This window comes from Oncorhynchus mykiss, chromosome 11 (assembly GCF_057628025.1).
Source record: "Oncorhynchus mykiss isolate SJ-2025 chromosome 11, ASM5762802v1, whole genome shotgun sequence".
Lineage (NCBI taxonomy): Eukaryota > Metazoa > Chordata > Actinopteri > Salmoniformes > Salmonidae > Oncorhynchus > Oncorhynchus mykiss.
Window position 1 is genome coordinate 22917175 of NC_143032.1, and position 57778 is coordinate 22974952.

The window sequence follows — 57778 nt, forward strand, 5'->3', positions numbered from 1 at the left end:
GGAGGAACTGTAACAACACAAGTATAGCTGGTGTCTGACATGTGCAATGGTTTCCCACAAAATCAAATGAATGTGTCTCATAATGCCCCCTCCATACCAGAAGCACAGCCATTTCTTTTTTGTTTGTTCTATTTGTATATGTTTGTGCTATGTACGGATGTAGTGTCTGTGTGTCATGATGCTCACAGAGATAAGGGACATTCGGTATTTTCCACTGGTGGGTTCAAGGGGCAAGACAGACAAACAGACAGACAGACAGCCTGGTCCCATGTAGTGGGATATGGGAATAAGGCAGCATCCTACGTGAAGCTTACTGCATGTCTGCTATTTTCAAGAGGGTTGAAGTGGAACAGACAGGCTGGCCTGTTGATTAGAACTCTCTTCCCACGGAGAGGTTTTGTGGGTAAATAAACAGGAAATAGGCTACCCCCACTGCTCCCACCCACACACACACCGCCACCCCACACACAAACACAATACACTTTTGTTTCTTTTTTTAAACTAGAAAAGTATATTTTCTAAAGAAAATGTGTTCTCTAGCTAGCTTGTCTTTAATCATTTATGGTTGTGAAATAAGCTGTTGTAGTAGTGGTATTGACTGCAGTCAATGGTAGTGGTAGTAGTGGTGACACTTAATTGTTGGTTTGGTGTTTATAGTTTAAATGGTTGAAGAGCAGTGGTGAATATTATAACATGTATTATTCTAGCCTGTAGAGCTTTTATGAAAATGTGAAATGGTTATAGTTTTAAAAAGTATAAAAAAAGTATCACAAAGCTTTTGACAAGGAATCTAAGTTGGGTCAGTCTGTACATTTCAACATTGGTTTGGTCTTTGTAGCTTAAATAGTTCAAGAGCAGTGGTGAATGCAAAATTGATCAATTATAGCCTATGGAGAGTTTATACTAGTGGTAGTGACTTTGCTAGCTAATGGCAACATTGCCATCTATAGGAAGTTTGACAACATCACAATGATACAGATGTATCTCGTGATTGGTATAAGTTATTTCTGTTCTGATTTTAGATTTGAATAGCAGCGAGTAGACCAACATTTCACACGAGTTTGTCTAACTTGTTGACAGTGGTCAAAATTTCAGTTGAGAGTAAAAGAGCATCAGCTTTGTCGTTTGTTTGGTACAAGTTATTTCTGTTTCCGATTTAAGTTTGAATAGCTGAGAAGTAGACTAAGACTGTATGCACTCAGTTTGTGTCTAATTTGTGGAAAGTGGTCAAAATAGCTGATTTGTGCCAATGTCATAGCTTTAAAACGAGAGTTAAGATTTCTCATTGAAGCGGAAGACATTTAAGGAGTATAAATATTATCAAAAGCTGTATCTAAGCAATAAACTTTGAATGGTGTTTCTAGCGTTAGCGGTTTTAACTATCATCTTGGTTCAAGCCTACGGCCATTGAAATGCATTGGGATTTGTGCAAATATTGTTGTAGTGGGAAAAGTATGAGTAGTATCAAAAACATTTTTTAAATCAACCTGAAGACAGTCAGCCTGCGTGTTTTAAAGTTGTTTTGGTGTTGGTAGCTTTTACAATTTCTGCGCTTCAGGTGCCAGCGGAAGGCAAATAAGAACAAGTATGTTAGAACTCTTGTTCTTGCTTCCAGAAAGCACACCTAATAATATGTGTTATTAGAGAATGAGAAGAGAATGACGTTAATTTCCATTCATAATCACTCTCATTTGTGAAAGGAATATCATTGTCACACACAGATTGGTTGTCTTGGACAAGAGTCATTGTCATGACTTCTGCCGAAGTCGATGCCTCTCATTGTTCAGGCGATGCTCGGCCGATGCATTTGACAACAAGCTCCACTTTTAGGAGCAAACTGAGGCGGATAGACAACAACTCCAACAAACTGGCGGCAGGTATGTTAGAGGTTAGAGAGGCGGGCTAGGCGATTCAAATCCTATGTCTGATGAAGAAATCTAGTCAGGAGTGGGCCAGCAATCAGACAGTTTCACGTAATTTAACAAGACAAAACAGAACATATCTGCTCCATTGCACCCCATTGTAAAGTCAGTGCAAGAGTGCCAATATTTGACCACACTGTACAGAGCTCGCCAACTTGTAGACCTAAAACCTGTAAATGAGTTACCTCTGGTTAGTTCGGCCATTCCTCTGGGGGAAATGAATTGGAAACAAACAGTGTTTTGGGATAAGCGCAGAAAATTATGTCTGAGGTTAACACCTTTAGGAGATCTTAAGATATCTGTTCTATGAGATAACATCAGTCAGTTAACATGACCTGGATTCCATAGGGATTTGCCTGTACATTTTATAATAAATGTTTTTTCTAACAGGCTTACAGTGCCTTCAGAAAGTATTCACAGCTCTTGACGTTTTACACAGTTGGTTGTGTTTCAAGGTGGGATTAAAAGTGATTTAATTGACAGTTTTTTCAATGATCTACACCAAGTATTCTGTCATGTCAATGTGGTAGAAAAAAATGTATATCTGTACAAAATGTATGAAAAATAAAACTAAAATATCTTGATTAAGGTGACGTTTGGTAAGACGCCCCCACTAACGTCAATGTCTAATTGCTTACACAAAAAAGCGAAGTTTGGATAAAAAAATTGTAGGTGGATGATGGTCATGCTTAGGGTAAGTTGCCCCCGGGGTAAGTTGTCCCCCGGTGGGGCGTCACTACAGACCCGGTTTTGATTCCAGGCTGTGTTGCAGTCGGCCGCAACCGGAGATCCATGAGGCGGTGCACAATTGGTCCAGTATTGTTCAGGTTAGGGGAAGGTTTGGCTTGCCGGGATGTCCTTGTCCCATCGCGCTCTAGCAACTCCTTGTGGCGGGCCGGGCGCAGACACGCTGACTTCGGTTGCCAGTTGTACGCTGTTTCCGGGTTAAGCGAGCAGTGTGTCAAGAAGCTGTGCGGCTTGGCAGAGTCATGTTTTGGGTCGTGTTGGCTCTCGACCTACACCTCTCCCAAGTCTCTACGTGAGTTGCAGAGATGGGACAAGACTGTAACTACGAATTGGGGAGAAATAGGGGTAAAAAGTACCGAAAAATAAATACAAAAATGACTAGTTTCAGGAAACTAGGGGTATGTCGCGGGCCACTACTTCACAGGAGAGCCATTTGAACGTACACTTTTTTTAAATCAAAATGCGATTTTTGGAAAATTTGAACTTTCATGTGACTTAATAACAAACTTGTATGCCATCGTTAAATATGAATAAAATGGTTAAATTACGAGCCCAGTTGGATTAGCCACAGAAAAAGACCTTCCCACTAGCCATGATTGGATGAGATAATGAGTGGTCTGGACATGCTGAGAGATGAGTTCAGATCAGTCTGCGATATAGCACGCTCCTGGCCATTTGAGCTGGTCCATATGTGTAGGTAATCCTGCCAAACGCGGATTTAAAAAATATACATATTGCGTAGCAGAACTGCATATGTTTGAAACCATGCAAGTATCCATTTCAGTAGGGTGTGTAAAATGGTCAGTGAGCTGTTCCCTCATTTGTGTCTGACAGTAGCTAGCAAACTAGCCAACATTAGCCAGTTAGCTTGGGTGCTTGACTGTTGTTAGGTCAGCTAGTTAACGTTACGTGTATGATCGGTCTTTAAAATATATATATAGCATAGTAGAACGGCCCGCAACCAAAACATGCGGACTCTCCTTCACTGCAGCCGAGGTGAGTAAAACATTTAAACGTGTTAACCTTCGCAAGGCTGCAGGCCCAGACGGCATCCCCAGCCGCGCCCTCAGAGCATGCGCAGACCAGCTGGCTGGTGTGTTTACGGACATATTCAATCAATCCCTATCCCAGTCTGCTGTTCCCACATGCTTCAAGAGGGCCACCATTGTTCCTGTTCCCAAGAAAGCTAAGGTAACTGAGCTAAACGACTACCGCCCCGTAGCACTCACTTCCGTCATCATGAAGTGCTTTGAGAGACTAGTCAAGGACCATATCACCTCCACCCTACCTGACACCCTAGACCCACTCCAATTTGCTTACCGCCCAAATAGGTCCACAGACGATGCAATCTAAACCACACTGCACACTGCCCTAACCCATCTGGACAAGAGGAATACCTATGTGAGAATGCTGTTCATCGACTACAGCTCAGCATTTAACACCATAGTACCCTCCAAACTCGTCATCAAGCTTGAGACCCTGGGTCTCAACCCCGCCCTGTGCAACTGGGTACTGGACTTCCTAACGGGCCGCCCCCAGGTGGTGAGGGTAGGTAACAACATCTCCACCCCGCTGATCCTCAACACTGGGGCCCCACAAGGGTGCATTCTGAGCCCTCTCTTGTACTCCCTGTTCACCCACGACTGCGTGACCACGCACGCCTCCAACTCAATCATCAAGTTTGCGGACGACACAACAGTGGTAGGCTTGATTACCAACAACGACGAGACTGCCTACAGGGAGGAGGTGAGGGCCCTCGGAGTGTGGTGTCAGGAAAATAACCTCACACTCAACGTCAACAAAACTAAGGAGATGATTGTGGACTTCAGGAAACAGCAGAGGGAACACCCCCCTATCCACATCGATGGGACAGTAGTGGAAAGGGTAGTAAGTTTTAAGTTCCTCGGCGTACACATCACAGACAAACTGAATTGGTCCACCCACTCAGACAGCATCGTGAAGAAGGCGCAGCAGCGCCTCTTCAACCTCAGGAGGCTGAAGAAATTCGGCTTGTCACCAAAAGCACTCACAAATTTCTACAGATGCACAATCGAGAGCATCCTGTCGGGCTGTTTCACCGCCTGGTACGGCAACTGCTCCGCCCACAACCGTAAGGCTCTCCAGAGGGTAGTGAGGTCTGCACAACGCATCACCGGGGGCAAACTACCTGCTCTCCAGGACACCTACACCACTCGATGTCACAGGAAGGCCATAAAGATCATCAAGGACAACAACCACCCGAGCCACTGCCTGTTCACCCCGCTATCATCCAGAAGGCGAGGTCAGTACAGGTGCATCAAAGCTGGGACCGAGAGACTGAAAAACAGCTTCTATCTCAAGGCCATCAGACCGTTGAACAGCCACCACTAACATTGAGTGGCTGCTGCCAACACACTGACTCAACTCCAGCCACTTTAATAATGGGAATTGATGGGAATTGATGTAAAATATATCACTAGCCACTTTCAACAATGCTACTTAATATAATGTTTACATACCCTACATTATTTATCTCATATGTATACGTATATACTGTACTCTATATCATCTACTGCATCTTTATGTAATACATGTATCACTAGCCACTTTAAACTATGCCACTTTGTATACATTCTCATCTCATATGTATATACTGTACTCGATACCATCTACTACATCTTGCCTATGCCGCTCTCTACCATCACTCATTCATATATCTTTATGTACATATTCTTTATCCCTTTACACTTGTGTGTATAAGGTAGTAGTTTTGGAATTGTTAGTTAGATTACTCGTTGGTTATTACTGCATTGTCGGAACTAGAAGCACAACCATTTCGCTACACTCGCATTAACATCTGCTAACCATGTGTATGTGACAAATACAATTTGATTTGATTTGATTTTAAGTGTTGCTCTCCACTTTCTGGAGGATCGAATTTTGAAATCAGTGGAATTAGAGTATGATAGCTAAGGAGATGGAGAAAACATCTGTCTCTGGATGAAATCTTCAAATTATGGGCAACCATGGCATCCGAGACAGGGAGAAGCGTCCATCCATGATGTAAACGATAAGATAGTCAAGCTAGCTACATTTTAAAATATAGCACATTTCAAATTTGGACAAAAAGTCATTTTCATATCAAGTGTACTGTTAGCTAGCTAACGTTGGCTGGCTGGCTGGCTGGCAGGCTGGCAGGCTGGCTGGCTAGCTAACGTTACGTGTATGATCTGTGTAGTAATATTATTCGTATCTCAGGGCCATTTGCTTTGCTAGTTATAGCCTAATGTTTGCCAGCTAACATTGAACCTGGTTGGTTAGCTACCTGCAGGTTCATGCATGAGTTGGGATTATGGTTCATTGTTTAGTTAGCTAGCTAGCTAGCTACATGTATTAACAAAAGACTCCACTCTGAAAGTAACCATAGAATGTTCATGATGTCAATGTGACAACTGTTGATAGACGTAGCTGGTAAATTCGCTCTGGCTGTCTACTTTGATTTCAGAGCACTCTCATCTGAGTGTGCCAAAGCGCAGCATAACTGATGAATTTATGAAGACTCAACACCCGATGAATATGGCCGGTGTCAGTAAACATTGGTAAAAAAGCGTAATTAAATTGTTGCCAGCAGCACAGCACATAAGTCACCAACGCTCTGGATGACATAAACCCAGCTCTGCTAGGGTGAGTAAAATAGTCAGTGAACTGTTCTCTGACTTGTGTCTGGAAGAAGCTAGCAAGCTAGTCACTGTTAGCCAGTTAGCTTGTGTGCTTGACTGCTGTTGTCAGGACAGAACGCTCGGATCAACCCTACTCCTCGGCCAGAGCGTCCAGTGTGCACTCTGAATGCTCTGAGAGCGAAACGCTCTGAGGACAATCTGACAACACTCTGAGTTTACGGGTAGGGTTATAGTTTAAGAGGGTGTGAATGATGCTTAATGGGTAGACTAAGAAGAGCTCTCCAGTGGGTGTACCAAAACATTCTAAGGCCATTTTCTCAAAAGTGATGTTACAAGTTTATCAACTTTCAAAGCAGAATAACTCTAGCATTGTTCCTCAACTGTAGTGTATGATATACAATTTTTTAGCTCTGTGTCTCTACTTTTATCCAATGTAAAAACACAATTTCAAATGTTGCTACATAAGACCGAATCGAGCCAGTCGGTGATATTTACATAAGTATTGAGACCCTTTACTCAGTACTTTGTTTAAGCACCTTTGGCAGCGATTACAGCCTTGAGTCTTTTTGGGCATGACGCTACAAACTTGGCACACCTGTATTTGGGGAGTTTCTCCCATTCTTCTCTGCAGATCCTTTTGAGCTCTGTCAGGTTGGATGGGGAGCGTCGCTGCACAGCTATTTTCAGGTCTCTCCAGAGATGTTAAATCGGGTTCAAGTTCAGGCTCTGGCTAGGCCTCTCAAGGATATTCATAATAGCCACTCCTTCATTGTCTTGGCTGTGTGCTTACGGTTGTTGTCCGATTGGAAGGTGCACCTTTACCCCAGTCTGAGGTCCTGAGCTCTCTGGAGTAGGTTTTCAACTTGGGTAACATTTGGAAGAAACAATGATCAAAGAGATTTTAACCTTTATTCACCCTCTCAAAAAGACAGAAATGCGTTGAATTCCCAATGTATTATCACTGCACTTTCAACCATGCAAAAGCACAACAGTTCAAATGGGAATACAATGTCAGATATTTTGTATTTCATGTGCTGCAGGTAGTTTAGTGGTTAAGAGCGTTGGGGCAATAACCGAAAAGTTACTGGTTCAAATCCCTGAGCCGACTAGGTAAAAAAATCTGTCAATGTGCTCTTGAGCAAGGCACTTACCCCTAATTGCTGCTGTAAGTCTCCTAAATGACTGAAATGCTACGCTTCATCTCATAGCATGATTTGGATTGCAGTTCAGTTTATGTTAAAGTACATAGTGCAAGTAATCAATGCTGTTCAAGATTCTGCACAGATTATTACAGCAACTATGAAGATCTCCACAGAGCCGTGACCTTTGCATGCTATCTTGAACATGCACACTTTTTATGATTATATAAGGACATTAAGCTAACCTCAAAATGTGGCCATGGATGTGTTGCTCATTTTAAGGTTGAATAAATACTGTTACATTCACCTTTGGCTATTTACTGTATTACAAAAATATAATTGAACAGTGTTTGGTTGACAACATACAAAATGTCAACATTTAAAGGATGCTTGAATAGCTTCATCTGAGCAACTGGCTTAATCATATTCTTTAACTTGTATTTTTGGTTTAGTTGGAGACGTGAATCCAACATATCATTTGTTAACTTGTCAACAAGTTAATAGGCTATTTACTGTATTGCAAAAGTGATGTTGAATTGTGTTTGGTTGTCTAAGAATATGGACTAAATCAAATCAAACTTTATTTCAAGCGCATTTAAAGTTTGATTTGATTTAATTAAGTCATATTCTTTAACATAGATATTTGGTTGAGATGGAGAAGTGAATCCAATGTATAAATTATTAATTTGAAGACAAATTGGAATTAAAGGCAGGCTAAATCAGTGGCAGAGATGGAACTATCCAAGCAGGCGATACGTACATCTCCTACAAATGTTGATCTTTGGCTGTGTTGAAAACCAAGCACAATTCAATATCCAGTTTGGCTACAAATGAATAATTGATATGTTGCATTCACGTCTCCAACTCAAACAAAAGAGAACAGAGAACACATGCGTGTTCGTGACGATCTAAGATTTTCGAATGGGGGTCATAATATTAGTGATGGACATTCCGTCTCTTTTCGGTGAGCCGACTCGTTTGGCTCAGCTCATCAAAAAGAACCGTCTCTTTTGGTTCCCAAATGGCTCTTTAAATGTATTTTAAAAAATTCAAGTCAAACAGTTTGCGATAGCTTGACTATGATTGGTGTTAAAACAATTCTAATTAAATTAAATCATACTCTACCTTAACCACAATGTATTTAAAAATGCATTGGTTTGTTATGAAAAATAATGCTATTAAACATTTGCATTTATAGTATAACTTTTTAATGTATATAAACAAGGTGCATATAAATCTAACCATTCAAAACGAATACAATCTGAACAACATAATTATAGAATATTGCACCATATCGAAGTAAAATAAATAACAATGTGCAAAACTGCAGCATCCCACTTAAAACATTAAACTGGTCCCTCTTTTCTCTCTTCTTTATTACCATGTTATAACCAGCAGCACACAGCAATGCTGACCATATTTTGCTTTTATGAGAGATTTGCATTCTTCTATCAGTAATTATTTGTCCCATTTCGAGAAGACCCTCTCAGAGGGAACAGATGTGGCCACTATGCAGAGTCTCCCTGTCATGACTTTAGTAAGCTGTGGGTAGACAGAGGCCTTGTTCTTCCACCAGCTCAGAGGATTTGCAGATCTTTGGAGGAAAGGCTCCTCCAAATAGGATCGGACCTCCATTATGGCATCTGCTGAGGGATTCCTTCGTGCTTCATCCCCAGTTGCTCTCTCGTCAAACAGCATCCAAACAGCAGACGTTTGTGGCACTACTGCGGTGCTTCTGCTCCATCTGATCCCTCTTTTTCCTGTTGCCCTGGTGCCTGAACCAGCTGACTGCTGGGGCTGTCCCTCCCTACTGCTGAGGTTATTCTTTGAAGAGCCTCATCAATCGCTTTGGCATCACTGAAGGCTAACTTCTTAAACCTGGGGTTAAGTGCAGCGGTTTCTGATAGCACATGATTATATTCCATTCTGTGGAACTCATCTACTGCTCATTTACATATATAATACTGGATTAAATAATGATACAGTAATAACTGTTTACTGTACCTCTCTCCACCTGCTCAAAGGGTTCCAGGACTCTGCACACCTCCTCCACCACCTCCCATTCCTCTTGGGTCAGAGCATCAACAGGTGCATTGACAATGGCCAGGGTAGAGATGATGGCATCATTTGGCTCAAGAAACCGCTTCAACATATAAAATGTTGAATTCCTCCTTGTAGTGCAGTCTTGTTTAGGCCTCAGCTCAGGCATCCCCATCTGGCTTTGTGTAGACTTTAGTTTTTCAGCACCTACTGTGCTCCTGTGGAAATGTTCCACAGCTGCTTTCACGTTGTCCACAGTGGGCTTCATCACTTTTAGAGCGTCTCTTACAATCAGGTTGATTGTGTGGGCTAGACATGGATGATGGGTCCATTTAAAAATGTTCATGACTTTGGTTATGTTAGCTGCATTGTCGCTAACACAACATACCACTTTTCCATCTACTTGCCATTCTCTGGCCACTCTCAACAGTTCCTCTGCCAAGTTCTCTGAGGTGAGAACTCAAAGCAGTCCAGGAGACAGCTAGACATCGAAAAATCTTCAATGAAGTGACATGTAACCGACATTTAAGAAGTGGTTATCCTTGATGTCCAGCAGTCAGTGGTAAGGCAAACTGCAGTAGCTTTTTGGACTCTTTCCCGCACTGAAGCCTGTGTGCTTCCGTACAGTTGTGGAATAAGTGATTTTGAAAGGGTTTTCCTGCTTGGAATTGTGTACATTGGATTTAGACTATTGCTATAATTTCTAAAACCTCTGTCCTCCACGATCGAAAATGGCTGGAAATCGGTGGCAATCATTTTTGCCAGTGCAATATCAATTTGGCCTTGTTTTTCTACAGACATATACTTTGGCATAAACTGGTCCATAGAAGACTGCGTTGCTGTGGGTCGCGGAGTAGGCCTACTTGACTGAGTGGATACATCTCCACCGTGTGGAGGTGCTGGCTCCTCCACTATCACTAGCAGGCCTGCTAGTTTCTGGAAGCTCCGCTACAGCTAGCTTCACAGTTGGGTGCACAGTTCGCATATGCCAGTGTAGGTTGTGTGTAGAACCAGCTTTAAATGAGATTTTCTTTTGGCAAATTCTACACTGTGCTCTAACATTGTCTACATTATTAAAATGCATCCAAACGCTACTGTGCTTCTGACTCATTTTCCAGCTGTTGTTTTCACAGCTGTCCTTCCTCTCTCTCCTCAGCTGCTAAGTGTGTGACTGTGAGTGAGTTGGCTCGGCCCTCCCTCACGCATCTTTGGTTCATTGGATGACACTGCTTGTCTGATTGACAGGAACAACAGGTGAGGCTGTTAGTCTGAGCAGAAGGTCAGAACGAATCTGTGTGCGCTTGAGCATTTAGGCCTGTATTATTATTAATTTTTTCATTCTTTGAATTAGTTAATTATATTCGTTTAAATCTTTTGATTATTCATATCTGAAATTTTAAATGTATTTTTATGAATAGATTCGGCTCTTCTGATATGTGAGCCGGCTCCCAACATTCATCTTCAAGAGGCGGCTCTTAGCGCCGACTCGTTCGCGAACAACCCATCACTACATAATACCGCAAACTGTTCAGACTTTCCAACCATTTTCATAAGAACAAGCGTTCTGAAGATCATGCCTCATCTTGGAGGAACAACTTTAGAGCTGCCCCCTTCCACCACAGCAAGCGGAAAAGCCCCTCCCTACCTTCACGCTATGCTGAAACCCAACACCCCAACCCAAGTGTACTCTTCAAGGAGTATGGTTTGTTGGTAGTTTCTACAGTTTTGGCGCTACAGGTGCCAGCGGAAGGCAAATAGTAATACCTATGTCAGACTTTAGTAGTTCTAATAATAATGTATCAATTCCCACATACCCTAAGGTCACTAATATCACACAAAGTGTGAACCTGATTATGTTTACATTTTATGTGGAATCTAATACTGTGCACAGAGAATATGGAATAGAGGTTATTGAATAAGAATAGAATGGTCTGTATATTCACACGGTTATAGTGGAGTTCTGAACACTTGCGAAAACTAAACTTTGTACCATCTGATTCTAGACTCTCCAATTACTTGCACTTCAGTGTCTACTCCACCAGATGGTTCCAGTACTACAGGATACACAGACACTGATACAATGGTTGTGAGAGAGAGGGAGAGAGAGAGAGAGAGAGAACCATTTTCCCATTGATATCTATTTTTAACCCAACTACTAGCCAGAGACACATGACATGATGCACTAGCATACAATGAATAACGCTAATAACATTAGTGACAGAGATGAGATGTTAGTCTTCAGAATACCAATCAAGTGACTAACTCAATCTCTAGCTCATCTGTTTGGCTGCCCAACGGTAGTGACTCTGACTCCTTAGGTCCTAGTCAGAAGGGCCTCACAAGTTTTCTATTGTCTAATCATCAATCAACCAAGCCCTTCCCACAAGCAATCCTGATTTCTGACTGGGTGAATGAGTGAGTGTCCTTGCCTTAGTGCTCTCTCATTGCTGGTAGTAACCTCTGCAGCAGCTACAGAGCTGTTGTTTGCTGTGTTTCTCTATTAGATTAGAGCCAGGAATGCTGTCTCCAGGTCAGTTTCAAAAGACAGCCTGCTCTTTAACCACTGTGTTTGTTTTCTTTGCCCCACACTACAGTGTAATGCTCCATCATGCGACACCTCTGAGGTCAAGGTTACCAGGCTACCTCATAACCTGGTAACCTCTGCGGTTAGAAAAATGTCTCGTTCATTAAGACCAGGTGCATTACAGTCTCGAAACCTGATCATAGGCAACAGTGACTATAGGGTCTGGTTTCAATGATAGACTCTTTTGGCATAGAGGAGCTACGTCACTGCCTCCATCACTAATTTATCCCCTTGAACAAAACACAAAAAAGTAGCTAGCAAGATGGAGTTATTTTTAATGAGTACATTTCATAAGTGGCTCGTTTGCATCCTACTTTCACTAAAACCTACAGTGAAGGTTTTGGTTTTGAATCATGACGTTCTGGCATGTCTGTCCCAGTGCCTCATGATTTTTTTGGGAGAGTCGTCTGTCTCAAGAGGGTCCATCCCAATTTTTCCCCCTTATCAAAGTAGCCAAAAGAGACCTTATAGTATCTGTTGCCCAGGGTCGGGTTTTCGAGACTAAGTGCAGTAGGGAACGTATAATAACCAACCATTTGAATCATTTACAGCTCTGCAAAGTTGTGTGTGTCATCTGGTTCATATACAGACAACAGAAATTCATTTTAAATTCATTTCAGCTCTGGCATTTGGTAAGCTGGAGGTTGGGAGACAGAATGTTGGGAGAAAGACTGTTGGTGCGTGTGTGCATGCCTGCATAAATGTGCGTGTGTGTGTCTGTGTGTGTGTGTGTGTGTTTTTGTGTGAGAGCGAGCGAGTGTGTGCGTGGGTGCGTGTGTGTGTGTGTGAGAGAGCTCAGGATTATGCAACCTAACCTACCAGAACCTTCTGACCAGAACTCATCAGCTGGTGGGGTTGGGGCTGCTGGGGCACTGTGGGCAAATACATGTCCAACAAAAGACATTTGAAAGGAACTGTTTTGCAGGGAACAGAACAGAGCGCAGTCTGTGGAAAAGTGTTCGAAGGAAAACACAGGCAAGGGACTTCAGGGAGGGAGTGGGGACTGCATACTGCATAGGGTTCCTGCTGCAGTATTTTGGATATGGTTTGGATATTGATGGCTTTTAACCTGGCCCAGACTCAATCAGTCCTGTGGTGGCCTCATCCAAATGTCCAAATGGATGGTTCTAGCACTGCAGAGAAGTCACTCTTACTGACTCTTTCATTGTGCTCTCTCATGAAAACCTCTCAAATTCCTTACTGGTTAGTGATGCCTTACAATCAAAATTAAATCAAATGTATTGGTCACATACACATGTTTAGCAGATGTTATTGTGGGTGTAGCGAAATGCTTGTTCTTCGAGCTCCGACGGTGCAATAATATCTAACAAGTAATATCTAACTGTTTCACAACATATACCCAAAATACATCTAAGTAAGGAATGGATTAAGAATATACACTGCTCAAAAAATTAAGGGAACACTAAATATTCTAATTAATTACTATTTTCTTTACATAGTTGAATGTGCTGACAACAAAATCACACAAAAATTATCAATGGAAATCAAATTTATCAACCCATGGAGGTCTGGATTTGGAGTCACACTGGAAAACCACACTACAGGCTGATCCAACTTTGATGTAATGTCCTTAAAACAAGTCAAAATGAGGCTCAGTAGTGTGTGTGGCCTCCACGTGCCTGTATGACCTCCCTACAATGCCTGGGCATACTCCTGATGAGGTGGCGGATGGTCTCCTGAGGGATCTCCTCCCAGACCTGGACTAAAGCATCCGCCAACTCCTGGACAGTCTGTGGTGCAACGTGGCGTTGGTGGATGGAGCGAGACGTGATGTCCCAGATGTGCTCAATTGGATTCAGGTCTGGGGAACGGGCGGGCCAGTCCAAAGCATCAATGCCTTCCTCGTGCAGGAACTGCTGACACACTCCAGCCACATGAGGTCCAGCATTGTCTTGCATTAGGAGGAACCCAGGGCCAACCTCACCAGCATATGGTCTCACAAGGGGTCTGAGGATCTCATATCGGTGCCTAATGGAAGTCAGACTACCTCTGGCGAGCACATGGAGGGCTGTGCGGCCCCCCAAAGAAATGCCACCCCACACCATGACTGACCCACCGCCAAACCGGTCATGCTGGAGGATGTTGCAGGCAGCAGAACGTTCTCCACGGCGTCTCCAGACTCTGTCACGTCTGTCACGTGCTCAGTGTGAACCTGCTTTCATCTGTGAAGAGCACAGGGCGCCAGTGGCGAATTTGCCAATCTTGGTGTTCTCTGGCAAATGCCAAACGTCCTGCATGGTGTTGGGCTGTAAGCACAACCCCCACCTGTGGACGTCGGGCCCTCATACCACCCTCATGGAGTCTGTTTCTGACCGTTTGAGCAGACACATGCACATTTGTGGCCCGCTGGAGGTCATTTTGCAGGGCTCTGGCAGTGCTCCTCCTGCTCCTCCTTGCACAAAGGCGGAGGTAGCGGTCCTGCTGCTGGGTTGTTGCCCTCCTACGGCCTCCTCCACGTCTCCTGATGTACTGGCCTGTCTCCTGGTAGCGCCTCATGCTCTGAACACTACGCTGACAGACACAGCAAACCGTCTTGCCACAGCTCGCATTGATGTGTCATCCTGGATGAGCTGCACTACCTGAGCCACTTGTGTGGGTTGTAGACTCCGTCTCATGCTACCACTAGAGTGAAAGCACCGCCAGCATTCAAAAGTGACCAAAACATCAGCCAGGAAGCATAGGAACTGAGAAGTGGTCAATGGTCACCACCTGCAGAACCACTCCTTTATTGAGGGTGTCTTGCTAATTGCCTAAAATTTCCACCTGTTGTCTATTCCATTTGCACAACAGCATGTGAAATATATTGTCAATCAGTGTTGCTTCCTAAGTGGACAGTTTGATTTCACAGAAGTGTGATTGACTTGCAGTTACATTGTGTTGTTTAAGTGTTCCCTTTATTTTTTTGAGCAGTGTATATAAACTCAGCAGAAAAAGAAACATCCTCTCAATGTCAACTGTGTTTATTTTCAGCAAACTTAACATGTGAAAATATTTGTATGAAGATAACAAGAATCAACAACTGAGACATAAACTGAACAAATTCCACAGACATGTGACTAACAGAAATTGAATAATGTGTCCCTGAACAAAGGGGGGAGTGGGTCAAAATAAAAAGTAACAGTCAGTATCTGGTGTGGCCACCAGCTGCATTAAGTACTGCAGTGCATCTCCTCCTCATGGACTGCACTAGATTTGCCAGTTCCTGCTGTGAACTGTTCCTGGATATTTCTGGGGGGGAATGGCCCTAGCCCTCACCCTCAGATCCAATAGGTCCCAGACGTGCTCAATGGGATTGAGATCCGGGCTCTTCGCTGGCCATGGCAGAACACTGATATTCCTGTCTAGCAGGAAATCACGCACAGAACGAGCAGTATGGCTGGTGGCATTGTCATGCAGGAGGGTCATGTCAGGATGAGCCTGCAGGAAGGGTACCACATGAGGGAGGAGGATGTCTTCCCTGTAACGCATAGCGTTGAGCGTTGCCTGCAATGACAAAATGCTCAGTCCGATGATGCTGTGACACACCGCCCCAGACCAAATCGATCCCGCTCCAGAGTACAGGCCTCGGTGTAATGCTCATTACTTCGACGATAAACGCGAATCCGACCATCACCCCTGGAGAGACAAAACCGCAACTCGTCAGTGAAGAGCACTTTTTTCCAGTCCTGTCTGGTACAGTGACGGTGGGTTTGTGCCCATAGGCGACGTTATTGCCGGTGAGGTCTGGTGAGGACCTGCCTCACAGCAGGCCTACAATCCCTCAGTCCAGCTTTTCTTAGCCTATTGCGGACAGTCTGAGCACTGATGGAGGGATTGTGCGTTCCTGGTGTAACTCTGGCAGTTGTTGTTGCCATCCTGTACCTGTCCCGCAAGTGTGATGTTCGGATGTACCGATCCTGTGCAGGTGTTGTTACATGTGGTCTGCCACTGAGAGGACAATCAGCTGTCCGTCCTGTCTCCCTGTAGCGCTGTCTTAGGCGTGTCACAGTATGGACATTGCAATTTATTGCCCTGGCCACATCTGCAGTCCTCATGCCTCCTTGCAGCATGCCTAATGCACGTTCACGCAGATGAGCAGGGACCCTGGGCATCTTTCTTTTGATGTTTTTCTGAGTCAGTAGAAAGGCCTCTTTAGTGTCCTAAGTTTTCATAACTGTGACCTTAATTGCCTACCATCTGTAAGCTGTTAGTGTCTTAACGATCGTTCCACAGCTGCATGTTCAGTAATTGTTTAAGGTTAATTGAAAAAGCATGGGAAACAGTGTTTAAACCCTTTACAATGAAGATTTAATTTTTATGAATTATCTTTGAAAGACAGGGTCCTGAAAAATATAGATATTTTTTTGTTGCTGAGTTTACATATATGTCAGAGTGGCATTGTACTAAGATACAGTGGCATAGTATAGAATACAGTATATACATATGAGATGGGTGAGCAATATTTACACACAATTAAAGTGACTCAGTAACTTCCCGCCCTCCTGGACACCTACAGCACCCGATGTAATACGAAGGCCAAAAAGATCATCAAGGACATCAACCACCCGAGCCACTGCCTGTCCACCCCGCTATCATCCAGAAGGCGAGGTCAGTACAGGTGCATCAATTCTGGGACAGAAAGACTGAAAAACAGCTTCTATCTCAAGGCCATCAGACTGATAAACAGCCATCACTAGCACATCAGAGGCAGCTGCCTATAGACATAGATTATGACATTTAATAATGTTTCAGTATCTAGCATTACATATATATAAACTGCACTCCACACTATTCTACGGTATCTTAGTCACTTTTAAATTGTTTACATATTACATCACCCATTTCATTTGTATATACTGTATTATATTCTATACTACACCACTGACTGTTAAACAGCCGTCTCCAGCACATCAAAGGCAGCTAGCTGCCTATAGACATAGTGACACGGTATACTATGCACACCTGGACCCTATTCCCAGTGATTAGTAATTGTATAAGTGTGTCCTTGGTTTACCATTGTCCTGTCGATTATTGTTACAATGTCCATTGGTTCATGTGAGAACCTGTGCAGTGTGTTTTGGCTTTCGTGCCTTTGTGGATTGTGCAGATGATTACGGGTCTCGTCGCGTGTGTTAATCAATGTGCACATGTGTATTTATTCGAGGTACTCCTCACTCTTTTGTTTGTGTTTCAACCCTGTGTTTTGTATAGTGTTTGTTTGGTCTTCGTCCCTGTGCCTTTACACGGCACGCTGTAATTTGGGTATAATAAAAAATCACATTACGCATTCCTGCGCCTGTCTCCCGAATACCTCATACCAACATGACACATAGATTAGGGATCACTGGCCACTTCAAGGAAATGAAACACCAGCCACTTAAATGTCTCCGTATCTTGACTTACTCATCTCATATGTATAAAATGTACTCAATACTATTCTACGGTATCTTAGTCACTGAGTACATAATAGTCTTCGGGGTCTGGAACTCTTGTTTCAGGCTTTTGTTGTGTAGTTATTAGCTTTCAACCAACTAAAGGAATTCTACCAAAGTACAGGTTATGTTACAAAAGCAGAAACGTTAGTCATGTTTGTGTGGTGAGATAGGATCGAGACTGAAATAGTCTCTGCCTGGTACTCTTTACACTCTAGTCCTACTGTTGAGTTTTATATGTCAGAAGTAGGATTTGCTTCTGGCCCTCTCACTAATTGACAGTAAAACAGAGGATGCCTTCTAATTGTATTTCCTCAAATTGAATCTGAGGTATTCAACATCTCACTGGGAGAAATACTGACTCCATTGTTCGCCCATGTTGCTGTCACTAACTCACAGCGTGGTGTTTGGACTATAGAGATACCAGATTCCCTCTGTTCCCCCATGGTTAATGTTGTATTGTCTCACCCAATGTAAACATGCAAGGAAATTAGGTCTAATTGCTAGACTGAGAAACAAGTAATTTACAGATAATGGCGTATGACTCTCATCCAGCACCCAGCTGGTTTAGATTAGCACCAGCCACAGAGGGCTGAGTTAGTGCACCTCTCTTCCCAAATGAAGACACAATTTGGGCTTCACACGCGAGGCTAATTCTTAGCACGCTAGGCAACTGAGAAGCATTATAGATGCTCTACTCCTTCATTAGAGATTGTAAGGAAAAAAGTGGGAGAATTTAGTACAACATTCGTATGTTGATGGCGAAGCAAAGCTTTGGTCTTTCCAACCAGATGCTAACATTGCAGCAGAATGTACTGTGTCTTGGATTTGACCATGAGAAAAAGATCCCGAGAACCTTTTAGTACAGGTTATGGTGCAATGGTGGTTGACTTTGTACTTGTGCACATTCTCTGAGTCTGAGCAATGCACATTCATTGTAGATTCATTGTGCAGTTTATTTGACAGGCAGTCAAGCAATTAAAATATGTTTCTATGTCAGGTACAGCAATTCCTCTTTTTAAAATGTAATCTTACAGGTTCAGGTTCACTGGGCTAGTAAAGGGCTCCTGGCTCCCTCAAAGGGACTCCCACTGGTCTTGGATCAGGGCCCAAGTCTCACCAGTAGTGACTGTATCTCATGATGATCACCAGCCCGTCAGCTGCAGAAAATGGCCCTACACACACGCACATGCACACGCACACACACACACACATCCCCCTAACCTCCATGACCATGTATCTGTCAGGAGCCTGATATATCCTCCCCCTAACCCCTGTTCCCCTCATCCCCTGTTCCCCCCATCCCAGGCGAGATTCGTTGAGTTACAGCCCGAGGAGCAGCTAGCTGGAGCTCTCAGCTAATAAAGTCCAGACCTTGGAGAGACGCTAGCCCACAGTCTCCTTCTTTTCTATTGTCTTTGGAGGCAACCAACCATCCATCATGTGTCATTAATTCCCTGCGCGGCTCTATCACGTTACACTGCAAAACCAGGCCACTCGAGTAATATGAAATCAATAGAAATATGCATGGTGGTATTATTACCAAAATATTTTTCAAAATATGCATGGTTGATAACCTGAGATGAAGCTAAAAGCAGTTTCAAACCACAGACGCCTGGTCCTCTCATAGATGTGTTGACTGGTTGGAAGATCTCTGGGCATTGAGAAACGATGAGGCTTCTATGTCAGCCACAATGCTAGATTTCCTCAGCTGCAATGTGAATGCACACCACTGTAACCTTCTCTGTTACCTATTAAAATCATTGGTAAACTTTCTCAAGTTACTGTAACTGACCAAAAGACACCGCAAATATGGAAATGAACCAAGACCGAAAAGTAGTCTCTTAAACAGTAACAGTCCGTGGGTAATGGTTACCACACATCGTTTATCAAAGACCTTCAGTACACAGGCTTCCTGACATGTTTTTGGCCCTGAGCAGTGTGTGTGTGTGTGTGTGTGTGTGTGTGTGTGTCTAGGTATCAACACGGTTTGTGTTTGCCTCCCGCCATGCTGCAGGACTGGTCGTTTCGAGCTCTGCCTTGCCTTTAAAGGCCTTCCTACTGCGGTTGCTGTGGTAACCACCTTATTTGGACTGCCTTCTCTAAAATTGAGTCTTGCGTTTTCGTCCTGGATTCCAAAGCTCACACACAAAGCACTGATTATTCCCAAGCAGTGAACTGACTGGGGCTAAAAAAAGGAGACAGCTCTTGAATGAATGCCATAGTTTTCTCATGAAGCCCATTGGTTGAGTTGGCATGTCACTGTCCTTGGTGTTACGAAGCCCAGTATGGACACACAGTCTGTTTGACTAGCTCTTCACAAGGCTGGACACAAGAGGTCAGCTACCAATAACTATGACGCTGTTGACGCAGTGTATAAGTAGGCATGATTCATAAACTGTGATAGTGTGAATTTGACTATGGAAAGCAAACAAGTGGATTTCAAGAATTATAAGACCTTGAGCGATGTACTTAATATATAATTGTGGACTCAAAGGAGAAACACTTTGTACATGCATTTCCACTAAAAGTTAATGGTGTGGCGTGTAACACAATATGTTAGGTCTGCCTTTACAAAGCCAGTAAACCATATGCTGCAGCTCTTAACATTCCATCCAGATTGAGGCCTTGAGTGAATTACCATACATCGCCTTTTTGCAGACCATGTCCAACACTAACGCTCCACACACACACACCATGTCCATAACACAGACAGCCACCCTCAGAACTGACTCACTCAACCATCCCTTTCCCAGAACACAGGAATGCTAGTTCTCAAAACACACTCATCACATTGCTTTCAGTTCAGCCTTTCTTCTGCTTATTCCATTCAGGAGTGGGACAAAAAGAAAGAGCAGCAAAGCTTAGCTTAATTAAATTCAGTTTCCAAATGTCTGTGGATGCTGGCTGAGCTGCTTGTCCTCTGTCATGGTTGTTTATTGGGTTGGATCTCTGGCCAAGCCATTGGAACAGTTAATCAAGCTCTACTTTACTGTCACAATTGAAAAACAATTCATGAGAAGCAGCATAAATGCAGTTATTTATTTAGGCCACACAGACTGCAATTAACATTTTAATGATTCATTTTTAACAGTACATGACTAAAAATGGTCAGTAATTGATATATGGAGGGGCATATCAGGCAAGTTTCTCTTCAGCCAGTGGGAGTGTCAGTAATGGCATCCTATTCCCTACGTAGTGCAATACTTTTGACTAGAACACTATTAGCCCAGACAAATCCTAGGACTTTATTTTGCAGACTTATTTTTGTTTCACTTTTGAGACAAACTGCTTTTCCACTCAGAGCAGTTACAACAGTCTGCACTGTGGGACATCGATTCAGGCAGAGGGCTGCTTTCCAAAAGCCGTCTCAGAGACATCCACTGTGGCTAAAGCCTCAAACGGAATATTGAGAGTAATTTTAGGTCTATATGAATAGTTTTAATATACAACCAAAGCTCAGCGATGTTCCAATTTGTCATCATAAAATGTACAAGACTAGCATGCCCTCCTAATGAAATCCAAAGTCCTGCAAGCCAGTTAGTATTAAAGGGCAAATGCCAATCAGGATCACAATGTGGAAAAATACTTCCTGCTTCAGGCATGTCATTTAATTCTGGTTCAATTACATTACCGATTTATATAGAGGAAATTTGATAAAAGATTGGAAGACAGTGCAAATAAAGTTGACAATGGACTATGAAAGCTTGGAGAACCAAGGAATAGGCTTTATTTGGAACATACATTTTTGCTTTAAAAAAAATAAAAAATAATTACATAACAGGACAGAAATCTGAAATAGAACCCGATATAGTGCACTACTTTAGACCAGAGCCCTGGCTGAAAGTAGTGCACTATATAGGGAATAGGGTGCCTTATCAGACACCACACTAGTTTATAATGAGAGACATGGCAATAAATACAGTGGGAATGGAGGGTGGCTATAAGAACATGAGACATGGCACAATAAGACTAGCCCTACTGTATGCATCTGGTCTAATAGAAATTACTCTGTGCGATTTTAGGAAAATAAATGGTGCAGTGATTTGTATTGAAACACAACAAAAAATTTAAACAGACGAGACGGCCACTGGTTACTCTGAGGCTCACTCAATTGTATTGACGTAAAAAAGGTAATAATTGGTCCTTTTAGGTTGGCAGAAAGCAAAGCAGTCAGTGAATTAATTCCTTTAAAGGGATGATATGATCAGTAAAAGAAGTCTAAGGGATAAAAAAAAGTAAAAAAATAGAATGGTTGAAAATGCTACAAAGTTGGCAAAATTAATCTTTACTTCACAGTGTCCCATACTTCATAATGTAATAGTATAATAATATAGCATCTCCAACACTGTATCTCAGCACTTTATGCTTTAACGACGTCGGCATGAACACTACTGCTCAAATGGAAGGAGAGTTGGGGAGGTGGTGGAGAAGGAACGCACTCGACAATATTTATCTCTTGTGCTTCAATAAAAAAAATGTTAAAGATTAGCGAGGATAGCAAAAGACTTGCTCTGTTTGTCATCAATAAAATACACTGGTTTAATACTGCTCCGTCTAGCGGTCGTTGTGGTGTTAAGGTGGCGCCGGATTAACCTGGTCCCAGAACTGTTTGTGCGGTCTTGCCAACGCCTATGGTCATTGGTAAGACAGCACAAACTAATCTGGGACCAGGCTAGTGCCGGATGGCCCGGACAGCCCTAATAGTCGATTCCCTGGTCGATGTTGTTGTAGTGGGCCACGTCGCTGTAGTTGTCTTCTTCCTGATAAGCCACTGGGTACTCCTCCCCCTCTCCCTCCTGGAGGAATTCCTCTGCCTGATAGTCACTGTCGCTGATCTCAGAGCAGTTGGTGCCCGTGCCTTGGCTCCCGTTGGTATGTATGACGGGCTCAGTGGGCGAGCCGCAGTACTTGGGGTCGTACACCTGGCGTCCCAGCCCGTACGCACTCATGCCTTTCTGGGACGCCACCTTGTTGGTGCCCATCTGCAGGGAGATGGTGGAGTTGTCCACTGGATGTACCTGCTTATTGTCGAAGATATCCCGACGCGTTCCCGGGCAGGACATACCAGCCTGGGGGGGGGAGGGGGGGGCACACTTTAGGAGCTTTCCAGGAAAACAGTTGTTGACTGATTGTCTTCAAGACAAATATACGTATCATCAACCATGTGATTATGGCGATGTGCAATGAAAAGCCATGTGATGTCTCCGTCATATTGTACACTAGATCCCATTGCTCTCTGTTACATTCCCTTGGCTCTCTTGAAAAGTAGCACTTGCTAGCTAGTTCCTTCCATTACATAGGTTCCAACGAAGTAGACCCCTATAAATGCATCAGTGTTTTTTCTACCCATAGACATTCACAGTGTTTATATACATAATTGGTTATACCTGGCTGGCTCCTTTGTTGGTACCCATCTGCAGACTGATGGTGGTCTGGTCATAAGGCTTGTCTGTCTGGGACCTTGGGTCGTAAAGATGTCTTCTGGTCCCATATGCTGTCATACCAGCCTGGCTCGCACACTTGTTGGTCCCCATCTAAAACACACAGGAACATAGCTGAATAGACGTATTACACTTACATTTTAGTCATTTAGCAGACACTCTTATCCAGAGCGACTTCACCTAGTCCGTTTGGGGATTAGAACCAGGTTACTGGCCCAACGCTCTTAACCGCTAGGCTACCTGCCGCCCTACATCTATTACAAGCGATTGAAGAATCAGTTAAATAAGCTACATACAAAACATTCATTAAAATCAGGATGATTTCCATTGGCAAAATATTGAAAGGTATAATAATGAACAAACATTTTATTATATAGGTCACATCCAGTAACAGTCCAACAACCTGTGGCTGTTTGAGCATCATCATGTCTTACCTGCAGTCCGATGACGCATTGTCCAGCCTTGATCTTATCGTCATCAAAATGGCGTGTCTGTTTGTCTGCGTATTTCACACCAATGTCACACGATGTGTGCATGCCTTTGGTCTTTGCCTGTGGAAGAAGATAAGAATGTGGAAATATATTGATGCTACAAGTCCCTTGGAGAGAAGGAACCCTATCAGAACGTCTTGGTAACACTTTACAGTAAGTAGGTGTCAAAGTCTTTCTCCCAGCAGACACTAACTGTACCATAACATGTCTTATATATTTTTAAAAAGAAATAGAAATACTATTCATAATTAAGGAAGTCTTTCTACCCCCCTGGGTATCACACTCACTATGCTAGCAAGGGAGAGCAATGTGCTCTGGACTTGGGTCATGTTGCCGTTCTCAAACAGGTCGTTGGCCTCGAAGATGTCATTGGGCTTCATGCCGTAGGCCAGGATGGCTTTGATGAAGTTGCCAAGGTTCTCCAGCTGGGGGAACAAAACACAGGTTACAGATAGAAATAGATTGAATAGAGCTGGCACGATTCCCTATTATTTCTGACAAGACAATAATATATTTTCTACACGTTACATTTCTATCAGAATGTTCTGACATTATATCCTCCTGATGGGCATAGCAGAGATTAGTAAGAACATCAGGAAGTAATAACTCCATAAAGAAGGTGTTGTGTGTGAGAGCCAGAGTGAGGAGAGAGTGAGCTGAAGGCTTAATGAAGGAGTCCACTTATTCTCCATGCATGACATATGGCTTGCAGGTCTTAAACGGTATTAATGAGCTAAACAGCCACCCTTTTGTCTTTGTGCTTTAAAAAAAAAAAAAAAAAACGGAAGACAGTACTCTAAACAACTCCATACATTGAGGTTTAGGTTAGCCTACCTTGTGCCAGTTCAGTTGTGAGTGGTTAATTTTCTTTATCGAGCCAGGTTGCAGTTTGTTTATCAATCTAAGAAAGAGAGAAGGTCAGTCTATCAAATCTGATATGTCACGTACATATTTTGCAGATGTTATCGCAGGTGTAGCGAATTGTTTATACATCTTACACCCACATTCAGTTTAAAGTATTCAAGTTCAATGTAAAACAATATATGTAATCCTTGGGAGGGGGGGGGGGGGAATATGCTGAGGACAATATCTGCAGTATGTTTATTCAACTGGAATATAAAAACAGACCACAAACGCAAATCACCACATCAATCTGTGGATAGTGACTGGAGTGTGATTGATTACTCATATGTAAAATCCTAGTCAGTCTCCACTCTGCAAACATTAGCTGCAGATCACAGCATAGTGTGGAGGGCGCACACACACACACAGCAATGTCAACCCTCTGTCACCGTCAGCTCTGCAGTAAACACACAGACACTTACTCTCCCAGGATGACTCCATCCTTTAGGCCCTTCTGGAAGTTCTCGCCAATGGCCATCGCCGTCACCTCCTCAATCCAGAACCGAAGCTCCTCCTCCTTCTGCATGTCATATTTGCCTGCGATCTGAGAAGGTGAAAGCACACAGTGGGTTAGTAAAAGTTTTCAGAACCTAGAGGAACATCTATGTTCAAGCTACAGGGTTGCATGGCGTGTTTCATAATGTCCTTTGACATTGTAATAAAATAAAATAAAGTTTTAGATCGAGAAGACTGTAAGAAGTTGTTAGCAAGCTGGGCTTTTACATATGTATCCCAAATGGCACCCTATTGGCACCCTATTCCCTATTTAGTGCACTACTTTTGATTAGAGCCCTGGTGAAAAGTAGTGTACTGTAAAAAGAATAGGGCGTCATTTCAGCAAGTACTGAGCTGTGGGGTAAATCAACAGGCTAGGACTGGGGGGGGGCTTAAAGCTCAAATGTTGACCTTCTGTCTGGAATAGCATAAAAGCCCAGACGTTTGGCTTTAAATGTTGTGCCAACCAGACGTTTATTTTTTTATTTAACGAGGTAAGTCAGTTAACCTCTACGGGATTGGTGTCCCCCCCACGCGGGATGGTTGAGCTAATGTAGGCTAATGTGATTAGCATGAGGTTGTAAGTAACAAGAACATTTCCCAGGACAGACATATCTGATATGGGTTGAAATCTTAAATTCTTGTTAATCTAACTGCACTGTCCAGTTTATAGTAGCTATTACAGTGAAAGAATACCATTAGATTGTTTGAGGAGAGGGTACAGTTATTGACTTGAACATTTATTAATAAACCAAATTAGGCACATTTGGGCAGTCTCAATACAACATTTCGAACAGAAATGCAATGGTTCATTTGATCAGTCTTTGCACACACACACACTGCTGCCATCTAGTGGCCAGAATCGAAATTGCGCCTAACCTGGAATAGTACATTGTGACCTTTCTTTTGAATTTCAAAGATGGAACAAAAAAAAATGCATGTTTTTTTTCTTTGTATTATCTTTTACCAGATCAAATGTGTTGTTCTCCTACATTCATTTCACATTTCCACAAACAAATGGTATCAAGAATATGCATATCCTTACTTCAGGTCCTGAGCTTTAGGCAGTTAGATTTGGATATGTCATTTTAGGCGGAAATTGAGAGAAAAAAAAAGGTTTAAAGAACAAATTCTTATTTACAATGACGGCCTAACCCAGACAAAAGCTGGGCCAATTGTGCGCCGCCCTATGGGACTCCCAATCACGGCCGGTTGTGATACAGCCTGGAATTGAACTAGGGTCTATAGTGACCTCTAGCACTGAGATGCCGTGCCTTAGACTGCTGCGCCACTCAGGAGCCAAAGTGATTTAGCTAAGTGATTCATGTAATATAGATTGTTGTTAGAACCTTATTGGGTCCAAACAAACAGTAAAGACGTCAACCGTAAAGACGTCAGTGAGTCCCAACATTACGTCAGAAATGCTTTCAGATTCCCACGTCGACTTCAAAGCCAGTGTGAGAAAAAAATACACACAAATTCACGTTGTTCATAAGGGAGCCCATGATGCAACCACGGTTTACTGAGAACTAAAAGAGAAGGTATTTGAGACTGACAGACACTAGCACAAACGAAGACACTTAAGGCCATTGGTGTAGTCCGATGTAGTTTTTTCTAGAGCACTTTAATCCTGGTCTATTGCCAGGAAAATAAATGGCAATAATTATTTATTGTGGTCTTGTGTTTTAGTGAGAGTCCGTTCTCCCAGGGTCAGCTCACTAAGATGCTGGGTAGCTAATGTGCACCAGGACACAGCTCAGAGGGGAAGTGATGCTATTGGCATCATGGCATGGACAGTAGCCATCGGAGGAAGAGGAAGTGTGTATGTGAAGTCAATTACAATGGCATGCTCCTCTTCTTCTCCCACTGCTTTCTCTCCATTACACCACGAGAAGTCAAGGGCTTGGAAACCTTCCAAGCTTTCTCTCTGGATCTGCTAAAAATGGTAGGCCTACATTGAATGTGTTGTAATCTACTGTAAATGACTAAGTACTGTACTGTCAATTACACACAATTAGATTGCACAATGCCATGGAAATTTTCCAGGTCCTTTCTACAAATGTCACACTACTGAGTATATTTAACTGTGCTTCGCAGCTAGTGTCACCCATTAGTTCATATTCCATTGTAAACAAACACTTCAACATTGGCCTATGTCCTATAAACATGGGCTTTTAACAAGTGCACCGCACAGTTCACACAGGAGTCAGTTAAACAAACAACCTCATCTGTATAATCTAGTCAAAGAGGAAGAAGACAAAGCATCTTGCCTCCATTCCACTCCTCTCCTTACATTACAGTCCATTCTTTGTTTCACCTTTACTCTACAACTGTAGCTTGTTCCCAGTGTGCGGATATTAGCTCTTTAGCACCACATGTTAATACTGGGATTCAAGAGGGATGCTATATGTAGGCTATGTAGCAATGTAAACCAGGCATTTGAAAGCTAATAAAGCCATTGGGGTAATGACAGCCTTTTAGCACTATGCGAGACTGAAAGCTTGAAGCCCATAAACTTGTAGCCAACTTCTTCCCCCCTATTCGGCAGAGAAAGGCTTGTTTTCATTTAACTACAGTTTATCACCCCCCCACACACTAAATCCTGTCAGCTGGAATGTGAAGGCCGTCACCAGAAAGACATGCCCTCTCTGAAGCGGTGTACGTGTGTGTGTGAGAGAGAGAGAGAGAGGGAGAGAGTGAGAAACGAGGCCCTGTTCTCACATAATAACAGGCAAAGGCAAATCTTCAAACGTCCCTCCATCTTGTAAAAAGGCCAAAGTGGGGTTCTAGTTGCAAAACATGACTCAATGAGAGGACTGGGATGGAGTGGAAGGGTTATAGAGGAACTTGTCCATCCCTTCTGAATAGCTTGACAGCACACTGTCATTTACAAAAATTCATCAGAGGCTTTTTGTGCCACTGACTGACAGCAGCTGGAAGCCAAACCATCACCCGAGGACACACAGAGCCCTCAGAGAAATCAGGGAGGATTAGAGAGAGGAGAGATTTCTCTTTCTTCACTTCTCTCCCCCAGCACAGCAGTACTAGTCTAGGAACACTGCCAACTCCCCCCAGTTCTCTTATGTCTTGGAGTCGTTAAACGGGAAAGCTTCTGAGGAGAAATCTGGAAAGCTACATGGGCTAAACCCCACTGGAATTGAACCCCAGACAAGCCCGTCTTCCACAACCCAACACTGTACTCCAAAGCATTTCCTGATGACGTTGCAGAACCTAGAAAACATCTGGACGGAGAAGGTTTAAAAAGGGAGAAAATGCCCCAGAAGCCCAACACGATCAATTCAATATAGGCTAGATACACCACTGTGGAGGCAATCGTTGTTTAAAATCAATAACATGTGTATCATCCAGTCTGGTATTGTTTCTCTTTGAAATAAATTTATAGTGAAAGGGAATTATATAGTCATGAAGTTCCTTACAATCAAGTTATCGATCCCATTTATACAATATCTTAAAGAATTGAGGGCATCTCCAACAGGGAACTTGACAGAGTCTATGACCAGAATGACCCCCACTTGATTAATTATTTGTTCAATCACACACACATGACGAAGTATTGAACAAACAGTCCAGCTGGTATTCATTCATATTTAACCACTATCCGTTAGCTCTGAAAACAATCCGTAGACCACAATGTGAAGTGATTGGCCGTGCTATAAAATATGTAGTGAACTAGAAAATGTTTACATATAGTTGGGAGCCTTAATAAAACCAATAACTGCACTAGGCCAAATCCTAACTTGAGCCTTAATAAAAACCAAACTTGAGACATGTGGAAAGAGCTTCTGATGTTAATTAAGCAATAAACCAACTAACAATAACAAAAAGTCCAACAGAGTCAACAATCGTAGATTAAGCCTTTAACTTGTTGTTACAGACAATAGTGTTATTTATTTGTGATAAGTGCACTAGCTTACATTAGCCATCAAAGTTGAACATGTCAAGGTTGGTGAAACACCCAGTGTCGATCTTGGGGATGTGAAAGTAAAAAAAGCTGAACAATGGTTTCAGGAAAAGGGCTCAATTTCTGTTCACCCCAAAACAGCATCTCAGGGGTTAACGCGACAGAACAAGGAATTCAGGAATCAGTCTCACTGTGAAAAGAAAATCCAGCCTGAACCATAGCAGGGAGGGAATTGTCTCCTGTCAGCAAATAGCAGGGGAACACTCCATCCCCCAACACTCCTCCCTGCAGCGCTCCCCCCACATTGGTAGTAATGGTACTGTGTTTTACTATTTAAAAAGGGTGGGGGGGGGGGGGTAAGACAACCCCACAATAACCAGTCCTCCACCACATATCTGGGTCATTTTCATTTGGCACCAAAGCATAGAAAACAGACTAAAACATTGAGGGACTACCTGGACTTTTGAGAAGGACTACCTAGACTCATTTGTCATGTTCTGTTTCAAAGCCAAGGAAGCCTGAGATGGGCCTCATTCAGCCAACCCCGGGCTCCTATCCAGGTCTCCCTGCCTGCTCCAGGGCCACTAGAGAAAACACACATTGAGGTAGAGGAGAGCAGAGGAGATGGACAGAGCTTGCATTGTTGTGTGTCTTGTGGTTCCAAGACTGCACGTCTGCAATCTCTTTCCTGCCAAAGATTCAGCAGAGATATACAACCAAATGCTCTGTTTGCTTGAGGAACCAACAACTCGCCCACCCAAAGACTTCAATGGAGGGGAAAAACAAACAAGGCAGATTCAGACCTACATGAATGGCGAGGCTTTGTAGCCCCACTATCTACGATCAACTATTTTAGCAAGCATGTATTAGTGAGTAATCAGATAAATGTGATGGGATCTCCTATCAGACCCGGCTGGAGAAAATATAATATTTACTACTGAAACCCTTTGGGTGAGAAACAAACTGAACATTAAGTTGTTTTTTTCTGGATGGAAATCTTTACTTCTGAAACCTTTGGGCTGAAACAAAAACAAAACGCAACATGAAATTCTCAGGAGGGCTATAGGCTACTTGGTGGTGACCCAACGTCTTCTGACCTCATTAATACGACTCCCTCTTTCACACAGCACCGGATTCAGCTAAAGCTCTACCCTAACAGTTCACCACCCTCCAACTGCTGTAGGAAAGATATGACAGATGTGAGTTAATGTGCTCCCAGGCTCCAGAGGGAATTCCTGCTCTATTTTACAAACACTTGAGAAGTCCCAGCCCCCAAAAAAACACCAGTTAGTCAGTCAGTCAGTCAAACATTTGGTCAACACTTCAACCTGAGTGGCGGTGATCCCTTGGAAAGCACTGCTGGCTTGTTTGATTACAAATAAGTAAAGTGGTGGTTTGACTTTATAAACAATATGGGCTGAGGAAAGTAACTTTGGAACACACGGACTGTTCCAAACATTCAGCTTCAGCTTTTTCTCTGAAATAATCAAGCAGGAAAGGACAACAAATATTATTAATTTAAAGTGCGTGTGTGTGTGTGTGGTTGAAGGACAGTTGCTGGTCATCTTTCGACATTAGCAAGCATTTACAATGGAAACTAAGCTGCTTTCCATTTCCCCTTTCAGAATGCACTGGATATTTATCACAATTAGCCCTCAAATAAAGCATGTGTGTTGGCAGCCACCCTGGAAAATATCAGAAAGCACACACGCATTAGAAGAACGAGAGCTAACATCATTTTAATATTTTCCCGGCTGAGCCAGCGTTTGGCTGTACTAGTATCGCTCATCTGATCCTGTCAAGGTTCAAGAGATTACCTTAACTAAAAGCTTTTCATACCACCACAATGTGAATTAAAGTACAAATGTAAACAGTGGCAGTAGGTACAGCTAGGAGACATGACGCAGTAAAACTGTAGCCTGTCTTGAACCACTTTGTGGATCAGATGGACCACAACAGAAACTGTGCTAATTAAGGAATGAGGTGGTCGGTCGGGTCTCATTAAGGCATGAGAAACAGATGGTTAGAGCCACAGGATTTTAACTCTGCTTGGAACCACAGCTTAATGAATTTATACTTGTAATATCCCAGCTTCAGGCAGAGAGAGACCTCTCAAAATGACAAAAATCATATGAGTGAGTGAGTGAGTGAGTGAGTGAGTGAGAGAGAGAACCATAGCTCAGTGAATTAGAGATCTTTCAGATTGGGTTGTTTGTTGCCGGTTTCCAGGTTCCAGTTTCTCACGTTGAGGAAGTGTGGCAATGTGAGACTAGGGGATGTTGGTAATAGAGGGGAATCATTGAGGAATTCTAAGCATCTCTGACATGTGACTTCCAAAGAAACCCGTACAATACGAGTGATTGCATATATAGTTTCCTCCAGTTTCTGCCGTGTGTATTTAATCAGAGCTTGATAAATTCACAATCTGCTGGAGTGTTTGACAAATTCCTGACTTAGTGTGCCAAAAGTTGACATAGAAATCTGTCACTTGAAAGCCAGCCAGAGCAAGGCAATGTATGAATGGACTGCGTAGGCTACTCTAACAACACTGGGTATGTTTGTTGATGATCTCATCGTTCTGCAACACACTTAAATACAGTAGCCTTGATTCCACTGTGTTGTTCACAAGTTGTTGCGCTCCTGGTCAATTTCTCCTCAAGGATTGTTGACAAATATTCATTATCATCCCTCTCTAACTGGATTTTCAAATCATTGGCCAACAGCAGGCTATGACAGCATGCTTATCTTTTATCAGGAGAGAGAGAAACATTGGCTGGCATCTGGCACCACTGCTATCAATTCAAACCGAGACAGGGCAGATAGTTTCACATAAACATTACACATGGGCCTGAGTAGGCTATGCGCCTTCGGCCTTGACTGTCCTGTTTCCGATGGATAGGCTGACCGACGATGTCATGATTCAGTCATTTCCTACAGGGGGACAACTTCGGTAGCCTAGGCCAATGTGTTATGAACCAGTGGGACATCAAATCCAATTTTATTGGTCACATACACATGGTTAGCAGATGTTAATGCGAGTGTAACGAAATGCTTGTGCTTCTAGTTCTGACAGAGCAGTAATATTTAACAAGTAATGTAACAAATTCACAATGACTACCTTATACACACATATGTAAAGAGATTAATAAGAATATGTACATATAAATATATGGATGAGCGATGGCCGTGCGGCATAGGCAAGATGCAGTAGATGGTATAGAATATGGTATATACATATGAGATGAATCATGTAGGATATGTAGACATTAAAGTAGTGTTATTTAAAGTGACTAAAGTAAGGTATTAAAGTGGCCAGAGATTTGAGTCTGTAAGTTGGCAGCAGCCACTCTATGTTAGTGATGGCTGTTCAACAGTCTGATGGCCTTGAGATAGAAGCTGTTTTTCCAGTCGCTCTGTCCCAGCTTTGATGCACCTGTACTGACCTTGCCTTCTGGATGATAGCGGTGTGAACAGGCAGTGGCTCAGGTGGTTGTTGTCCTTGATGATCTTTTTGGCCTTCCTGTGACATCGGGTGCTGTAGGTGTCCTGGAGGGCAGGTAGTTTGCCCCCGGTGATGCGTTGTGCAGACCACACTACCCTCTGGAGAGCCTTACGGTTATGAGCAGAGCAGTTGCCGTACCAGGCAGTGATACAGCCCGACAGGATGCTCTCGATTGTGCATCTATAAAGGTTTGTGTTTTAGGTTACAAGCCAAATTTCTTCAGCCTCTTGAAAAGACGCTGTTGGGCCCTCTTCACCATGCTGTCTGTGTGGATGGACCATTTCAGTTTGTCCGTGATGTGTACGCCGAGGAACATAAAACTCCACTTTCTCCACTACTGTCCCGTCGATGTGGATGAGGGGATGCTCCCTCTGCTGTTTACTGAAGTCCACGATCATCTCCTTTGTTTTGTTGAGTGAGGTTATTTTCCTGACACCACACTCCGAGAGCCCTCACCTCCTCCCTGTAGGCATTCTCGTCGTTGTTGGTAATCAAGCCTACCACTGTAGTGTCGTCTGCAAACTTGATGATTGAGTTGGAGGCGTGCATGGCCACACAGTCATGGGTGAACAGGGTGTACAGGAGAGGGCTGAGAATGCACCCTTGTGGGGCCCCAGTGTTGAGGATCAGCTGGGTAGATATGTTGTTTCCTACCCTCACCACCTGGGGGTGGCCAGTCAGAAAGTCCAGGACCCAGTTGCACAGGGCATGGTCGAGACCCAGGGTCTCGAGCTTAATGACCAGTTTGGAGGGTACTATGGTGTTAAATGCTGAGCTGTAGTCAATGAACAGCATTCTTACATAGGTATTCCTCTTGTCCAGATGGGATAGGGCAGTGTGCAGTGCGATGGCGATTGCATCGTCTGTGGACCTATTGGGGCGGTAAGCAAATTGGAGTGGGTCTAGGGGATCAGGTAGGGTGGAGGTGATATGATCCTTGACTAGTCTTTCAAAGCACTTGATGATGACAGAAGTGAGTGCTACAGGGCAATTGTCATTTAGTTCAGTTAGCTTTCTTGGGAACAGGAACAATGGTGGCCATCTTGAAGCCTGTGGGCACAGCAGACTGGGATAGGGATTGATTGAATATGTTCATAAACACACCAGCCAGCTGGTCTGCGCATGCTTTGAAGACACGTCTAGGGATGCCGTCTGGGCCGGCAGCCTTGTGAGAGTAAACATGTTTAAATATTATACTCACGTTGGCCACGGTGAAGGAGAGCTGTACTGACTCTGACAACATATCCCGAGTGAGCAATGTTTCCATGAAACAGAGAATGTTACAATCTGAGATCTCTCTGGAAGGCAACTCGTGCCCTAATTTCCTCGACCTTGTTGACTAATGCAGTGTCACCAACCGGCGATCATAATCAACTGGCCGATCTTCAAGGCATTCCTAGTCGATCAAACATTTCTGTAGAAAAGCCAACAATAAAGACTTGCGCTCCTTTTTGTTTTGAGCTGTTGGAGGTAGGTGCACTTGATTCATAAGCCCTGTGCACCGGGTAGTCAGTGCTCCCATTTTGAACCCTTTAAAATTTCTGAAAAGACAAACTCCGCCTACCAGGCAGACCGGGAGATCTGTGGCTAAATCGGGTGTGCCTTCTGCGCTGGCCAATCGGATAGCTGATATCATTGTGCCTACAGTTTCCACAACCCCAGCCAAAACAAAACTTGATATTAGCCCGGCTCCCGAGTGGGGCAGCGGTCTAAGGCGCTGCATCACAGTGTTGCGGCGTCACCATGGACTGGGGTTCGATCCCAGGCTGTGTCACAACCGGCTGTGACCGGGTCCCATAGGGCGGCCAACAACAGTTTGTCCGGGTTAGTGGAGGGTTTGGCCGGGTGGAGGGTTTGGCCGGGGTGGAGGGGTGGAGGTGGAGGGTTTGGCCGGGGTTTACTTGGCTCATCGCATTCTAGCAACTCTTTGTGGTGGCCCGAGCGCCTGCAAGCTGACCACGGTCGTCAGTTGAACAGTGTTTCCTCTGACACATAGGTCAGTGTTCAACTGACGACCGTGGTCAGCTTGCAGGCGCTCGGGCCAAGCAAACCCACCCCGGCCAAACCCTCCACCCGGGTTAAGCGAGTGGTTGTTAAGAAGAACGGCTAGGCGGGTCATGTTTCGGAGGATGCATGACACAACCTTCGCTTCTCAGGAGCCTCTTGGGAAGTTGCAGCGATGAGACAAGATCATACTTGGATATGAAGAATATGAAGAGTAAAATTACACCATTTTTATTTTTAAAATAACAAATAATTTGATACTAACCTACGTAAGAGGTAACTTGTAATGCCTTGACTAAAGAGAGACTGTCAAAGAATACAGCAGAGATTCTGTTTTTATGAGTGAGTTCATGGCTAAGTGATTTGAGGAAGGGACTTGCTGTTTGGGGCAAGTTTCTCAAAAATGTGAAATCACAAACAAAAACAAAAAAAGTATCTTTTACATCAAAAATAGAGATTTGGTGGTTACATTTCTCTCATTTATATGGGCTGCCATTTGGCTGAAACACAATTTCAGGATTGTGGCTTTAAACCAGGGCCCAACCCTGATAATTCACCTCTCATTGCATTTGTTGTTCAAGTTACACTAAATAACCTGTTATAACATCTCCGACTGACAGAGACAGATGTACAGTTACAGTGTAGCCCCCATTGACACAATTAAATGTGGGGGCATAGCCTACCCATAGCCCACCCATAGCCCCTATACTGCAGACTCTAATGATGTCAGTCTTATCAGTGAGCTGGCTTGGCTCAGGTCAGTTAAAACAGCAGTTGATTTGGCTCCTAAAATGGCTATTCGTTCAGTAATAACCGATCTCTAATGTAAAACCTACAAAGTTGCCTAGCACTATGTCAGATCTTGACATGGGAGTTCAAATATCCTACAGCTTTACATTACGAAATTATTAGGCGGCCTGAAGAAAAAAAAACAACGCACTGCATAAATGTGTGGACCAGAAAAAGTCTCTCACCTTACTATTGTTCCTGCAGTGAGGAATTATAATATTCAGAGAATGTTTTATAACTTTTCTGCAGTTAATCGTTGTCTGGAGATAATAAAAAAAGAAAATAATAAAAACGTTCGAACGAACCATCACTAGCGAACTCCTCCCTGTCCCACTGCTACAAACAATGCATTGGGCTTAGTTGGCTTGTACTCATGCTACTTCCAGTGATTATTTTTGAAAACACTTAAGTAAAAACCGTTGGTAGTTTAATTAATGTGTGAAACTTGTTTTTTTCCGTCTAAATTTCTGTAGGGGATAGTCCCATATGAAAATGGCCCTTGTAGCCTATTAATCATAACCAAAGATGATCTGCCATAACAGTGCATCAAACTATTAAACCAAGGACGACTCACATGTTCAACTCTGTAGCCCATTTCAGCTGCAGCAGCAATTGGTTGGTTCAGTTGGTTTATCCATAACGGCAATAATTTACAAACCAAAATGTGGTTATAAAAAAACAAACAAATGATTTACTTTTTAGTTCTTTACTCACTTTGCTTTTCACCTCTGCTGATAACCCGTAGGCTGGTCCCTTATTGAATGAAGTCATATTTGTTTTAGATTTACAACCAAAGTCAATATCCACTGCTACAAAGTAGCAAAAACGATTCCTTTCGGTTACTTTGTATCACACAACGAAAAGCGTAGTTCGGCGTCCCGTTCAGTCAGTCCAAAGGAGGAGTTTAAATCCGTGCAAATGTGTGGACTGTGAGTATCGCAGAGGCTGGTCGGACTAAAACTTCTCGCTTCAATACCTCATTTTTGTTTGGAAAAAATTTCGCAAGACCATTGACGGAGCCTTCCGAGCCAATCAGAGGTGCGGATTCTACATACCTCTCCCCATTGTTGGAGGCTGCTACTGTTGTGCATTTCTACGGAAGAGATTGATGTTAGTGATTTTACCAGGCACAAGCTATCCTATGTTATCTGATTTTACTGTCCATTTGGTTTGACATTTGATGTCTAATGATGTTGTTGTGGCTACAAACTTCACTGATTTACACTGAAAAAGGAGGGAAATTAAGCACAGCATAGCCTATAATACATCTTTAGGTAAGTAATAGGTTTAATTTCATTGTTTGATGATTTGTAGGCTACTAAAAGAAACCAAACACTGATTTATTTACTTACATTCCCTATAATAAGCATATATTGACAAAACTGATCTTGGTGCCTCTTATTGATTGGATCACTGCAGCCTTACATGCTTGTAAAATAACAAATTCTTTCAATCTTGGCTGGCTGCCATGAATTTTATTGGTGCAATAATTTGCCCCATGAAAAATAGCCAGATTGCCAATCAAAGTGTTGAGTCCGCAAACACACACACACACACACACACACACACACACACACACACACACACACACACACACACACACACACACACACACACACACACACACACACACACACACACACACACACACACACACATCTATCTTCCTATGTCACTCAACCTTTGTGGTGTGTATAAAGGGACCCTATTTGAAAGTATGCCATTTGTCTGTTTCAGGTTCTCAGGTAATCCTCTAGAACAGAATTGGTTTCACAAGCTTCAACACTCAACCTGTTCAACTGGTAAAGTAGATGGGCAGAGTTATTTCCTTCTGCTTCCATCCTGGTACAGTCACTTTTAAAGGCAGAGTGCAGTCAAAAACATGATATTCCTGTGTTTTACATATCTCCACACTATGAGGCTAGAATAATACCTTGAAATTGTGAAAATGATGATAATGCCCTTTTAGTGTAAAAGCTGTTTGAAATTACGGCCTGAAATTACGGTGACATCACTATGCGGTAAATGAGTTAAGGCCAATAAAAAAGAGAGTTCCAAACCTCTCTGCCAATAACGGCAAATGTTCACCCTCTGATAGGTTCGAAATTCTAGCAACCTATGAAACCAGAGGTTGACCCCTCTCTGAGGATAGGGGTCACCATAAAACAGAATTTAGACAGCATTCAATGCCCTAAGTGACATTCATCAGGCTAAGGCCGATGGCTGTAAATCAGCTATAGGCACTTTAGAGTGATATAGACGTCTAGTCCATGGTTCAATCTGGCCTTGCAAGTTGTCTTATGTTTTGACCAGGGCCCAGGCACTTGGAGGCAGATGGGGAGAGAACAGAAAGAAGGATGAGCATATACTGAATGTACAAAACATTAAGAACTGTTGAGTGTGAAAAACCCAGCTGCGTTGCAGTTCTTGACACAAACCATTGCACCTGGCACCTACTACCATACCCCGTTCAATGACACTTAAATAGTTTGTCTTGCCCATTCACCCTTTAAAAGACACACATACATAATTCATGTCTCAATTGTATCAATGCTTAAAAATCCTTATTTAACCTGTCATCTTCCCCTTCATCTACACTGATTGAAGTGGATTTCTCAAGTGACATCAATAAGGGATCATAGCTTTCAACTGGATTCACCTGGTCAGTCTAGAGCAGGTGTTCTTAATGTTTTGTACACTCAGTATATAATGAGTGTCTTGTCTTTGGAATGGGACAGATTGCTATGAACCTCACAGAGGAACGTGTCTATGTCTGTCTATTGTTTGTCTATTGAACATTTAAGTATAGAAGTCATTCGCCTTCTCTTTGGGTTAAGCATTTTCCACAACTTGAGCGAATTCACAATTCCTGACACCTCCCCACTCAGGCCACTCCCAGACAGTCCTAGCAAAATTCTTGCTTGAAAAAATGCTCTTTGCTAAGAAGCTATTTTTATTTACTTTTTCTCATTTGAACTGGAAACCATTACATTAAGGTACTTAATTGTTACCCAGGATTGATATTGAGATAAAAACAGCTGCATTGGACCTTTGTTGTATTTAAGTGACCTACTCTCAAGTCCTTTAGCATGTCATGGTCAAGCTTCTAAAATGGTCAGCAATACGGTACCTTTCCACGTTGTAAGAGGCCAGAGTGGCATTTGTTACTGACCCACTTGTGTCATCCTCATAGAGGTCAACCTAAAAGAGCTCTGATTTCAAAAGATATGGTCTGTGTGTGTGCGTGTGTGTGTGAGTCATACCTCAGACATTACCTCTCTTCTGCTGGGTTTTTGAGGTTAGCAGTCCGTGTAGCCCATGCATGTTCCAAGACATATTTTCTATGTTGTCGAGATCCATCTCATCATTAACGTAAGGCCTGCATGTCTTTTACCTACCAGTCTAGAGTGATTTATTTAACTCAGACAAGGTGCGCCCAGCCCTACCTTGTCTAACATCTGGTATAACCTGATGATGACTCTGATAACATGAATTTGCAAATACAGACATGAATGCTCAGTTTTCAAATATGTATATTTTTTATCTAAATGAGACTAACCTGGTCAGATAAAATAAATACATCCTGCAAACATCTTAAAAAGCTCTCTAAGTTCGATCACTTCACCTTGTGTGTGTGTGTTGCCGGGACGAGTGAGTGTGTGTGTGTGTAGGGGCTCCTATTCCCATTGGTGTCTTGATGTGGGTTATGATGTGGTCTGTGAGTTAATTAAATGGCAGATGCTGCATGCTGCAAGCCTTTAGGTTTGTGTATAACTCATGGTTTGAGATGTATGGACTCGGGCCATGACAGTGGTTGTGCCCAGTGCGTTCTCAGCAGGAACAAGATGTCACACATCCATGACCATATTAGGTTGAATGAGTTTGTGCTCGTATCTGAACTTAAGGATGGACTAAACATACAGAGTTCTGAAAATGTGTCAACTTGCTTAGTCTCAATGTACATTATCCAATATGAAAGACCATGTGTTGTTGTAGGACATAAATAAGTACAATTTGGGGTTTGAGTCCCTACCAATTGTCTTTTATTTAACCATGAAAAAAGTATAGGAAAGCCCTGTGCCAAGTCTCTGCTGTTATCGACCGAGACAGATTTAGCAACGTGTATATTTGTCACACTGACATTCTAAGATAAGACTTATAAATAGCGGAAATGTCAGCAACAGAATACAGACTTTCCCCTTTCTCTGGGCCAGTAAAGCGCAACGTTTCCATTATAGTCTATGCCCATTGTAGTTGAACTGTCACGCCTGCTCCCGGTCTTCCTCCCTGGAGCTCGAGGGCGCCAGGCTTCCAAACATTACGCACTCCTGCCACCATCATTATGCACACCTGCCTTTCCCCATCACGCCCATCAGCAATTATTGGACTCACCTGAATCACTTCTGTCATTTCCTCTCCTATATCTGTCTGTGTCCCCACTCTGTTCCAGGCTTCAGCATTGTTTGTCATATGTCCTTGTATTCCCGTTTGCTGACACTGGTCCTGTCTTGTTTCATGTCTGTTCCTGATGAAATGTTTCACTCCCTGCTTCTCTACTCCAGCATCGGTCCTTACAGAATGCTGAAGCCACCAAACGAAGCATCGGGGAGTGGCTTTCCGGTTGGCGGTGACATCGGGTTCGGAGACCGCCACCGATGGAACTGGGGGTGCCTAAGCCAGCTTGTCCGGCTGTCACACTCTAGCTGGCTCGAGAGGTTTCTTGCCCCAGTTGGCTCGGAAGGCGCCCTTTCCACGTCAGGCCTCAGCCGGCTCGTCAGGCTGCTCCGCCTCCGCCGGATCATCGGGCTCCCACGCCTCAGCGGGATCGACAGGCCTTCATGCCTCAGCCAGATTGTCAGGCTCCTATGCCTCAGCCGGCCCGCAAGGCTCTCATGCCTCTGCCGGTTCGTCGGGATTTCACGCCCAGCCGGCTAGTCCAGCGCCCCTGCCGGCCTGTCAGGCTCACCCATGTGGGATGCCGGGTCGTGCCCCTAGACGGGAGGGTACTGTCACCCCTGCTCTCGCTCTTTCCCCCCTGGCGCTCGAGGGCGCCAGGCTCCCCAGCACTCCTGCCACCATCATAACGCACACCTGCTTTCCCCCGTCACGCAGATCAGCGATTATTGGACTCCCCTGAACTCTGTCATTACCTCCCCTATATCTGTCTGTTCCCCCGCTCTGTTCCCCGCTTCAGCATTGATTGTCATATGTCCTTGTATACTCGTGTGCTGACGCTGTTTCTGTCTTGTTTCATGTCTGTTCCTGATTCTTACAACAACATTCGTGACAGAAGATCCCACCACCCACGGACCAAGCAGTGTGCCCAGGAGGAGCAGGGATTCTGGGCCTGGGAGGAAAGCCAGGAGTGGAGGACATTCTGGACTTGGGACGAAATAATGGCAGGAGACAAAAGCCTGCCGTGGAAGCAGGCGGAAGCAGCGAATGAGGGACAGCGATGACACCGGGGTTCACGGCTACAACGTAGGCCCAAGAAGCAGCCTTAAAAAAAAATTGTGGGGGCACACGGGGTGGTCGGGTGAGGGGTGAGTCAGAGACCATGGAGGAAGCATTGGGTAGATTGAGAAAGAGTGAACGGAGGGGTGGGATAGAGACCTTCGAGGAGTGGTTGGCGAAATGTGAAGAGAGTGAAGCGGAAGAGCTGTTGGTTTGGCTGGGGAGGCAAGACAGTCACCCTGAGGAGCGTGTTAGCCGTCCGATGCCACCTGTGCCAGCTCTCCGCACTCGCTTTGAGGATAGTGTCATCGTTCCGGTACAATGAGTGCCGGTTCTACGCACCGTGTCTCCAGTGCGCCTCCACAGCCCAGTGTGTCCTGTGCCAGTCCCCCGCACTTTCCGTGCGAAGGTTGTTACCTGTCAAGGACACGTTGTGCCAGCTCTACGCTCCAGACCTCCAGTGCGCCTCCACGGTCCAGTACGTCCTGTGCTGGTTCTACGCACCGTGTCTCCAGTGCGCCTCCACAGCCCAGTGCGTCCTGTGCCAGCCCCCCGCACTTGCCGTGCGAAGGTTGCCTATAATTAAATATCATTGACTATCATTCAAGGAAGTGTTTGGTTGTCCGTTTCAGTCACACTTGATGCAAGCACACAAATGTGCTCTTAATTTGCTCTTCCTGCTGTGCAGGATGGAAAGGTGTTATTAGTGAGAGAGATGTACAAGTAAAACACAATGTCAAAGAGTACGGCCGAAATAAAACCTATCCTTCCACAACTCTGAAGACAGAGCTCGTCCTTTTCATTCCGGCAAGAGTATTAATTAAATGTGCATAAAACTTTTCAAAGATTTCCCTCATTATACCTGATGTTGTTCATTGATAGTACTACGTGGCATGGTTATAGAAATACTAATATGCTTTCTTGCATCTGTCATTATACTGGGTTTCTCTCTCACAATGACAGCTGCTTTATCACTACACAGCTATAATAAACAGCTGGTTCCACTGTTCTGTCTTTGACATAATGTTTTGGTGTGTTCTCTCTGTTCCTCTTTATCAGTTTTAATTCAAAACCAGAAAGCTGAGGTTGTGTAATAGCTTGATTAATTCAATGGTAGTTAGCCTACACCAACACCTCACTCGAGTCAGCTATAGCTACATATATTTTGTATTTCTTCACACTGTTCTCTGTACCATAAATGAAAGTGACATTACATAACACATTCCACGTATCCAAAGCATCTTTACGTAGTAACTACAGTGGGGCAAAAAAGTATTTAGTCAACCACCAATTGTGCAAGTTCTCCCACTTAAAAAGATGAGAGAGGCCTGTAATTTTCATCATAAGTACACTTCAACTATGACAGACAAAATGAGAAAAAAAATCCAGAAAATCACATTGTAGGATTTTTAATGAATTTATTTCCAAATTATGGTGGAAAATAAGTATTTGGTCAATAACAAAAGTTTATCTCAATACTTTACGTTTTCTGTAAGTCTTCACAAGGTTTTCACACACTGTTGCTGGTATTTTGGCCCATTCCTACATGCAGATCTCCTCTAGAGCAGTGATGTTTTGGGGCTGTTGCTGGGTAACATGGACTTTCAACTCCTCCAAAGATTTTCTATGGGGTTGAGATCTGGAGACTGGCTAGGCCACTCCAGGACCTTGATATGCTTCTTAAGAAGCCACTCCTTCGTTGTCCGGGCGGTGTGTTTGGGATCATTGTCATGCTGAAAGACCCAGCCACGTTTCATCTTCAATGCCCTTGCTGATGGAAGGAGGTTTTCACTCAAAATCTCATGATACATGGCCACATTCATTCTTTCCTTTACACTGATCAGTCGTCCTGGTCCCTTTGCAGAACAACAGCCCCAAAGCATGATGTTTCCACCCCCATGCTTCACAGTAGGTATTTTGTTCTTTGGATGCAACTCAGCTTCTTACGAGTTAGAAAAGGTGACTGGAGTCAGCATTGTCCTCCAAACACAACGAGTTGAGTTTTACCAAAAAGTTATATTTTGGTTTCATCTGACCATATGACATTCTCCCAATCTTCTTCTGGATCATCCAAATGCTCTCTAGCAAACTTCAGACAGGCCTGGACATGTACTGGCTTAAGCAGGGGGACACGTCTGGCACTGCAGGATTTGAGTCCCTGGCGGCGTAGTGTGTTATTGATGGTAGGCGTTGTTACTTTGGTCCCAGCTCTCTGCAGGTCATTCACTAGGTCCCCCCGTGTGGTTCTGGGATTTTTGCTCACCGTTCTTGTGATCGTTTTGACCCCACGGGGTGAGATCTTGCGTGGAGCCCCAGATCGAGGGAGATTATCAGTGGTCTTGTATGTCTTCCATTTCCTAATAATTCCTCCCACAGTTGATTTCTTCAAACCAAGCTGCTTACCTATTGCAGATTCAGTCTTCCCAGCCCGGTGCAGGTCTACAATTTTGTTTCTGGTGTCCCTTGACAGCTCTTTGGTCTTGGCCATTGTGGAGTTTGGAGTGTGACTGTTTGAGGTTGTGGACAGGTGTCTTTTATACTGATAGCAAGTTCAAACAGGTGCCATTAATACAGGTAACAAATGGAGGACAGAGGAGCCTCTTAAAGAAGAAGTTACAGGTCTGTGAGAGCCAGAAATCTTGCTTGTTTGTTGGTGACCAAATACTTATTTTCCACCATAATTTGCAAATAAATTCATTAAAAATCCTACAATGTGATTTTCTGGATTTTTATTCCTTATTTTGTCTGTCATAGTTGAAGTGTACCTATGATGAAAATACAGGCCTCTCTCATCTTTTTAAGTGGGAGAACTTGCACAATTGGTGGCTGACTAAATACTTTTTTTGCCCCACTGTATGTATAGGGCTCTTTGTTCCAAAGTCTTTCCATTGGAGTTGTAGAAAAAATGTCCATCACAGTATATCAATCAGGCAAACTATTAAGCATTTTTTTCCAGAGCAAAGTGTTCCCATTTGTAACATAAGGAAAAAGTTGTATGAAGTCTGAGAGGGTAGAGGATCTTCCCACAGAGGGACAGGCTCTCAAACCTACAGATGCTTTCGACGTAGACAATCAGGACCGTCTTCAATCCCTGGATAACTCCTGCATCGCACAAGGGGACGCATGTCCCTGAGCTGTTACACAGCACCTGAAACAACAAAGAGAGCGAGAGAGAGAGAGAGAGATGTGAAATAGAATGGTAAACGCAGCAATCTGGCTGGTTCCATCAGGCTAGGTTATCAAGGTGAGAGTGAGTAAGTAAAACAGAGGGATGAGCACAGGTTCAAACACCGTAACACTCCAAGCCACTCACAAGCCCGCAAACATCACCAAGTTGCACCTCCACTCCTTCTCAACTCACTCTTGGGAAACAGAATGTGCTGTACTCTGCTGGCTCTGGATATACAGTCAGGAGGGAGGGATGGAGGGAGACGGAGATTTCGAGAAAGAGTAGGGAGATGGAGTAAAACTGAGAAGAGGGGACATAGATCTGGGCCTATAGAGAGCACCTTCATGCCTGAAGGAGTCTGAGAAGAAAAGGAAGAAAACTAAAAATAATAGGAGCGAGAGAGACAGAGAGAGAAAGAGAGGATATAGAACTATGGAGACTCCATGCCTTGTGGGCTAGAGGAGCGTGAAGGAGTATGGTCTGGGGAGTAGGGGAAGGAGGAGAAGAAGAGAGTGAAAGAGGGGGTAGGGCTAGGAGAGAGTGAGGGAGTAGTGTTTGGGGAGTAGGGGAATTACAGGAAAGCAGACAGACAGACGGCTGTGGAGACACAGGGCCGCAGGGTCTGGAATATACATCATACAGCTGTCTCTCTCATAAGGTTGGCTCTCTCAGCACAGACTTAGTCTGGGCACACACACACCAACCAACACTGTAATATCCTCTCCTCTCCACACACACCGTCATGGAAATCAAGTCATACTGGCACTACAATCATACTGTCATTAACAGGGTTGGGGGGGTGGCTGATGATACTTGAATTATTACTACTGAAACAATCAGATAACTACTGTTTTTACCAAAAAAGTCATAATTCACACAGTAACAGTACTAGAAGTACAATATCTCATATTAATACAGGTGTGATTGATAACCATGCCTGACATCCGCATATTTCATATGACCTCACAGCTCCAGTTCCTAGCATTAAGTTCAGTGTCAGCCAGCAGTAAAGAGCTGAACAGCTGACTCGACACTCTAGCTCAAAAGGTTATATAGCTCAGAGCCATGAGATCTGAGAGTGTTTGCTCTCAGCTAGGCCCTAATTGGGAAAAACACTGTCTCCATCTGTCATCACACAGGTGCAAATTTGAGTGGAAGTAGAGTGAGCCTTTCACACAAAATAAATCAAAGGCTTGAGGGCTCTCTGTGCCCCCTCCCTTCACCCTTCTGTACTGTACCTAAGATACTGGATTCACTGTTGGTGAATTGATTGAGAAGTTGACCAATATTTGCTGGTGGTTGCAATGAAATGCCATGTTTAACTACTACTCCTGTACACTTGGATTATTGCTGCTTTGTACGGGAAACCCCCAATGTAGGTCAGCGTTCCATTTCGAAGAAACGTATTGAGTGAAATATTCAGTCAAAAACTTCCACCCCTGTCCACTATACTGTTCTGTTCATACATCATGTATTCCTGAAAAAAAAGCAGTAGCCTTTGCTGGGAAAGCTTCTTAGATTGGGCTTTGTTTGGGCATTTCTAGCATTGGAATCACAGTACACCTCACGTAAGAAGAGTGTTGGCTCTCTAAAGCCTTTCTTTTGTAGCGCTGCATTCATAAACCTGACTGGAACATTCCTAGCATGCTTTCCCTGGCACGGTGTGTGTGTTGGCACCGTGGGGTTTATACCATAGGCCGACTGACTATCCCTTCTTCTGTTGTGCTGTGTTCTGGGAACAGGAATGATTCAGCCCCGCTTCACAACCTTGCTGAGGCCTAGAATGAGCAGAACCCGCACCTGATGTCCATGACGATCAGCTGTATGACGTCAGACCACATCCGCACTAGGCACACCTGGTCATTTGTTCAAGGCCCATAATTTGTTCAGTCGACCGACAGACAGAGAGGTACTAATTGCACTTCACATCTGAGTGAGGTGTTCATGATGCATCACAGGTTGAGGAAGAGCGTTCTAGAACGGGAGAGAAGTCGCATACCTGATAACATCATCACAACAAACACTGCACCAGGCACAGGCCTATAGTCAACAACACATTGAGCAATAGAAGGTAAGGCCTCTGTCCGTCTGTCTATCGTCAGTTGTAGTCACTTTCTGATTCACTGTCTGGGGTAGATGGGGTGAGTCACCAGACAGCAGACTAGACTGTCTACAGGTGTTAAAAAGTGTTAAAAGAACTACCAATTACTGTCTGACTTAAGAAACCAGATCTGGACGTTACGCCCGCTATACTGACTGTACTAAGCTGTCTGTAAGCAGTAGAGGAGTCTAGCTGGTGTCAATTCAAACCAGAGTGAACATACGAGTAACTACCAAAATAAAGGAAACACACAAGTAAATGAAGGAGACAAAGTATATTGAAAGCAGCTGCTTCCACACAGGTGTGGTTCCTGAGTTAATTAAGTAATCAAAACATTAAAATCAAATCACTCAAATCAATCAAATCACATAAAATTTTATTAGTCACATGCGCCGAATACAATAGGTAACCTTATAACGAAATGCTTACTTACGAGCCCCTAACCAACAATGCAGTTTTAAAAAATGCAAATAGTCTTGGTAGCCATTTGATTATATGTTCAGGAGTCTTATGCACATTTCACATGCTGATAGAAATTTGGTAAAAAGGATTTAAGTTTCCCTGCTTTAAAGTCCCCGGCTACTAGGAGCGCCACCTCTGGGTGAGCGTTTTCTTGTTTTCTTATGGCGGAATACAGCTCATTAAATGCTGTCTTAGTGCCAGCCTCTGACTGTGGTGTATGTAAACTGTTACGAAAAACTCTCTAGGTAGATAGTGTGGTCTACAGCTTATCATGAGATACTCTACCTCAGGCGAGCAATAGCTTGAGACTTCATTAGATATCGTGCACCAGCTGTTATTTATAAAAATACATAGTCCGCCGCCCCTTGTGTTACCAGACGCCGCTGTTCTATCCTGCCGGTGCAGCGTATAACCAGCCAGCTGTATGTTGATAGTGTCGTCGTTCAGCCACGACTCTGTGAAGCATAAGATATTACAGTTTTGAATGTCCCGTTGGTAGTTTAATCTTCCGCGTAGGTCATCGATTTTATTCTCCAAAGATTGCACGTTTGTTAACAGAATGGAAGGAAGTGGAGGTTTATTTGATTCCCTACGAATTCTTAGAAGGTAGCCCGCCCTCTGGCCCCTTTTTCTCCACCTCCTCTTCACGCAAATCACGGGGATCTGGGCCTGTTCCCGAGAAAGCAGTATATAACTCGCGTTGGGCTCGTCAGACGTTAAAGGAAAAAAAGGATTCTGCCAGTCCGTGGTGAGTAATCACAGTCCTGATGTCCAGAAGTTACTTTCGGTCATGAGAGACGGTAGCAGCAACATTATGTACAAAATAAGTAAAAACACAAGTTACAAACAACGCAAATAAACGAACAAAGAAACACAATCGGTTGGGGACACGGAAAACGTCAGCCTTCTTCTCCGGGCGCCATTTTATCAAAAAATGCCATTGTGTATAAAAATGCCCAGTTGCCCATTACTTTGGTTATCATGGCTAGAAGAAGAGATCTCAGTGACTTTGAAAGAGGGGTCTTAAATGAGCATAGAGGGTTTAAATGATGTGTGCATGTGTCTCAGTCACCAGATCTCAACCCAATTGAACACTTATGGGAGATTCTGTAGCGGTGCCTGAGACAGCGTTTTCCACCACCATCAACACCAAATTATGGAATTTCCCATGGAAGATGTTGCATCCCTTTAATAGATTTCCAGGAATTTGTAGAATCTATGCGAAGGCACATTGAAGCTGTTCTGGTGGTTCTAGTGGCTCGTGGTGCCCAACACCCTATTAAGACACTTGATGTTGGTATTTCCTTTATTTTGGCAGTTACCTGTATATCTTTGGCCATTTTCGTCATAGAAAGTTCTAAATAACCGCACCTCCTCCTTTCAATACTATCAGCCTCTACAAATACAGTATGGTTCATAATTGAGTGGAGAGAGCGATAGATCTGTGAATGTAAGACCGGAACCTCATTAAGTGCCAGAGAAATATCGATTCATCAAAAGAGTTGGGTTGAGTCAGTGGGTTTATGAGTTGGCCCGCCACATGCCCCCCCCCCCCCCCCCCCCCCCCCCACAGACAGACTAGATGCATTAGACCGCGCTGACTTGCTGACTGTCTCTCTGATAGATCGGTGGTTTGCACAGCTGCTTGAAGTAAATGTCTGTGAATGCTACTTTTCTATTATTATTATTTTTGACAGCTGGAGTGGAGACGGGTTGGGTTACTGGGGAGGTGGGGAGATGTCACCGAGGCTCTGTTTGAACAGATGGAACTGCTGGTCCCAGTGAAATACAGACCGACAGTGAATAGGGCCCACATTCAATCTATAGATGCCTGAAAGTTTTATATGAAGGAGATAACAAGCAGAGAATGTTCTTACTAGTAATTACAGTGTTACCACACAGGTATAAAAGCAACCTAATGTAAAGGGTTACCTTTTATTTTAGGCAGAGCACAAAGATCCCAAAGGAAATTGCTTATGCAGGGCTACTGGCAAAGTTTAAACAGTAACCATCTGAAACCAACTTATATGGATGCATTTAACACAGACAGTGGCTCGTTAATGTGTGGTGCAGTGTCTCGTATACATACATGAGCTAATATCCACACATTGAATTTCTGAGGTGCAGCTTCTTCTATATTCCAGCATGCTGGCCCTGACGTGTTTGGTTAACAATCAATCCAAAAGCCTGAACAGAGTCCATGTCAGTACCATTAAATATCACATGAAAGCAGAGGAAAAGGGAGTGATGGTAGGATCGTATTTCTTGGTCGGAATCTTTCAAGAAACAACCAAACAATCCGTTCCATTCTCTAACCTTATTTCCTAATAAGGTTAAGATGAACCATATGGTGTTCCACCGCTGGAGCGGAGTGAGCATTCAGGGGGAAAACAAATGTAGAAAGGCTAAGGCTGGCTTTAGCTTAGCCTTGGCAGAGGCTACTGTAACAGCTCACACAGGAATGCCAAGTAATGGGAAGGCCACTGAGTGGATCCTTGGTCATGGTCATTTGGTTTGGTTCAATGTTTGACCTTCAATCAAAGCCATTGCACTATATAACATCTATAGTCTTCCATCACTATTCTTGGTTCTCCCAATTGTTTTCCAGTCATGGAAAAGTTGAGTGTGTCGAGAGGATCTAATTGACATATGACCTAGTCTGTTGAGAGGCAGGACCTAGGCTATCTGTCACTGCTATACATGATTCGGGTTAACATTAGCCAGCTTAACCGAGTGTTACTACAGACTGAGCCATGGTTTGTCTGTATGTCATTTCACCTTTAGACCAGGTGAGGTCATTGTCATATGGGGAATTCAATAAGACACCTGATTGTGAGAAAGGTGTAAACCCTATAAGATCTGCTTCCAAATAAGAATACATTTCCTTGTCTGAAACCGGCCTTGGGAAAACACTACTCACATCAAAATACAGCCCAAATTTATTCTGGAATGCATTATGTAACCAGGTTTTATTCTAGCAAAACAAAAGTATTAATATGCCCCTTTGAGCACACTTCAAACCTCTCACTGTGAAGAAGCTGTCATCTCATTGGATTGTGCTGACACATCTGGGGAAGGAAACAGAGGGGGTGATGGGGTGCGTGTAGGAGTGTGATCTCACAAATGCCCTTTTATGGCTAACACACGCTTAACAACCTTCCCCTCTCCTTACAGAGACCCCCACTCCCCCTCTCTTCCCACCTGCCCAGCACTCTGGCCTGACCCCACACTTCACTGTGATTCCTCCCCAGAATGTCTCCTGCCTCCACTGTGAAACCCCCCTGCTTCCTGCCACCACTCCCACACAGACATGCTCATGTTTGGTCAAAACAAATAAACGTCAGCATTTTAGTTATGCTCAAGAATGGATCCTGCTAGTGCTGACACGAAAACTATACGTTGGAAGGAAAGAGGGAGAGTGTTGAACAGAGTTGTAAAACATTGTATGTACTGTACATCCCTACAGTATGAGGGTAATAAACTCACGCTCTGCACCACACCCCTTTTTTCCCTTCCTCCCTCTCTCCCACCATTCATCCCTGTTGTCCAGAGCAGAGCTGCAGACAGGCTACAGTCAGCTGGCTGTGAGGAACCAGTCAGGTCCTGCCACATCCTGTGAACAAGGCCCTTCTCCTTCTGTCCGGCACCCAGCCCCCACCATTACACAACACACAGAGGGAGAGAGGAGACGGTAGAAGAGAGGAGCGGTGGAGAGAGAAAGTTGGAGGTCCAGGTTTTTCTGTTCAGTCCTGTAGAAACCTCCCACCCAACTATACCTATTTTCCCCTTCCCCTTCCTCTTCCCCTCTCTGTCTCTCTGTCTCCGTCACTCCCTCTTCCCCTTTCTGTCTCTTTCTCTCCCTCCCTCGGTCTCTCTCTCTCCCTTTCAAGAGGTAGAAATAATAAGCTATGCAGCCACTTTTACAGTACCAGACACTTCATACATCTCATAAGCTGTCTGATGTAAGGTTAAAGTTAAAACTGAAGAAGTATGCAGCCTATCAATTACTTCAATAGAATTGTGCAGTCGTGGCCAAAAGATTTGAGAATGACACAAATATTAATTTCCACAAAGTTTGCTGCTTCAGTGTCTTTAGATATTTTTGTCAGATTTTACTATGGAATACTGAAGTATAATTACAAGCATTTTACAAGTGTCAAAGGCTTTTATTGACAATTACATGAAGTTGATGCATAGAGTCAATATGCATCAGTGATGACCCTTCTTTTTCAAGACCTCTGCAATCCAACCTGGCATGCTGTCAATTAACTTCTGGGCCACATCCTGACTGACGGCAGCCCATTCTTGCATAATCAATGCTTGGAGTTTGTCAGAATTTGTGGGGTTTTGTTTGTCCACCCGCCTCTTGAGGATTGACCACAAGTTCTCAATGGGATTAAGGTCTGGAAGTTTCCTGGCCATGGACCCAAAATATTGATGTTTTGTTCCCCGAGCCACTTAGTTATCACTTTTACCTTATGGCAAGGTGCTCCATCATGCTGGAAAAGGCATTGCTCGTCACCAAACTGTTCCTGGCCTCAGGATGATTTACTGTTGGCATGGCACAGGACTGATGGTAGCGCTCACCTTGTCTTCTCCGGACAAGCTTTTTCCGGATACCCCAAACAATCGGAAAGGGGATTCATCAGAGAAAATGTCTTTACCCCAGTCCTCAGCAGTACAATCCCTGTACCTTTTGAAGAATATCAGTCTGTCCCTGATGTTTTTCCTGGAGAGAAGTGGCTTCTTTGCTGCCCTTCTTGACACCAGCCCATCTTCCAAAAGTCTTTGCCTCACTGTGCGTGCAGTTGCACTCACACCTGCCTGCTGCCATTCCTGAGCAAGCTCTGTACTGGTGGTGCCCTGATCCCGCAGCTGAATCAACTTTAGGAGACGGTCCTGGTGCTTGCTGGACTTTCTTGGGCGCCCTGAAGCCTTCTTCACAACAATTAAACCGCTCTCCGTGAAGTTCTTGATGATCCGATAAATGGTTGATTTAGGTGCAATCTTATTGGCAGCAATATCTTTGCCTGTGAAGTCCTTTTTGTGCAAAGCAATGATGACGGCACGTGTTTCCTTGCAGGTAACCATGGCTGACAGAGGAAGAACAATTATTCCAAGCACCACCCTCCTTTTGAAGCTTCCAGTCTGTTATTCAAACTCAATCAGCATGACAGAGTAATCTGCAGCCGTGTCCTCGTCAACACTCACACCTGTGTTAACGAGAGAGTCACTGACATGATGTCAGCTGGTCCTTTTGTGGCAGGGCTGAAATGCAGTGGAAATTTATTTTGGGGATTCAGTTAATTTGCATGGCAAAGAGGGACTTTGCAATTAATTGCAATTCATCTGATCACTCTTCATAACATTCTGGAGTATATGCAAATTGACATTATACAAACTGAGGCAGCAGACTTTGTGAAAATTGATATTTGTGTCATTCTCAAAACTTTTGGCCACAATTGTACTTCATTATTCCTAATTCACAATATCAAAATGACAATAAATATCAACGTTGATATCTGGGCATATCTACAAGTAGGCCTACAATAAGACAAAGTTATGAAGAACATAGTCTACGCCTAGAAAATTAGATGGGAATGAGTTGATTGAACTGGTTTCCTCTAAGAAATTGACCTAGACCACTGAAAGGCCCATGAATCATGAATATGTAATTAATCTTACAGTACAGGAAGAGATTTTACACATCAACTGGGAGGGAGGGACCTTTGACTGGTGAGAGGACTGAAAGCCAATTAAATGTTTAACATTCTAGATTAATGCTGGCAGACACATGTTGATAGTGATGTGGTAGCAAAGGAATCTGAAAATTACAAGTTGTGAAAATGGTACTACAACCTGGTCCCAGATCTGGCGAGATTATATTCTATTATGAATAAAACTTCCATGTCTGATCTGAGAGTGAATACCTAGAGTACTATGTCAGACCTGATCAGGAAATATGATATATTATATTATGATTCAACCTACCATGTCTGGCCTGAACACCAGAGAGAAGGAGTACTGCAGGGCGTTCAGAGTGGTGACCACAGAGGAACCCCAGGACTGACAGACCTCAAGGCTACGGGGATACTCTGGATGGTAAACTGATGGGGAAGGGAAGTGATGAAATGAGTAGGCTCAATTGATAGGACAAAGTAAGCAAAAATGATACAAGTTACAGCAGGGACAAGTAACACATGCAATGCTGAATACACAGAGATACAGATATAGTCTCTCTATGGTAAGTCGTGCTGGGAAATGTTTACAGCGAATAAAGGGGTTGTCTCCATCTGCTGGTGGGAATGGGAATTGCACTGAGATATTGGGTTTACACCTCATTTCCTCATGTCAATGAGATCTAATTATTTTAATTTTTTATTGATATATATATATTAATATACATATATAGATTTTTATTTTTTTAAATCATTGGTTTTTCAACTTTAAAAAAAATAATATTTTCTATTATGAACACAACAAATACAAAAACAGAAATATAGAAACAAGAGTACTGTAACGGTTCTCTCCTTGTGAAGTAGAGGCGGACCAAAGCGCAGCGTGGTGGTTGTTCATTGTAATTTATTGACGACACTATACATGAACAAACTAACGAAAAAACAAGAAACGTGAGAACTCAAAACAGCCCTGTCTGGTGCAAACACAAAAACAGGAACAATCACCCACAAACACACAGTGAAACCCAGGCTACCTAAATATGGTTCCCAATCAGAGACAATGACGAACACCTGCCTCTGATTGAGAACCATATCAGGCCGAACATAGAACTAGACAAACTAGACATGAAACATAGAATGCCCACTCAGATCACACCCTGACCAACCACAACATAGAAATATACAAAGTAAACTATGGTCAGGGTGTGACAAGTACATAAACCTAACAGTCAGAGGGGTATTACATATCGAGTACATTTCAATTTGTCAAAACGTTTTATGGTGCGTATTGCTTTTTTTGTTTTTACATTTACTGATCATTTCAAAATAATATTTAAATTCTATCTTAAATAATGTGAAGAGGGGTTTGTTCTCTGCCCACTTCATTTTATGGATAAAGAATCTTCCATGAAAAATAAACAAATTAACAATGAAAGTTAAACCAGGGTCATATCATTTGGATCAAAATAAAACATTATCAGAGTCTCTTAGATTAACATTAATAGTCATTTATTTTCAAATAAAATCTTCTAACTCACTCCAAAATCTTCTGACATAAGACCAGCCCCAAAATAAATGGTCAAGAGTTTCTGGGTCACAACCACAAATTACACATTCGTTATCTATAGCTATTTTAAATCTATGTATAATTGAATGTAGATTCATAGAAGATTTTAAGAATGACTAGATTCTGTGAATGAGTGTGTATGATACTTCTTTCACCTTATTAGATATGCAATATTTGCCAGACAACAACAAGACTTTGTTCCAGTTCACTTGTCCTAGTGCTGTATTCCAGTACATTTTAGCAGAGGGAATAGTAACATCTCGACGTAGTGGTCTCATATATAGTGCCTTGCGAAAGTATTCGGCCCCCTTGAACTTTGCGACCTTTTGCCACATTTCAGGCTTTAAACATAAAGATATAAAACTGTATTTTTTTGTGAAGAATCAACAACAAGTGGGACACAATCATGAAGTGGAACGACATTTATTGGATATTTCAAACTTTTTTAACAAATCAAAAACTGAATAATTGGGCGTGCAAAATTATTCAGCCCCTTTACTTTCAGTGCAGCAAACTCTCTCCAGAAGTTCAGTGAGGATCTCTGAATGATCCAATGTTGACCTAAATGACTAATGATGATAAATACAATCCACCTGTGTGTAATCAAGTCTCCGTATAAATGCACCTGCACTGTGATAGTCTCAGAGGTCCGTTAAAAGCGCAGAGAGCATCATGAAGAACAAGGAACACACCAGGCAGGTCCGAGATACTGTTGTGAAGAAGTTTAAAGCCGGATTTGGATACAAAAAGATTTCCCAAGCTTTAAACATCCCAAGGAGCACTGTGCAAGCGATAATATTGAAATGGAAGGAGTATCAGACCACTGCAAATCTACCAAGACCTGGCCGTCCGTCTAAACTTTCAGCTCATACAAGGAGAAGACTGATCAGAGATGCAGCCAAGAGGCCCATGATCACTCTGGATGAACTGCAGAGATCTACAGCTGAGGTGGGAGACTCTGTCCATAGGACAACAATCAGTCGTATATTGCACAAATCTGGCCTTTATGGAAGAGTGGCAAGAAGAAAGCCATTTCTTAAAGATATCCATAAAAAGTGTTGTTTAAAGTTTGCCACAAGCCACCTGGGAGACACACCAAACATGTGGAAGAAGGTGCTCTGGTCAGATGAAACCAAAATTGAACTTTTTGGCAACAATGCAAAACGTTATGTTTGGCGTAAAAGCAACACAGCTGAACACACCATCCCCACTGTCAAACATGGTGGTGGCAGCATCATGGTTTGGGCCTGCTTTTCTTCAGCAGGGACAGGGAAGATGGTTAAAATTGATGGGAAGATGGATGGAGCCAAATACAGGACCATTCTGGAAGAAAACCTGATGGAGTCTGCAAAAGACCTGAGACTGGGACGGAGATTTGTCTTCCAACAAGACAATGATCCAAAACATAAAGCAAAATCTACAATGGAATGGTTCAAAAATAAACATATCCAGGTGTTAGAATGGCCAAGTCAAAGTCCAGACCTGAATCCAATCGCGAATCTGTGGAAAGAACTGAAAACTGCTGTTCACAAATGCTCTCCATCCAACCTCACTGAGCTCGAGCTGTTTTGCAAGGAGGAATGGGAAAAAATGTCTGTCTCTCGATGTGCAAAACTGATAGAGGCATACCCCAAGCGACTTACAGCTGTAATTGCAGCAAAAGGTGGCGCTACAAAGTATTAACTTAAGGGGGCTGAATAATTTTGCACGCCCAATTTTTCAGTTTCTGATTTGTTAAAGTTTGAAATATCCAATAAATGTCGTTCCACTTCATGATTGTGTCCCACTTGTTGTTGATTCTTCACAAAAAAAATACAGTTTTATATCTTTATGTTTGAAGCCTGAAATGTGGCAAAAGGTCGCAAAGTTCAAGGGGGCCGAATACTTTCGCAAGGCACTGTACATTTTATTACATTTACAGTTTAAAATGTCAATTCCTTCTAGTTGTATTGAGGCTACAAAATCCTCAACAGTTGCAGTTGGAGAATTGATATATTATCCTAAAAGAATAGCACCTTTAGGGGCAGCTCAAACAACAATTTGATGTCAATGAGATCTAACAACATAGATGTGTGAATAGAACTGAATTTACAAAGATCACAGCAATGAACAACTTTGTTAGGTAAGCTGTTGTAAAAAAAAATAAAGGCTTCATACTTCATTCAAAGAATTGAGAAAACGCATCTAAAGGATCGTATTATTAAAACACACTTTCCAAACATAGGTCTTTGTAGACCCACTTTCTCTGTGCTTGAACCTCGTGTGAAAATAAAAGTCCAGCACATGCGCCATATGTGGACAAAAAAAATATGAATAACTTATGGGGGACCTATCGTGTGATTGTGTGTGAATCTCCAACGTATCTGTAATTCGATACCCATAGGATAAAGCGCATTGGGAAGGTCGGCTCTTTTTAGTGACTCGAATCTTTTCGACTCGTTCAGTCAAAATAAAGAATCTTTCGACTCATATCGTTCATTTGAGTCAATAATGCCCAGAGCATGCAGGACCCCTACAGGCGAAAGATAGAAAACAAACTCGAAAGAGCCATGATTCTACGAGCCTCTCCTTAACCATAGGAGTTAATGGACCTGTAATTTGTGACTGAGACTTTTAAACAAACGTATACTTTAAACAATTTTCATGTTTTAGACATACAAAAAATATAATTTCTTGATACATTTGAAACCAGGTCTAGTTGTGTCCGGAACCGGACAAGATTGTGAACGACTCTTGGCGGAATGCATTGCTAGACTGCCGTGAGGGTGATAAGTAGGTAAACTCAATTCTTCCGCTGCTCTCTCCTTCGCCAAATACTTCTCACATTGCAGAGTAGAAACGTCCGTGGGCGTGGCGTGGCGTGGCGTTTGATCGGAACAAGGAGTCTGGGTAGCCAGGCAGGTTGATAACAAAGATTATAGAGATACTGACAAGATACCTGTCTCCGCCCTAACAATGGGAGTCGTTGTACACAAAGCGGTACGGTGGGCTGTCTAGCTCCCGCTTATACTTTCTTTAAATCGGTGCATATATCTCATTATGGAAACCCTTTTTTGAATATTCGATTAAGGTTGTTGACGTTAATCGCCTGTAATCAATGGGGAGAGATGCTTTGCTACTAGCCTCGTTTCACGAATAGCCAGAGCCTGGGTTTAAACAAACATCTTCTCTTTTCAGGAAGAGAAAAGCTCAATTATTAGGGGCAGAATAGAAAAGTCATTTTTTTGTATATATCTTCGAATATTATAGGCTGCAGCTCACCTTCAAAATGTCATAGAGAGGAATCAATATATCCCCATATGCATCGGAGTCACGTCTTTCCCAGGCATAGCTTGTTGTTACCATACGGTATCACCGAGTTAAGCATTGTTATAGAACGCTTGATATCATTTGGATACGTTTCATTTATTTAAAGCAAACAATAGATATCCGTATTTGCCATTTTCTTTAACAAGGGTGTGTTGCCCTCACTCAATTCGAGCCCTGGTTTTAACCAAACACACCAAACCCTTCCCAGACACGGAGATATTTAATCAGTGCATGCGACAATATTGGAGTATTTGGCTATACCAAAATCAATGAAAAGCATAACTGTGTCTGTCAAACAGGTAGGCTTAACACTTATTTTTTGGAATAGGAAGAAATAGGCTCAAATTATATGTCATTCTATGATTATGCCCATAGAAAATGTTGGTGCGTGCGTGTACATCTGCATGGGAGTTACAACGTTACAATCACAATGCAGCCAACTGCCTATAGTAGGAAACCGAGTTTCTTATTAAACAATTTGCCTCCTGTTATCACACATGGCACAATCCCATAATTGTTACAATCAATAAAAATAACATATTTAACATATATTTGTATATTCCCGTAGAACTGTAAAAAACTAAAAACATATTTGAGCTTTAGAAAGAAGTGCTTTCATAAATGCATGGCGGGCCTCATTTCGCTGGAGCAGTGTAAAATAAGCTCTATGTCAATGATCCAGCCTTAACGAATTTCGTTTATTTACATATCGAATTTGATTGCCCAACATCAGTTTCAGCATTTATTTATTTTGTCTCCAAAAAGTGTCCTCTTTCCTCTTCTGTTTTTTCTCCCAAAGTTACCGGGATGTCACGTGTTCCTACTTATAGCAATACACTTGTAACAACTTAAGTATTACGAAACTTATGTTCGATCAATTAAACCTCACGTAGCAAATAAGCCATTCTTTTTTGTTGACCAAATTCGACACTCTCATTGGACATCCATTCAAAAACTCCTTGCTT

At 43.1% G+C, this 57778-nt stretch overlaps 2 protein-coding genes across 3 annotated transcripts; both read right to left on the bottom strand.

Moving 5' to 3' along the window:
- Window positions 1-21230: 21230 nt before the first annotated feature.
- cnn3a (calponin 3, acidic a) lies at window positions 21231-36175 on the bottom strand. 2 transcript variants are annotated; one of them, XM_036935195.2, is made up of 7 exons: window positions 35788-36175; window positions 24784-24905; window positions 24293-24359; window positions 23746-23883; window positions 23402-23518; window positions 22914-23060; window positions 21231-22595 (listed from the first exon to the last, which is right to left on the bottom strand). In XM_036935195.2, the coding sequence occupies exons 1-7, from the start codon at window positions 35842-35844 to the stop codon at window positions 22224-22226; spliced, it is 1020 nt and encodes a 339-aa protein (XP_036791090.1). In that variant the 5' UTR covers window positions 35845-36175; the 3' UTR covers window positions 21231-22223. The 2 variants fall into 2 exon arrangements, with proteins under 2 accessions (XP_036791090.1, XP_036791091.1); XM_036935196.2 differs by having other exon boundaries at window positions 35648-36062.
- Window positions 36176-43426: 7251 nt separating this feature from the next.
- LOC149979523 (UDP-N-acetylglucosamine transferase subunit ALG14-like) lies at window positions 43427-56962 on the bottom strand. The gene is made up of 3 exons (XM_090189047.1): window positions 56759-56962; window positions 52251-52366; window positions 43427-43675 (listed from the first exon to the last, which is right to left on the bottom strand). The coding sequence occupies exons 1-3, from the start codon at window positions 56847-56849 to the stop codon at window positions 43466-43468; spliced, it is 417 nt and encodes a 138-aa protein (XP_090045173.1). The 5' UTR covers window positions 56850-56962; the 3' UTR covers window positions 43427-43465.
- Between the last annotated feature and the right edge of the window lie 816 nt (window positions 56963-57778).

Excerpts from the sequence above, each read along its gene's own strand:
- cnn3a (XM_036935195.2), bottom strand. The coding sequence starts at position 35,844 with ATGACTTCATTCAATAAGGGACCAGCCTACGGGTTATCAGCAGAGGTG. Across the intron at positions 24,906-35,787 it reads CAGCAGAGGTGAAAAGCAAA|ATCGCAGGCAAATATGACAT; the intron begins GTGAGTAAAGAA and ends TCACCTTCTCAG. Across the intron at positions 23,884-24,292 it reads CACAACTGAACTGGCACAAG|CTGGAGAACCTTGGCAACTT; the intron begins GTAGGCTAACCT and ends TTGTTCCCCCAG.
- LOC149979523 (XM_090189047.1), bottom strand. The coding sequence starts at position 56,849 with ATGGTAACAACAAGCTATGCCTGGGAAAGACGTGACTCCGATGCATAT. Across the intron at positions 52,367-56,758 it reads TGACATTTTGAAGGTGAGCT|TTTACCATCCAGAGTATCCC; the intron begins GCAGCCTATAAT and ends CTTCCCCATCAG. Across the intron at positions 43,676-52,250 it reads TGGTGTTCAGGCCAGACATG|GTGCTGTGTAACAGCTCAGG; the intron begins GTAGGTTGAATC and ends TTGTTGTTTCAG.